The sequence below is a fragment of the Tribolium castaneum genome, chromosome 7 (genome assembly GCF_031307605.1).
Source record: "Tribolium castaneum strain GA2 chromosome 7, icTriCast1.1, whole genome shotgun sequence".
NCBI classification, from domain to species: Eukaryota; Metazoa; Arthropoda; class Insecta; order Coleoptera; family Tenebrionidae; genus Tribolium; species Tribolium castaneum.
In genome coordinates this window covers 10,566,052-10,638,140 of record NC_087400.1, presented here as the reverse complement: position 1 = coordinate 10,638,140, position 72,089 = coordinate 10,566,052, and the positions used below count along the sequence as shown (strand labels likewise).

At 34.4% G+C, this 72,089-nt stretch overlaps 2 protein-coding genes, 1 long non-coding RNA gene and 1 pseudogene across 5 annotated transcripts; 2 read left to right on the top strand and 2 right to left on the bottom strand.

Moving 5' to 3' along the window:
- Positions 1–24,428: 24,428 nt before the first annotated feature.
- LOC103314945 (uncharacterized) lies at positions 24,429–27,299 on the bottom strand (annotated as a pseudogene).
- A 20,782-nt stretch (positions 27,300–48,081) lies between these two features.
- On the top strand, positions 48,082–50,936 carry LOC135266831 (uncharacterized). The gene is made up of 2 exons (XM_064358149.1): positions 48,082–50,535; positions 50,744–50,936. Exon 1 carries the CDS (start codon positions 48,239–48,241, stop codon positions 49,274–49,276), a length of 1,038 nt encoding a protein of 345 aa, XP_064214219.1. The 5' UTR covers positions 48,082–48,238; the 3' UTR covers positions 49,277–50,535; positions 50,744–50,936.
- An 8,072-nt stretch (positions 50,937–59,008) lies between these two features.
- LOC135266832 (uncharacterized) lies at positions 59,009–68,858 on the bottom strand. Of its 2 annotated transcripts, none has more exons than XM_064358150.1 (2): positions 68,431–68,858; positions 59,009–60,046 (listed from the first exon to the last, which is right to left on the bottom strand). In XM_064358150.1, the coding sequence occupies exon 2, from the start codon at positions 60,019–60,021 to the stop codon at positions 59,041–59,043; it is 981 nt and encodes a 326-aa protein (XP_064214220.1). In that variant the 5' UTR covers positions 60,022–60,046; positions 68,431–68,858; the 3' UTR covers positions 59,009–59,040. The 2 variants fall into 2 exon arrangements, 1 of the variants encoding a protein (XP_064214220.1); XR_010335040.1 differs by lacking the exon at positions 59,009–60,046 and adding an exon at positions 66,219–66,332.
- Positions 60,068–64,764, top strand: LOC107398856 (uncharacterized). 2 transcript variants are annotated; one of them, XR_010335042.1, is made up of 8 exons: positions 60,068–60,409; positions 61,216–61,304; positions 61,564–61,698; positions 61,758–61,808; positions 61,859–63,574; positions 63,625–64,019; positions 64,071–64,160; positions 64,352–64,764. It is a non-coding gene; the product is annotated as an uncharacterized LOC107398856 (long non-coding RNA). The 2 variants fall into 2 exon arrangements; XR_010335041.1 differs by having other exon boundaries at positions 60,068–61,304.
- Positions 68,859–72,089: the final 3,231 nt, after the last annotated feature.

Genomic DNA, 72,089 nt, shown 5'->3' with positions numbered 1-72,089 from the left:
GATAGGTGTTTAACAATGTATGGAGTGTAGGGAATAAGAAATACTTCACTAACGAAGGACACTTTATTCACCACACTATATATTTCAGGAACAATAAGTTCTATAACTGCACTGTCTATGAGTTAATAACACAACTGTCTCACAAATTTACAATACGACTATTTATTTCCGATTAGAAATTCTAAGTCGTAAGTAGAAAGCTGCAGTGCCATCTCACAGAGGACTGAAGAACCACCACAACAATAAAAAACAAAATAAAAGAAAAACAAAAAATAATTTTCTGGAATATTTGTCTAAATACAGTCAATGCTATTTTCACCAGGAAGTGTTTTTTATTATCAGTAAAAGTTATGTTTGTACTTGGAGAGTTGGCCGTGGTTTTTTCTTTCTTATTGTTAGTTGTTTTGATTAAAACAATTTCTTTGATCTGTTGCGTGCGAATGTATCGCACAGGTAAGATGCCAATCTTCTTTTTGAGGGTGGCTTCTTTCAGAGAATAGGATTGACTTAGAAAAATCTTCTCCTTTTGGTAGAATTTTTTTAATAACTTGTCTCTACAGTTCAGTCATACTAAGATAGGTGTTTAACAATAAAAAAACATAATTCGAGGAAAACAAAAAACGATTTTCTTGAATAATTGTTATGTTGGGAGAATTTTAAGAAATAAAAGAAAATTTTTCCGTAAAAATTTGTTGATGAAGAAATAACTTCAAAACTACGTCACAGCATGTGTTTGTCGTCAAAAGTTTAAAAATTCGCGCTTTAAAAACTTTGTAATAATTCGTGATCATTAGCTTGTCAAAATTTTTATCAATTGTGCCTTATAGAATGATTGAAATTTATTGTTTTTTTTTTATTTTTTTTTTGAAACTGTCAAATTTTATCCAGGTAACTAAAGAAAAAGATTAGACTTAAAAATGAAACAGGGAAACTGGTACAAAATGGTATTTTATTCATAATGAATAATTTAAACTATAAATATAACTGATAATACTAAATACTAAAAATTTCAATCTAAAACAAAAAAAATGGTCCGTCAGGCCATGGACATGGGGGAGTACCACGCCTCCACCCATGCCTCGTCCAGGTCTGTGTCCTAGGCTACAATGAAATTCCAACGTCGCACGTGGTGGCGCCGACCCAAAGGCTGGGGCGTGGTGGAGTAGGTAATAAAAAGAACCTCCATGTCCTCCACCACGTAGGAAGGAACCATCTGTAGAATTCGATTAACCAAAAACAAAGAAAGCTCGGGGGGCTTGACGATCAACAACCCCGAAAAATCTCGGCAAAATCCACCAGGCCAATAGACAGCTGAAAGTAGATAAAAGCCAATAAATATCAAGATATTTCATTTATATGAGATTGACGTGATTAATAAATTGTTAAATATTTTATTTGCTTTAAAATATCATCATGTGCATGATGTGCATGTAAATTAAACCCAAACAACTTTTTCTGTGTTTGTGTTGAAATTATTCCAAAAAAACCTGGGAAGCTTACGCCATGAACATGATGAGTATTTCCATCAAAATTTAAAGTCTTATGAAGAGAGGTATTAAGGTTTTTGGAATAAAAATATATTTTTTGGTTACTACTAGTCTAGATTAAGTTAAACTGACCCTGATAGCACAACAGAATCTGTAACAATCTGTAACATTTTTGTTATTGCAAACATTTTTAAATATTGATACTTTATAATGAATATTTAAAAAACTTGCTGTCCTAATTTTTTTTCGACTTTCATATCTTGGTAAAAAAAATTGTAAACTAGTGTAATTTTCACAAAGTTGTTAATCATAGAGAAAATGTTCCACAAATCAACTAAGAATAGGCACAATTTATTACATGCACTTTTAGTCAAAATAAGAAAATATGTTGTAATTTCGGCACAAAATTATTATATTAAATAGAGTTGGCAGATTTAAAAATTAGAATCACTTAGAAGTTGTTTCGATTAGAATTCAACATTAAAAAGGAAGCAAATTAAAACTGTGTTTAATCGAATAAGAAATTAATTTTTGGATATTTAAAATTTTTACAAGTATGGTTCACTTTAAACTTCACGTAATTAATACTTTGGCTAATAATAATAATTAAAATAGAATAATTCAGACTCACCTTACAACTTAAAGCTTATTCACGTTGGTTCTTAATTCCATACACTTCTTTTTTGGGAAAATAATTGTAAGGGTAATTTGATAAATTAACAATTGGTTAAGTATTGCTTCGGTTTCAAAAACGTCCCAGTTTAGCGTCTCCGGGGCGACGTCCCACACCACGAGGGTGATTCCCTTGACTATCTCTAAGACCCGTTGATTACCCTGTCTGTTTTGTTAATAGGTCAAATAACCGATAATGGTGACCTGGGAGGCGAGGAAATCGCTACAAAAAAAAAAGTAGAACAAATTTATTTGGCAATGCGAATTAAATATAATCTTTATTGAAATTGGTTTCATCGGCTAAGGGTTTCGACGGTTAATTAATTGGAATCAGATCTTTTAAGCAGTTGTCAACTGCTTAAAACATGTCAAGAGTCAACTCTTGGAATCAACAAATAACAGTAAAATTTTAATTTTTGATTAATTTTATTCTCCATACGAATTAAATGACAATTGTAACTGGAATTAGCTTGATTATTAGTTGCATCATTGAGATTTGAAATTTAACTTTGAAATTTACTAAAAATTCAAGTTGAAAACTAAAATTATTTCGTGTTCTCAAGTTTACCACTAAATAGTTTATTGCTACAGATGGTTGCGGTTGGAGTACCTACCTACCGATCTCATGTGCAAAGTGCTGGGTTTTATTGGCATGACATTTTCAAATCACCCGGTCGCACCAGATGTTGTACCCTGTCCACCAGGGACAGGGAGAGATTAGCTGGCTCTTTTCCTATAAGCCCCATAAAATCATGACAATAACCATCTGGCCATTAGCGAGCTGAAAGTAGGTAATTGCAATAAGAATCAAAATATGTACTTTATGATTGTGAGGGATAATAATTTTCAACTTAGAGAAAATGTTTAACAAATCAACTAACAATAGACACAGTTTATTACATACAACAAAAAGTTGTCAAAATAAGGTAATAATAAAAAAAGTGTTAGTACCTTAGTGAGACTGTGATTGATGATTGTTTGATATTTAAATAATTTACAACTTATTTATTTAATTAATCTTGAATTTTACTTTTTATTCACGAAATTATTTGGCTCGTCTAGTTAATTGATTTGCAAAATGTTTCTTTTATTTACCTACGTTGTGTTTAGGCATCCGATATCATTCTTATAGTGATAATGGGTCTTTTTATTAACACCCTTATCAAAAGGGTTCAGCACTTTTCCGTAACTCAAGTCCGAATTCAAAGTAATGTCAAAACACATGAGAAAAGAAGTTTAAACCACAAGTTTCCTCCAAAGTTACAAGAAAAATTAATATTCCGTTGGATGGATTACAATAATCAATGTTTATGAAAGTTTGGTCAAATTTGGCCAATTGTATATTTGTGATTGCATGATAATGTTGTAATGGAACTCTTCTATTGTTTGGTCGGATATGTTCTACTTTCGAGTATAATTAAACGAATTTAGAGATTCTACAACTTTTATTATATAAAACATACAATGTTGCATGTAATTAATCTAAATCTCTAATTATTATAAAATGGAATGGATTCGATGATTATATGAGCTCGGTTTACAAATTATCAATATAAAACAAATATGGACTTGAACCGAGAAATATGAAAGGCGATGATGAGTGAATGATGATTCAATCATATGGGGGTGGTGTGAGGGTATATAACAATGTCGTCATCATCAAATGTATCTGGGTCGTAACCACAATTGGTTTGGAATCAAAATAAAATAATTTTGAAGTCGTTGTGAGTTAATTTAATTCAATAATGACCGACAAATTAACCTACGTTTCAGACGATATTGTTCGATCTCGTATGATCCAGGCAGTTGAAAGCGCGTTTCTAAATTACTTGTACCAGAGTCAGGGTTGTCAGATGGTTCCGGCAACATTTCCCCCTGCCAATTCTAAGAATTTCCCAAAACGCGTTTTTTTTTTAAATCTTCATTAGTTTTAAGAGTTTTTATTAACCTTGCAATATAAAATAATAATTGCAAATACAAAAATACTTAACCACATTCAATGACATGAAAATATATGTTATCAAAAATAACATTAAACTTCCAAAATTGTATTTATAACATAAAAGATCTAAGAAAGACATAAAAATCGAAAATTCTAAACAAAAAAAAAACAAAATTCTAAAACTCATCTGAAAATGCTTCCAAAATTTTATTATCTTCTGAATCTTCATTAACGTATATTTCTGAATTAAACTTTAGTAACATATGTTTTGTAGGAACAAAATTGACACAACCATCACTTTTCAAACTAAATCTAACTCTCATGATAGATCTGCTGTTCTTACATGTATTCTATTTCGCAATTTATTTTTAATAATACTGACAACAGAAAAAGAAAAGAATGAATTAAACACGTTGACACCTGCTAGGACTGTTCATAAATTGTTTTCATTGTGCAAATAAAATTGTTATTGAATATTGAGACAGTAAATTTTTTCGCCAAAAATTCTCCAAGCAAAAATGATTTCCCCATAAATTTCCCCTAAGATATTCGTTCCCCAAATTTTTTCTTCCCAGGAAAGATTTTCCCCATTTTGGGGAAAAAAATCCCCATCTGGCAACCCTGACCAGAGTCGGATTATTATAACATGCTCGCGAAATCTTTGATAAGTGCGCTTAACTTGACGTTTGTTAATGCAAAATAAATAGAAACTTTATTTATTGCAATTATAAATATAAATAAAATATAGGTAAAGGGCAACCAACACAGGACGATAATCCTTTTTACCATCATTTGCTGTGCAAGTGCAAATGAGGATTCTTAATTAAAAATTTAAATAAATAGTTTTGTCCATCACATTTCGTCAACTCTTTGGTGATAACTGATAATACTGACAATAAATAAAGAGAGACAAAGAAAAGATTTATTACTGACGGGGTTTACAATTAATTGGCGTTATTGAAATTGTGTTTACAAAAAAATCACCTTAGAAAAGTTTTAATGAAGTTAATTTTTTTTATTTATTTATTTTGTTATAGTCACCAATTGAGCAATGCAATTTAATAAATCATTATCTTCTTAGTTTAAAATTACCGCAGAATAATTGCTGTAAGTTAAGTATTAAATTATTAAAATTATATTCTTGTTAGAACATCAAATTATTCTTTACCTACTTTACTCGATAAAGCCATTTTTAATTAACTAAGGCGCTTTACAGAACTTCTAATTGCAATCAAATTTTAATTGGAGACTAATGTGACTTTTGTCAAAGTAGGTAACTGGTAACTTACTTTGAATCAATTAACGCTGAATTAAATTTTAACTCGTTTTCCGTACACCGACTCTAATTATATTAATTGTATGATTTTAATATCATTGACGTCCAAAATTAAATAATGAATCCATGTCGAGAAAACATTCGAAGGAATGCTTAATATGAAATTTACATCATTTATGACCTAAAACACTTATTGCTGTGGATTGCACTCAGCCCCTTTTTACCCGGACCAGTTTATAGGGGTGAGTGACATTCTTTATGATTATGCTGTACGCGGAAGTAGTCTTCCAACTGAATTAGTGAAGATTGACTAAAATAATAAATCATTGAATAATTAGCCTGCAGTAAAATGCAAAATAGGGCTTCCTCGCATAAAGATGTTTATTGCTCAGTTCGTCTCATTTTTTAAAACAGATGTTGTTGGAATGCGCCGGTACTGAATAAAACCCTCGTTTGCATTTTAGTGCAGATTGATTATCTTCTATCCTAAGCTGCATTGTTGTACATGATAAATTACTCTAGCCAATCTTCACTATTTTGGCCCGAAGACTTGCCATTGGGACGGGAATTACAACGTCCATTCTAAGTACGGGCGGAATCTACCTGCCACCGTGTCTTAGACCTTGTTAAAGTTGGAGAAGAACGTCCCCAAGGACTACGACCCTTCCCATGACGATGGCCGACTCACGTGCCTAACACGTTGCGGAAGAGATGTCGTTTCATTCTAAACCTCTCCTTGCTGACAACAAATATTTCTACTTCCTACGAGTTTTGACTACGAAAATTATAATTATGTATAACAGTTTGAATAAGCATCGTGGGTTTTGGGTTTAAGTTTTGATTGTTGTTTAATATTGGTTGGATGCCGTTTCACTCAAATTTTTGTTCTAAACAATAAATAATTTTGAAGCGAAGAAGAGAAACAAATTTTAATATTGCAATTCAAAGCTGTGATTTATTTATTTAAAACAATTTATTTAAAAATTTAAATAACTGATTCAGTGCAAAGCACGAAAATTTAAATAATTGTTTGTTTTCGGAATTTTCGTTGATCCATAAGTTTGTGGTTACGAGATAAGTTATGAGGTAAATGATAACGATAAACGGCGTAAAGGAAATTCAAAAATAATCTTACAACATTAAATGAGTAAAATTAATTAACTCTTTTGAGGGCCTACCTTTAAAGAATTTAAATTAATTTATTTTAAAATTATGTTTAAATTCACTTATTTAAAATCTATGAATACTAAAATGTAAAAGAAGACTTTGTTTTAAATTTATAAATATTTAAAAAACAGAACGAAATCGACTAACTCAGAAGAAAGTCAAAAATCGAATCCTCCTCCAAACCAAGGGCTAATCTACGTTAACTCGCTACCTCCCTTCCCTTGTTAAAATTAGTTTCCACATTTGCGGAATTATGCAAATTTGACTCTTATGATGTCTAAGCATTTGATCAAAACTTTATTAATATTATTATTAATTAACATTGGGGGTGTTTTCCGATTGGCAATTTCATTATTATTTAACACTAAATTCGGTAATCGTTGATTTAAAATCAATACAATACAATGACCTCGACAATAACGCTATGGAATTACCCCAAATATCCTGAAAGATAAATTAAACTCCAAAATTGGTTGTTGTTAGATCTGAAGTGGTTTTCTGAACTCAATGGAGTGCAATTTGGGTAACAACAAATTTTGTTTGTTTAAATAATACAGAAATTAAATGAAAGAACCCCGTGAGAAAACTGTAATTTTGGTCGTACTACCCCTTGTTAGATGTCGCCTCCAGTACTGCACCGGTACTATTTTGACATTTTCGCGTTTTCTCCAATTTTCTTAAGAGATTTTCTTCTATACTTTCCTCCTAACGTTATGTTAGTAACGGGACAGCAATCGTGTCATGCAATATTTGCTAACAATAAAACAATTAAATAAAATGATTTACACAACCGAATTACCACGGCTGCAATATAGGTTAAATTTTACATCAAAAGTTCAGAAAAATTCCGCCTGTCTTTCTAAACTACCGGTTTTGTGATCTGACTTTGATTAGACTCAGAAATTGTTAATTACACTACAATTTCTTGTAAAGGAATGCACATGTGTGTATGTAATCTGATATTCTTCTAAAAGCTCCGTCCTGTAACGAATTCGTCAACACCCCTGGTAAAAGTGACACTTGACCAGCGTCATTTTGGCTTTTCTAATCTGTTTACAACAGACATGCATTCAATCGACTAATTCATTTTTTGAATCTTCGTTTTTTAACAATTTGTTAATAAATACAAAAAATGTCATGAATTACTAAGTTTTATTCGCTAACTGAAGTAGAGCCGAGTGATTTGAAAATGTCATGCCAATAAAACCCAGAACTTGGGATCGGTAGGTACTCCAACAGCAACCATCGGTGGCAATAAACTTTATTTAGTCGTAAACTTGAGGACACGAAATAATTTTAGTTTTCAACTTGTATACAATTACTTAAAATAAGATTTCATTTAATGTTTTTAGTAAATTTCAATGTCATTATGTTGACGAAATCCGTAATCAGTGCAACTAATAATAAAGCTGATTCCAATTACAATTGTCATTTAATTCGTATTGAGAATAAAATTAGTGAAAAATGGAAATTTTATTATTTATTAATTCCAAGAGTTGACTCGAATAAAATTGCCTTAAAAGATCTGATGTTTCTAGTAAATTTAACCGTCGAAACCTTTGGCCGATGAAACTAATTTCAATAAAGATGTTGTTTAATTCGCGTTGCTAAATAAATTTGTTCTCCCTATGATATTCAGCAAAAACTAACTGCATCCCTTTTTGTAACAAAAATCCAAACACGATTACCAAAGTGACAAACTGTAAACAAATTTCTGATAAAAATTTGCAAATAAAAAAACATAGTTTTGTTTTTAACTGGAGCCATCTTTTCTTTTAATTTATTCTATATATTCTATAATCATTGAACAAGTATCAAAATAGGTAGGATTCTTAAAGCGCATAATTCACAAATACGCCTTTAGAAACAATCAATTTTTTTAAATTCATTAATTAATTTTTTTTATTTCGAAATCAATTTTATTTCATATTGAAAATTAAACGACACCTTCATTAGAATCGGAAAAGGGAATAGAATTATTGGATTAACGAATTTATTATCATAGTGATTTTTAAAATTACTAAGAACATTATAAAACTAAATCTTATTTTAAGCAGTTGGATTCAAATTAAAATATAAAATTATTTCGTGCACCCAAGTTTAGATTATTGCCACAGATGTTTGCGGTCCGAGTACCTACCGATCCCAAACCGGGGTTTATTGGCATGACATTTTCAAATCACCCTACTGTACACTGCATAAAGATTCATATTTCTGATAGGAAATGTTAGGAGAATTTTGAATAAAATGAAATTTCGATTTTTTCTCCTGATTTAAATTGACTAATGAATTTCTTTATAAACGTGACTAGTTAATTTCTAAACAAAAGCATTGCATTTTTTATAGTTCTATAGTTAAGTTTTGGCTACTTAAACAAACCTAAATTAATTAATATTATGTGAGAAAATCATTGAATTAGCTGGGCGACTGGGGTGCAAATTAATGATACTGAGAGATTAAAATAATTTTTAAAAACTTTATTTTCGAACTAACAGCGTAACGACTTAAAACAATCTGTCTTACAACTACAATGGTAATGAATATATAAGAAAATTATGTATGATTTGGAATGATAATGGGGATGAAAGTCGAAAGTTTGATGATTCGGTTTTATTTATATTTAATATAGATGGTCTTGGTTTTTTATCATAACTCCTCCTTCCCTAAGTTCGAAAATAACACGGTCGTGGTATTTTCGACGTTTTTTGGTAAAATTAATTGTTTTCTATATTTGATGATGATCCAACTGCAACAGACGAAGAGAAGGGTAATAATGACGCTGATGTAAACCAAATCCTTCAGTTCATAATAATGTAGCGAAGTTGTTCGCAGTTGGGAACACTGTTTATGGATTTTAGATATTTCATCCAGGTGAACTTGATATAGAGGAAGATGTTGATCGCTATAACTTGTTCCTTTTTGTGTTTGGATTACCGGTAGAATGAATGGTCGCCCTTCAGCTAAGGTTTCCTGATTGCTTATGACGAGATCTTTGCTTATTACATAACAGTGTAAAGGGATTTTAATTTAGATTGACCTTGAAATAGTTGCGAATCCAGAAGTTTTACAGTTCCTCTTGATTTTTACTGGAGTGGTCGTTGGAATAATGAGACCATAGTTTCTATTAATTTGTTCGGAAATGGGAGATGAAACCTCGCTTTTATCGTTAGTTGAAATTATAGTTATGTAAGGTATTTAACTTGGCAAACATTATAGCATCTTCTAAATTATCTAAAAATCGAATTAAATTTTGACAATTAAGAGTAATTTGATCGAGGGTGTTTTGAGCACGAATATAGGCTGATATGTCATTGAATGCATGGTTTACTTTATCTTGAAAGTGATTTAATCTAGTTTATAATTAAATTTTTATTTTTCTATTGAGGGTTATTATTGTTTCGTTATAGTTTTCACTTAATGATTTAATGAGTGATGTTTGTAATTTGGCTTGTTTGTTTAGCGAATTTTGGTTTTCTAATAAGACTGAGTGCTTTATTGATACGTTCTTTGTCATCCGGATCTAATGTGCCAAATAATCATTTTGATGTTTTTTATTTAACTTGTTTTGAGCTTCGGCAATTAAATTTGGCCATAATAGGGCAATGGTGAGTTACTTAGTGAGTTGTTAATAGAGAGGAAATTTTCGATAGTATCGTTTTAGAGCTTCGAATGAAGGCGTGGCATGTATCTGTGATTTTACCTGTTCCTAGATGAAATGGGAGGATTTGAGAATCAATAAATATGATTTCGATGTCGTTGGATGTTGACGTCGTCAGAAAGGTGATTAGAAGTAGAAGGATCATTTTTAGATGGAGTTTCTGTAACAACAGTTTTGGTGTAAATTTTCCTAGGCTTCTTTACAGCGGATTTGTGATTTGTTCCTCTTTGAGTTATTAGTTTTTTATCATTGTCTGAAATGATCTGTGTTTTCGGACCACTGACATATAGAGTTCTTGGGGACCAATTTGGTTTTACCTAGTGGTCTGAACGCGTTCTGCTATCTCATTCACAAAGGGAACAAGAGTTTTTGGTATAACCAGTTTGTAGTCCTAATATTAAAGCTACTACTTTTAAATCTTTACATATTTTCCACTTGTATTTGTTGATCTTCTTCAAAATTAATTTCATAATGTCGCAAGTTTCTTTTAAATGAACGCTGTATGCAACAGGCAAAAATGGAAATAGGTTGCCGTTGTAGAGTAAAACTGCCTTTAAGCTTCGTTTTGACCAATCCAATCAATAAACTCGATTCTTCTGGTGAATGATGTTAACCTAGTTCTAACAGCAAACCATCAATACGGTTGCAGAAAACCAAACTATCTTCGTTTGAAAAAAAAAAGAATGTTGTTAGGATAGAATTTCGTTTTCGGAACATTGTAATTTTAAGATTAGTTTGCTACAGATTCCATTGTTTCAATCTGGACCCTAGTATTTCAGATTTCTCTTTGGACATATTTAAATCTCTAACAAGAACGTTTAGCTCTGATTGACTAATTAAATGTGGCTCTGTAATGTTTGGGTCTTGAAATACCTCTTCAGAGTCAGACCAGACTTCATTTTCTGCTTCAATCGATCTTGACGAACTTGATGAATTTGTTAGTCGTCTCGGCACAGGAACTTCTTTCGAATGGGGCTGCGACATTGACACTGACGATACATTAGCATAATTCAAGGCATGTTTCGATTTCTTAGAAAAACCTGTCACGCGAGTTAAGCAGAGATAACAATCGTCTATGTGATTTTTCGGTTCGCGCCATCAGTACACCAAAATCATTTTTACAGTACCATTGTACCAGCCTGTCAAATATTTGTAACATTATAAGCAACACACATGAGGCACCCACGAATTATCTTATTTTTTAATTATCATGTTAAGACTTGTCAAGTAGAGAAGAGATCGGCTTTTTATCACTTTTGGGAGTGAATTGACCGCAAACATAACAAAATAGGTCTGGTGAATTAACACAAATGCGCGGCATTTTGACAGTTTGTGATTAATCTAACTGTTTTGATGACATTTGTGCATAGCCAACCGAGATTATTACAACTGTCCTCAAAAAAGCTCTTTAGAAGCTAGAAAAACTAAAGGTTTTGTTATCTTGTTATCTTAAATTTGAGACGTGATAGTGAAGTAAAGTCTGGATTTCATTTGTCCACTGGGTATATCTAATTAAAATTACACTAAGTGGTATTAGTGAATTTTTTAGTGTTGCATAGTGTTATTGTTTAACTCTAAAGCCCACCCTCGTAGATTCTTATCTTTTTCATCCGAAAGGACACACTTTTGTTTTCGGGACAATTAATTGTAGGGTGAATTGCTAAATTATACACAATTGAATAGTACTAAAAATAAATAAATATACACAAGTGAGTTACACATTCCACACATAAATGGTTACTACCCCTCCGATTTCGTAGTCAACGGTGTTGGCCCGGATTGTTGGAGATGGCCCTGACCACCTATAGATGTCTATCCTTGAGACGATTTCAAAGATTCCCGCCGGGACCATATCTAGAAGACGATCTACGTCGTCTTCGGGTAACCCGGCGTGGTTATGGACTGTAATCCGCGTAGTAACTAACCAACGGGTTGTGCTAGAAAAAAAAATAAACATTAAAACAAAATAGTCAAATCATTGCGATTAAATTCAAACTTTTTGATTATTGAAATTCATTAATTTGTGGTCAAAACTAATAAAATAAATTAATTAAATTACTAAAAAAGATAATATTAACATATCATATAATAAAAAGCACAAACTGTCAGAGAAAATAATAAAATCTTAGAAAAAAATTTTTGGTACTTACCCATTATTTGTGCTTCTCAAAATCAACTACGGAAACTGAACTAGGATTAAAAATGTGGACACTTTTTAAGAACGCAAAGACGTGCAAGGAGCTGTGATAGCAAATAAAGGACAAATTGCTTTGGACATATACCTGGATTATGATGTTGTGATTAGAAACAAATTCAACGTGGTCGAAAATGCAATACAATTCAAGGGTTCAGTTTTAATAGGGTTGGACTTTTTACATAAATTCAAAGTAAACATTTGCTGCTCAGAAAATGTGGTCGAAATTCAGGGATACAGGATACCCTTAGAAACTGAAGATCAAATACGCATGATTAATTTGGATAATCTCGCAGATAAACGAAAGGAAAAATTTGCCTGCTTGGAGCACGCGGTTATGATGACTAACGTTGGCGCCAATATGAATAAGTTTCGAGATGTACATAAGATTTGTTGAACCGTAAAAAAGTCACCAATTTTGATGTCCCAAGAGACCCTCGGAACACTGTGCACTTTAAGGAACAGCTTAGCGATCCTGAGGGTAATCTCGTTGACATAATTGAAGACGTACGACGCGACTCCGATGTTCCAAAAGACCCTCGTAACACTGTGAACGTTAGGGAACAGAATAACGGACCGGAGGATAATTTTGTTGGTACTAGCAAAGTGACAAAATTTAATATCATTGTGTCAAAGGTCCCTCGGACCACTGTAAACAGCAAGGAGGAGCATAACGGACCGGAGGATAATCTTTTTGGTACGAATGACGTGAGAAGCAATGGAAAAGCTATCCAGATAGAATTTGATGGAAAGTTGCAACAATGTGAAATTAGTATAAAGACAGTTATTGGTGAGAGTATTGACCATACATCCGTAGAAAAAGTCTATCTTTTTCCACCCTGTCCCCAAACGTGACAAAGGATGAACTAAATTCCGAAAAAAGTAAAAAAAAATAGATTCACTCTATGTATTTGACAATACCATCAGAACACTATCAATGACCGAATTGTTATTACCAACTCGATGTCACGCAATTTGTTTAGGCTTATTTGACGAATCCTTAGAATCAGATGCAATCATTATTGTTTCCCACGAGAAACAACGACATGAAATATTAACAGCTCGCGCTCTTAACAAAAATCAGGAGGAAATAATTGTCCAAATCTTGAATCCCAACTATGTTCCTATCAAAATACTATAAGGTGAAGTAATTGGATTTTCATACGTCGTAGAAGAATTTCTTCAAGAGGATAAGGAAGAGGTTACCACCACCACTTTGCGTTGAAACTGCAAAGGTGGAGAAACTTCTTAAAATACTATGACACATCCTACACCTTTATTTGCAAAAAGACCTTACAGAGTACCTTATCAAAATGATAGAACCTAGGACAATGGTTTTATTTAAGAAAGCACGTCTTCTTGTTCAGCTCTGGTGACCTTTATTGACAAAAAACGGCACTTAGGAGAAGATTCAGGCTTTTTACATTGATTCTTTTATTTTTTCCATATTTAAATTGCCGGTTTGGTGTGAAAATTTTCAAATAATATGGAATTTACGTTATCTTCCTGGAGTTTAATTTTTGAATTTTCTAGCGCATAGAAAAAATCGCGATATAATAAATTTTCCCAAAAATTTCGTTTAGTTATCATATGGTAAACATTCAGTTTGGTTTTCTTAGATTTTGATTCTGCAACGTCGTATAATTCCCTTGGTTTTGATTTTAAAATTTCAATGTTATCTATAATATCTTTAATTTCCAGTCCGAGACCTTCTGACAGCTCGAGATCAGATGAAGTACAATGTGCTATGTGATCTTTTTGTTCTAAAATGTAATTATCATTCTTGGTAAAATCGTAAACGAGAGGTGAGAGACTGTTGTAATGAAATTTGATAAAATCGTCACAAGATTCTTTGTGACAATTGATTGAGAGAATTTGATTTTGCGTGGCATCTGATTTTATACGTGAGAGACTGTCCGCCTTTCTGTTAGAACCTCCTTAGAACCTAGACGAGTACCAGGTTCTTTTACAATTAAAAGCTATGTGAGTGGTTTATGGTCAGTGATTGTTATAAATTCCCTTCTGTAAAGGTATGGACAAAAATGTTTCACCGTCCAGACTATGGCTATTAATTCCGTTTCTGTAGTTAAATAATTAGATGCTCCTACGTTTAATGTCCTCAAAGCATATAATTAAGTTCAAGGAATACAAACTTTTGTTTTTAAAAATTTTATTTAATTAATACACGAGCTCTCTAGAGCGATGCCTAATTAGAACTGATTACATTTTTGGGAGAAATTATCTTATATATTAAAACCACTTGTTTCCCATACAATGACTAACATTGTGGATACAAATGTGTGAGGTCTCTTGATGTAAACTTCCCGCGGTGGTTGAAATCAATGAATGAAGAATAGGGAATAAACATCCTGGATCGGACGGACATAACTCCTCCCCCCTGAAGTCAAACGGTCTTTGCTTTGACGGGACGTTCAAATTTCTTGCAATATGACGCTACCATATTTTGCGGGTGAGTTTGCAAATGTCCTGTAGATTTGAATTACGTATTCTCTATAAAAATATACTCTGTGATTGTAAGAACGATAATTATTATCCCAAGAATTGAAGTAGCAGACGCATGGATTAAATGTATTGTTGGATCGATCTTTATATCGGATTTCATGTCCTCGGTTTCTTCATGAACTTTCGAGAAATCTTTCAAACGTTTTTGCTCTAGTTTTACGGATTTATTCATTTTGAAATTAGCTGGTGGGAGTTCCAGGGTTATTTTATAGGTGTACTTGCTGTAGGTTTTGTCAAATTTCGTTTGGTCAACTATGATTCCACAGTTGTTTCCGTCTGAAGAGAATAGTACGCTTCCGTTTATTATTTCTTGCTTGATTTCTTCCATGCAAATTTCCATTATCTTCGAGAGTTTACGCGTGATTTATTGTTGCACAGTTGTTTATTGACTTTGTAATCGTTTGTAATTTGAAGAAAATTATTCATTTCTGGAGTAGCAGTACAGATGTAATGTTACATTATTTACCGATACAATTTTAAATTTTGAAAATTCAATTACCTTAAGAACGTGCGTTCCGTTCAATTCAATTTCATCCGTTTTATAGATTAATTTAAGCTGATGTAAAATTTGCATTAGCTCTTGAGCCGATATAGTTTCTAGATTTGAAAGTTCCTTAAAAGCGAATGTTATCGTTCTTTAAATGCTTTGAATTGTATTTAATGGTTTTTTTAGCTAAATACATATTATGTTGAATTAACATTTCATTTTCATGTTTACTATTAAAGTCATTTTAAAGTTTCTAGTAAGGTATTGATATTTTTTTGTAAGTCGTGCATGTCGTTCATGTATCTTTTCGTAATATGGTTAGCAAAAAAAGTGTACTTATTTACTTGTTTAATTTTTGAACAAATGGTCAAAATCTAAATTATAATTTTTTTAAATCATCGTTAATAATTTTGTTAATTTTTGTTTTCACATCTGGCTAATACACAATTTGATTTAAGTGATTATAAATTTATAAATAAATTTATAAATACCGTTATGATTATTGCTGTAGTATTCTTTAATAATTTCATTTTGTTGATCAGTTTTCTCTAAATCTTTACATAGAATATTACATTTTGTTATTTGTAAAGTGTGAGAACATAGCAAGCGGCATCATTGCTATCATTTTTTCCTTGTGGTTTCTTTGGTTCATATATTTCGTTTTCATAAGAAAATTGTACTGTGTCAGTTGAGTCATCATAAATTATATCTATATCTTCGAGGAGTTCACTTTCTTCATCAGAACTTCCTGCATTTTTCTTAATTTTTTTAAATATATTTTTCTTCACTTCTGTTTCCTTGACTCTAGCTTTTCTTTTGTCTGTTATCTTCTGTTTCTCTTTTCTGGTAAGTATTTCCTACTGTAATCGATTTTTTTCTGAAGTTTCAGTCAAAACTCTTGACTTTCCTTTCCTTTTCTTTCCTAGGGAATGCTTGTTGTTGTGTCGCCCAATTGAATTTTACATTTTTCCTTAGTAAAGCAGTTAAAGGTTTTGTTATTTTGCTAAAGTATTTTTATAAATTTCCTGTAATCTTCGACGAGTCTAAAGTCTAAAGTCTAAAGAAGGACTTGATTTCCTTGACGTTTTCTGGTACTTGTTGTTCGTGGGTTTCTAGTGAACCAGCGTAAGTAACGATATTGTCCATGTAAACAAAACATTTAAGTCCCTGAAGTCCCGCCAATACATTATTCATTATTCATTCATGGCAGGGCCATTCTTTAGACCGAATGGCATTCGTGTAAACTGGTAGTGCCCTGATGGAGTTGAAAATACAGTTTCACTTCTATCTTTCTCCTTTGCCTTTATTTGTTGAAACCCTGATGTTAAATCACGCACAGTGAAGTAAACTAATTACATTGCATTTCATTCACAAATTTCAAAATAGAATTGGATTTTGGTAAGCTACTCAGCACTTTGACAGTCGTTGCTCCGAACGTCAACGACTGCAAAATCCATTCAATTACTTCATTTCGTCGACAGGTTTCCACATTAGGAAATGATATTTGTATACCCACCAGAAGTCGTCGATCACAACTTATAATATTGACAACAATGCCTCAAGTAGTCAATTTCATGTTGGAAAAAAGATATTAAACAACCACGTTTCCGCGAGGAATTAAATGCACCTCGCAGTACTCAATGTAAGTTGGGGGTTGGGAGCGTCGGCGATTTAGGATGACACCCTCTACAACCTCCAGAAGGGTCTGGGGTAGCACATTAAGAGCGGCGTTGGCCTATAAATCGTTTAGGGGGCCTACTATGATTGAAACCATTTCATAAGGCAAATCCCCCCCAATATCCAGCCGGTCTCACTAATAATAATTAAAAAATAATAATAATAAAATAAATAACTAGATCAAACGTCCGTTAAATTTAAAAAAGCAAATTAAATTAAACTAAATTAAGTAAGTCAAAAATATTTGGAATAAATAATGAAGGTTAAAAAAACATTTAATATAAAAATATTTGTTTAACTCAAAATTGATTTAATTGAGGGAAAAATAAAAATATTTAGTTTAAGTGTTGAAATAAAATAAAAGTATGGAAATTTAGCAATTGTACACCTACCACTAGACATTGCAAATCACAGAAATCACAAAAATTGAAAGAAAATTGAGTGAGTTCTGGGAGACAGCTGGTCGTATGGGAATGAGTACGTCGGATAAGTAAGAAAACTGATCCACTAAACAATTATCTAACTCAAAATACGAATCAAGTGGGTTTATCTATCAATGTTTCGTCTCGCCATTTCATCGTCGCGAGAAACAAAGTACCCAATTTCCCACCAATGTTTTTCTAGTAAATGAGAAAGAAAGAAAAAAAATTAAGGAACTATTCATATAATAGCGTGGATAAACAGATTAGGACATCTAAACTGTAACGGCTATATACACCCCTGCGAGATCCACCGTCCATTCGACGTAGAGTGGTCTGGGCACGTTACTCCGTTGTACAGAACTATTGTTGCTGGGGCTGAAAAAGATAAAAATATGTTATAAAAAATATAACATATTATAACATATGTAACAATATAACGTATTATATAAAAATATAATTTTGTTTAATATGTCGTATGAGTCTACATTAGACTCACATGTTGTTGGTTGCTGTGGTGCTGCATAGATCCACAACGGTCTCACCCTCACGCATGCATTTGATCGACACAGCATTGCAATCTACGCGGTATGTAGGACTAGAAAGCATGATCGGCCTGGACCCTGGTGAGACCAACTTGGCTTCACGCAGGTCGCATAAATACTGACGAAGATTTATAAGTTTTTTTTTATTTGTTTATTAAGTTTAATTTGTGGTTTAACATTACAAAACTGCTCAGGCCTTTTTGAAACTCAAAATAGAAAAATAAATACAAACTGAAAAACTCAAAAACCCGCCACAGACGAATTGGCGCAGTCAGTAGGATTCACAGTTATATTTGGGAGAATTTTTCAAAAATAAAGAAAATTCTTACATGAAAATCTTGTGGAAAAAGAAATAATTAAAAAACATTATTTGTCGTCAAAAGTTTAAAAATGACCAAGGAGATCAGAGGTCGTGTCGATTCTCAGATAAGAGAGTGATGAGTAATTATCTCTTGAGCGCTTTGGAAACATTGTATTAATACGTTATCACTTGCTTGTCGAAATTTTTATCAATTTTGCCAAATAACGTAAATGAAATTTATTAAATTTATTAGTTGCTCTATTTTGAAACACTGTTGAATTAATCCAGGTAACTAAAGTAACAGAGTAGGTATGAAAATGAAGCGAGAAAACTAATGCAAAATTCTATTTAATAACAATTAATAATAACTAACAATATAATATATAATATATAATATAAAAATAAAAATAAAAATAAAAAGTGGCTATTAAGCCATGGACATGGGGGAGTACCATGTCTCCACCCATGCCTCGACTAAGCCCAGGTCCCACGCTACTATAAAATCCCATCGGCGCACGTAGCAGCGCCGACCCAAAGGCTGGGGAGTGGTGGAGTAGGTGACAAAAATCACCTCCATGTCCTCCACCACGTACGCCGGAACCATCATCAAGATTCGGTCGACAAAGAAAAGCGAAAGCGTGGGGGGCTCGAGGACCATTAGCCCCGAGAAATCTCGACAAAATCCTCCAGGTACAAAGACAGCTGAAAGTAGAGAAAAGCCAATAAGAATCAAAATAAATCAGTTATATGAGATAATTGGAAAGTATTCTTAAAAATTCAATCAAACTACTAAAAGAGACAAAATAGTTAATTAATGATAAAATCAGTAAATATTTTTTCAAAAGCAGTTAAAAACAAAAATAAAAAAAAAATATTAACATATTATGCAACAAAAGGCACAAACTATCACCTGCACTATCAGTCAAAATAAGATGGTACTTACCCATTATTAGTTCTTTTTGAAACAACTGGTGGAACTGAACTAAATTAGAACTGAAGACACTTTTTAAGAACACAGAGTCGGAAGGAGGAAGGGTAGTGTCACGTGATTGTCCCTTATCTTTTATTGAAATATTTACATCAGACACTAAAATAGTTTTCTGGAGGATAAAAATTGTGAAAATTCCCAATAATTTTATAGTCCACAGGTTAAAGCGAAAAAAAAAAAGTTTATAAAGTTCGCGTTACGATATTTACATTTAAATCTAATCACAAACGGCTGAAAAATATGGAATTTTACAGCTGAACTCGTAACGAATCCATCGTTGTAATTAAGATAAGACAATCTAATGTATCCGTTCCTTTGTAGGTGCCGTATCCAAACGGACACAATAATTTAAAATTCGTGGATCCCCGCCATAAGTGGAGTCAACTTCGCTACTTCTTTGACTTCTTTCATAATGGGAGCGACGACCACTCTTCTGGATGTAATTCAACCTGGAAATAGCCACTGGCCACATCCATTATAGAAAACGAAAATGCTCCCGATAATTGATCGAGGGTTTTCTGCAGAACTGACAGGAGAAACAAATCCGGTTTTATTATTGTGTTTAATTCTCGGTATTTTTATTTAGTTCCAATTTGGGGCCGCCACCCTGGTGGACTGGGACACGGCCCTTCTATCGTTTAAATGAATGAACCCCTGCCCGTTAGGCTGTTTTCACACGATGCGATATCGATACCATTAACAGATAACGCGCGATAAATGGTCACTATATGGTAACCATTTTTCTTTTACACATCTATTTTTACGTACCATAAAATTTTGCTTAGTTTCGCAAACCTGTTTGTTTCGAAGTATCAGTCATGGCGAATAGATGTAAAAAGGGCTAAGCAAAGGCAGCCTTTGCAAAGAAATCGGCGTTTCTGGTGCTGCAAATAGGTGTCTTAATACGTGAAATACGTGTCTTAATTTTAAAAACAGGTAACAGAGCTCAACAAATAAAACATCTTTTCTATTTGTAATTTTTGAATAAAAAATTCACAAATTTACTTTAAATTTGGAAAAAAATAACATACTAAAACGTGTACCCATCTATTGGTACAAAAATAAGAGCGCCGAACTATTTTCATTGTGATAGAAACGGACAATTTAAACAGGTTAAAACAACAATGAAAATTGTTGCTATGAGTACAAACTAATTATTAAACACTGACCGGCTCGTTTGCACAAAAGAAAGAAGGAAAGCAGTGAAAATTATAAATAAAAATTTTGCAAAATGTTATATAGAAAAGTTGTTGTATTTTATGAGTTTTATTACGTGTTAAAATTAACACACCCACAAAACCCAAATTTGTCTGGCGTTTAAACATCATCTTGCATACGATTTAATTAATTAATTTGGAGTGCTTCGCTGTGACTGGCCGCCTCTTCGTTTGCTCATCAAAATTAGTGGGTTTTTTGCGATCATTTAGTGTGGTTTGTGCTGTATGGTGGCATTTTTCTGTGCTTTACTTTAATATATTTGGCTGTATTAATAACTTGGTTTCAACGTGGATAAGTTGATTTATTCTGGTTGGGTTTGTGCGACCGGGCGATTAGAGGCACAGTTTTTGTGTCCTATCTAATCGCATACTTTGCGATTAGTCGTATTAATGTTTTTTAACCATGGCATTAAAATGTAATAAATGCCATCAGTCCATAACCAAAACTTAAGATTACTTATCTTGCCGTAAGAATTGTGAGGGTTGTTACCATATTGCGTGTGTTGGAGTTTCAATTACCGCTTTTAATAATTTAAAATCATTTAATTCTCTCAAGAAATGGAACTGTGAAAGCTGTTCTCCAACAGCTGACATTCCTCAAAGTGACGATGCTTCATCTAGTCTTGCTCAATCTTTTTTTGATGCTGAATCGGTCAGTGGTCTGCTTTTTACCCAACCGGATGCAAATAGCAGTTTAATAGATTCTATCCCGGATTGTTTTAAAGACATATTTAAAGTATTTACTAATACTGTTTTTGACAACTTTAACACTCTTTTTAATCATATTTCGGACTTACAAAAAGAGAATCAAATACTTCGTGATGAAATTAAGAATTTAACAGCGGTAATATATAATAAATTAAGCTCTTCCTCCCAACCTCTTCAAGCTCCAGCTGCTAATTCCTACGCCAATAGTTTGAACACAGTTATTATTAAACCTAAAAATTCGGCCCAAAATGTCTCAAAAACAAAAACTGATTTTATATCTAATATAAACCCTGACAACTGTGATTTTAAGATCTCGAAAGTTAAATCTATAAGAAATGGCGGTTTGTTATTGAAATGTCAAAATCCTTATGAATTAAAAAAAGTGTTATAGAGTTCAAATTAGATGACCAATATGTAATCTCTGACATTAAAACACTGCTTCCAAAACTGCGTATTTCTTGATTTTCCAGTGATGTTGCAGAATCTCATATTATACTTCATTTAACTAAGCAAAATAAACATATTTTTGGTAATGCTTTGAAATGTAAATTATTGAAATATTACATGCCTATTAAAAAAATAAAGACATATTTCATGCGATTATTGAAGTTGATGTTGAATCATATAAGTCAGCTTTAGAATTTGGTCACTGTTTAATTGGCCTGGATAGTTGTAACATCTTTGATGCTGTTGAGCTTACCTTTAATCATATAAACAAATACTGCTCTTAGTGTAATTTTGCAAACTTATTGGAATGTTTTGAATTGCTTACTTGTATCTATGATAAACATGTTTTGTTTTTAGGCCATTTTAATATTCCTGGGTTTCTTTGTTTTGACAGTACTGATATCAAAAGTTTAGGACATCCAAAAAATTACGTATATGGTATACGTAATTTTTTGAATGTCTTAAACCTTAAACAATCCAATAATGTAACTAACGTAGATGGTAGATGCTTAGATCTTGTTATCTCTAATTTTTGTTGTCACGTATCTTATGACTCTCTTCCTACCAAAAAGCACGTATTACACCGTTCTCTTTACTAGTTGCGACTAGTCGCCATGCTAAACGTGTCAACAACTGTATTGGTAATGCTCGCTTCAATTTCAGAAAAGCTGATCGATTATACAGCTCTATTGCTAATTGTGATTGGAGTAGGCTCTGCGAGTTTAAGGATGTGAATCAAGCTGTTGAGTTTTTTTATGGTAAATTATATGTTATATTTAGCGAGTTTGTCCCCCTCAAAAGAGCAAGATCTGGTCATTATCCGGTTTGGTTTACAGCTTCTATTATTACCAAAATTAAACAAATCTGTTTAATTTTTTAAACAGTTTAAACAAACGTTTAACACGTGAGACATACAAATTGCTTATAATAATTGCCTGCACGAAATCCAACACTCTCTAACGCATGACCCCAAGCTATTTTGGTCCTTTATAAACGTAAAACTGGTGCCGTTCCCTCTGCAATGTTTTTTGAGAATGAAGAATTACCGTCTCTACAATGCATTGCTAATGGTTTTTTTAGCACATTTTGAAAAGTCGTTTTCTACTAACAACACATCTCAGACTATTACCAGTCATCTCTCAAGCAGCAGAGTAAACTCGTCTTATGTTCATATTCGTTTTATCTCATTATCTGACGTCATAGAAGCAATTAATAAGTTAGGAGACTCTTTTTCAGTGGGTGATGACGACGTGTCCTTTTTTTGTTATAGGATTGTGCTCAGGCGTTTTCTAATCCTTTACATGTTTTGTTCAACTTAATATTAACTACTTCGGAGTTCCCATGTTTATGGAAAGTTGGTAAAATCTGTCCTATATTTAAGTCTGGTGATAAAAATCATGTGGATAATTACAGACCAGTTACGATTCTATCGAACATCTCCAAAATATTTGAGTTAATTCTATATAAATTTATATACGCCGAAGTTATTAGTTCTATTACCGAATATCAACACGGATTTGTTAAGGGTAGATCAATGGCTACTAATCTTGCTTGTATTTCACATGTCATTGCTACTTCTTTAGAAAACTAACTAACTAAAACTAACTTGCAGATTGATGTAATTTACACTGACTTTTAGAAGGCTTTTTTCAATCGTCTTGATCACAAAGTTTTACTGAATAAACTTTATGGTTATGGATTTTCTCGCTCTTTGATCAGTTTACTGGTTTCATATTTGACTGACCGTATTTGTTATGTTAATGTTTCAGGTTTTAATTCATCGAGAATAATTGTTAATACTCGTGTTCCTCAGGGTTCAAATCTGGGGCCTTTACTTTTTTGTTGTTTATCAATGATGTCGTTGATATGCTTGCTGTGGGTGTTCTTCTCTTTGATGACGATTTGAAATTATCAAAAGTCAAAATGATTGTCAACAGTTTCAAAATAATTTAAATTTTCTTTTTGCTTGGTGTTCGGTAAATAATATGTCGTTGAAATGTAAATGTTGTGTCGTCACCTTTTCCCGTAAGCAACATACAATTTTGTATGATTACACAGTTAACGGTACTTCTATTTTGCGCTGTAATACCATGAAAGACCTAGGGGTTACCTTTGATACTGAATTTAGGTTTAATACACATATACGTAACATTGTATCATCAGCGAACAAGAAGTAGGGATTTATTGTAAGATCATGTACACAATTTAAATCTTTTGACTGCTTAAAATCTTTATTTTATGCACTCGTTTGATCTGGGCTGGAATACTGCTCCATTATCTGGTCTCCCCATTATTCGAATTATATTAATCTTGTTGAGTCAGTCCTAAGAAAATTTTCCAAATACTTATGGTTATGGAAGAAAGTATACTTATACTTACTTATACTTATACTTATAGTATTGGTACCCGCAACGTGGCATTTCCAATAGTGTTTTATTTGTGAATTTTGGTGTTACGTCTTAATTACACAGACGTGTCACGTTTTTTCTTACGTTTTTGTTTAAAATTCTCCATGGGATGGTGGATTCTACCTACCTATCTGCTTGCACAAATCAACTTTAACCTTCCACAATCCAACATAAGAAATTACAGATTTTTTCATGTCCCTATAACTAGTACGAACATCTTACAGCGTAGTCCTATTATTAAAATGTGCAGTTTGTTTAATAACAATAACATAGTGGACCAAGTTGATATATTTAATGTTAATTTACGGACTTTTAAATCTATTGTCGTTCATTACTCGGGAACATTGAATAGTCCAGATTAAAATTGCATCTCTAGTGAGAAAGGAGTAACATTCAGCTCCTCTATTTGCAATTAATCTTTTGCTGTTTTAGTTGGCTTGTCATTGGGCTCGCCTGTTGGCCAACTTAATTCAATAATAATAATAATAATAATAATAATAATAATAATAATAATAATAATTATTATTATTATTATTATTATTATGTTAATAATAATAATTATAATAATAATAACACACGTATTTCTGATACACCCTGTATAGACGGCGCATTCTAATGTAATATAAAAGTATTTAAACATACTACAACTGCATACAGGCCATGGATGGGAGGGAATTCTCTTTCGTTTATTCTTTTTTTGCTTAATTTGTTTAATTAGTGCTAGTACTCCCAACCGGAACTCAAGCTTTTCGTCATCGGTAAAGTTTGCAGGTGATACAGACTGAAAAAATGCTTTGTCTTCGTCAATTTCTTGCGGTGGTGGAGGTTGAGATGCTGCTTCTATGGCTTTGAGTATCGCCTGGTCTGTTTCGTCAGTTATTTTTTGTGATTTGCTTCGTTTTCGAGCTAATCTTGGTCCTGGTCTGAGTCCTAGTGAAGAGTTAATCGCTTCAGATGACGGTGTAGCTGATTCATCGTCTTCATCGCTTTGCGGTGTATCAGTGCAAATACTTGAATCGGTCTCGCCCTTTTCCAAAATCTTCATTAAAAATTGAATCTGATCGAAAAATACAGTGCTTTCATTTCAAATGGAGCCATTCTCAGTAATTTTTGACATTGAGCAAATCTATTTTCAAGCAAAAACAGGTCGATTAGAATCCCGAGGGGGAAGTTCAAAACTAACATTAGTTACGTTTTAGGTTTCATCCTTTAATCGCTAGCCACCCCTACTATAAAATTTTAAATAGCACCCCCTACTTTTTGAAACATTTTCGGAAAGGGAAAAATTTGTTTATCTAACTGTCAAAGAAAAACATTTTTTTGTTGATTCGTTCTTTAGTTAAGGGTGGTTTTATGTTTGAAATTTTTAATCGTAGTAGGCTATGATCTGAAGCCAAGTTAATTTAAATAAAAAAATTGTCGATTAAGGATGCAATGAGAGAGTTTAAAACCAACATTAGTAACATTTTATCCCCTAGTTGCTAGCCACTCCTACATTAAAATTTTAAATGGCACCTTTTACTTCTTGAAACATTTTCGAAAAGGAAAAAAATGAACGAACCTGTCAAAAAAAATTTCGATTCGTTTTTTAGTTCGGGGTGGTTTTAGTTTTTAAACTAGTCCTAGTAGCCTTTGATTTGAAGACAATTTAATTTAAAATTAAATAAGAAATTTGCCAATTAGAGATGCGATGAGATAATTTGAAACCAAAATAGACTACGTTTTAAATTTCATCCCATAGTCTTTAAACACCCCTTAGTTTAAAGTTTTAAATAGCACCCCCAACTTTTTGAAATATTTTTGTAAAGAGAATAAAAAGCTTATTTATCCGTAAAAGCAGTCATTTTTTTATTTGTTTTTGAGAACCAACATAAAATGTTTTAAAATGTTGGGGGTGCTATTAGAAATTTTAAAGGGCGACTAAGGGATGAAAGTTAAAATGTTACTAATGTTGGTCTTAAACTCTTTTATTGCATTTCTTATCAACAATTTTAATATTAAAATTAAATTGGCTTCAGGTCATGGCCTACTATGTTTAAAAATTTCAAAAATATAAACACCCTAAGAATATCTGTCCACACCATCAGAAGAAGATTGGCTAAATATTTCGAAAAATTTTCAAAGAATGTCACATTTTCCACATTGTATAGGAGCTGTGGATAGTAAACATATACAGATCCAAAAATTTCGACACAGTGGCTCTATGAACTTAAATTATAAACATTATTTTTCCATAGTTCTAATGGCAGTGGCAGATTCTGATTATAAGTTTTTATATGTAGACATAGGAGCCTATGGCAAGGATTGTGATTCCTCAGTTTTTTATGAGATTTTATTTTGGGCAAAACTGAAAACGGTACGCTAAACATTCCTGATTCATCTGTGGTATAAGGAACAGATATCAATTTGCCGTATGTTTTGGTTGGTGATGAGGCATTTACATTAAGTGAAAATTTATTAAGACCATTTGGAGGGCATACATTTAATGTGACAAAAAGGATCTTCAATCATCGTTTAACACGGGATGGAAGATCTGTAGAATGTGCTTTTGGTATATTAAGCAATAAATGGAGAATTTTCCATAGGCCACGAAATGTTTCAAAACCATTTGCAAAAGATATAGTGAAAGCTGCAGTAATTTTAGATAATGTGGTGCGCCAAAAAGATGGCTTTTGTTCTAATGATATGTATGTTGTGGAATATACGAAAGGGTTACAGCAACTACCTCAAGGGTGAGCTGTGAGAGGTGGAAGACATGCTAACGACATAAGAAATCAATTTGCATATTATTTTGAAAGTCCAGCAGACTCCTTACCTTGGCAAATGGCAAAAATATAATTTTTGTATTTATTAATGCACATTTTAATAATTATTATTCCTACTTAATAATAATTACGTAAACAAATAAATAAATATGTAATTCTTTTTGTTTTGCTTCGTTTCGTTAAACTATAATAACTAAAATACTTACCACCTGCTCCTACTTTTTCTTCTTTTTTAAAACTGTCAAAACCTTCTATCAGAAATTGGTAAATTTCTGTTCATGCTTTAATTTTCTTTATTATTCTGTCTTTATAATCATCGATAGTTTTATCCCAAAGACAAGGACGTCCTTTTATTAACTCAATGAGAGTTAATGTATCAAATACGTACTTGGTTTTCTTGGCCATTGTTGTAACAGGCAACACTGCTTTTGTTGTACTCAAGTAAATCGCCAAAATTATGGTAAGACGTGAGAAGACATGCATAAACTTGCATTGGTTACAGGAATTGCGTCGATAACAAGTGGTAAATTTTTTCTCAAAGCGATTTACTGTGGCGGGTTTTTGAGTTTTTCAATTGGTATTTATTTTCTAATTTGAGTTTCTAAAAGGCCTGAGCAGTTTTCCCACTACAGAACGAATAAATTTATTTTAACGTAGGTTTTCCGGCTATGTTGCGGAAACAGTTGTTTTCATGACAAGGACTGCAGTCAATTAAAGACATTGTTAATTTTAAAATAAAAGAATTTAATGAATAAAAGAAAATATCTAAGGTTACAAGAGAACAAAAACACAATTAGATACAAAAAGGTCACACACAGGGATTTGAATCATTATACAGAATAATGGAATCTTAAGCCAAACAAGAATCACAGCTTCATTTGACAAGCAAAATTTACGAGATACGATTACGAGTATAAATCTGAACAAGAACTACAAGTCGATTTTTGTATTAATTCTGCTTGCTTTAACGGCGTTACTGAGTTATGGTAATTATTTAGCAAATAAAACGAAATAATTAATTAAAGTTTTTCTAGAGGAAAGTGGTATCAATAATGAGTATAATGACACATTATCGGTTATCTCTTAAAAATAGTCAAAAGTTAAAAACAGATTAAAAAGAGCACAAACCATGACTTCAATTAATCATATAGGCGGCCTGAGTTCACATAATTTAGATAACATGTTCGAAAGACGTGTCAATCTTTACACGATTTATGTTCTTACAAAGTTTGAGTTCATCCCGGTCATTTGACTAGTAAATCTTAAATTTAATAGTTGATGATTGATCTTCTTTCATAATTGTATGTTGACAATCGAAGTAGTAGGTAATTAATCATTTTGTTGAAACAATCGGATTTAAGAAGAATAACACTTACAGCTTATTTTCCAAGAAGGAACTGGTAATTTCATTTTCCAAAGCCTTAACACCCAGAAGTAAAACTTCACAAACCGTCACGTACAATGATTTTATTCACTTGAGATTAGCGACTATGCATTCAGAAGTAATAAGTCTGAATTATTGACAACTTGTTTTCTCGGTTAGCTTTTATATCCAATTTTTGACCAGCCTTTGTTATTAATTTACTAATTTATGACTCTGTTTTCCGGATCTAACAAAATTCCATGAACTATTGCGATATTTTGGTGAAATTATCCACGACGACGAGCAACTATCTTTGTTTTATGTAATAATTTTGGAAATTTTCTTAATGTTTTTGCTCCCTTTTTAACCTAATTGACGCAAAATAATAATTGCGACATATAGGTATTGCCTAATTGTGAAATAAACAAAGGCCTTTTGGCCCGTCACAACCACTCCCTCCTCAAAACAAAAACATGGGTTCTCAATAACCCATGGCTTTTCTTTAAACTTATTCTAAACATCCTTCTTTTCCTATTGGAACCGTTGCTAATGTGACTGATTAACCCTGATTAAAAAAAAAACAACTATTACATTCCAATAGCAAACTAGGATGACTCGCGTTTACAAGAGTTGATACGTTCGGACAAACTATTCGCGTACGCGGTCTCTTTTGCACACACTCACTTCTTTGCACTCACCAATGTCTACTTAGTGAGTTTCGTCTACAATCTTGGGTAGACCGTGTACACATCGGCAACGGTGGTGAGAGAGTTTTGGTGGAGGTTGTAGTTTGGTCAAGATATCAATGGCTTCTATCGCTTTCTCTGGGGTGAGGTGGGGTAGTAGAGTAAACACGGCTCTTGGGGGAGAATGCGGCACATCGTATGGTACGTCAACTCTGGGTGGAGTTGTTTCGTTTGGCGGGTCCTCTGGATCAGGGGCTATACTGGAGCAACGATGATAAGTGGAACCCTGATTTTGGTTTTGATCATCTTGTGGCTTCCTTTGTCGTGAGCGTTTAACTATATGGCCCAATAAAAGAAAACACAGCAGGAACACTAATGCAGTAAGCATAAGAAGTACTGGAAGAATCCAGGGCACTGTATGAGTGGAGTAGTTCATGAAATTAGTGAATAAGGTGTCTGGACGCTCTGGACATGGTTGGTTATATATAATAGTTTGCGTATAGTCTGCTGTAATAGATTGAGAACTTCTTTTCACTGCCTAGATTTCGTACTTGCTTCCACATTTGAAAACGAGTGTTATAGGAAAATCTTGCGTAACCACAATGCCCTATCTCATAGATTCAGTTTCCCTCCAAGTCACATCCCATGAACCTGGTAAAGGGTTTGGCTCGTGTGTGGCAATTGAATTGGCACTGAATACCAATTCTCATGTTGGTTTTGGTATACTTTTGAGTATGTTGTTCAATGGGTCCTGAGTCCATGACGCTTCCCTTGTTATAAGTAATTATTTAACTTAAACCCGCTTCATGTTTCAACCAACTCTATTATTTTCTAATTAGTTATGACTATGACCCACTACTTTAATCCCAAGATTAGAAAAATATGTTAATTATACTTGTTATCAATAATCCCAAACTTAATATTTAAGAGTAATATTTTCCCAATTATTTGACTATAAATCAGGCTTGATTATTATTATTATTATTTTTTATGTATTTTTTTCTTCAGATGGTATCCCTAGTGCTCTACTACTATAAGATCGTGATTAATTTACTTTTAAACCCACGTCTATTTCGGTAGTTCTGAAGGATTATCTTTAAAACTTACGTTCCGGGATGAACTCGCACTTAATTCTGGATAAATATTTCCCGAAGGTAACGCGTCAAGGCATGGTTCAGATTTACTTAATGTTAGTGGTTCATTCTCAGCAACAATATTTGTTAATGGAATAGCCGAAGTCTCAGTTCTTTCATCTAAATGCCTGGCAACCTCTTTCTATGTTTTAAGCAAAGAAACTATAGTGTTAGGCTGTTCCAGAAACTTGCAAGTAATTTGAATGACCATCCATGGGTGCTTGAAATTTACTGCTTCTGAATAGTCTGCAGCTTGTAGTAGAGCCTTTTTCATTCGTGCCATGAGTTCTTCAGGATAGTGACTGTCAAGATTGTATCTAACGCGATCTGGTTTAATGAGAGTGTGGAATGGAAGTTCCATATCCCTACCGTACATTAAAAAGAAAGGTGATTCATTTGTCGCATCATGTATTCTATTTTGATAGGCCATCATAAGAACCACTTTCTTCTTCTGTGACGTAATGAGAAAGTATTGTTTTCAAGACGTGATGCATCCTTTCGATCACACCGTTAGTTGAAGGACGGTAAGGACTTGTTTGAATCTTCTCTATTTGAAGGTTTAGACAAACCTCAGTGAATAAGTCGGATACAAATTGTGTCCCACAATCTGTTAGAATAATTCTAGGTGTTCCATGTCGGAAAATCACGTTATTGACGAAAGCCCTAGCGACGGTTTCTGCCTTTATGTCTTTATTTGGAATGCATTCAGGATATCTGGTTAGGTAATCCATGCAGGTTAAAAAGTATTTGTTTCCAATACTGGTCACATTGAGTGGTCCCACGATGTCCATTGAGACGAGTCCAAATGTACAAGTTGGGACAGGGACATTGATTGCATTTCCGCCTCTGGTATCGGGTGATTTTTCCTGATAATGCATGAATCACAACCTTCACAATATTTCCTCACAGCTTCTGTCATACTCTTCCAATAGAATTCACGCTTGAGTAATTCTGTTGTTTTGATGCGCCCACCATGGCCCATAAAAAGAGAATCATGGTACAATTAAAGATTCTTCTTTGCATTGTTTTGGTATCGGTGGTATCTGGTATCGGGTGATTTTTCCTGATAATGCATGAATCACAACCTTCACAATATTTCCTCACAGCTTCTGTCATACTCTTCCAATAGAATTCACGCTTGAGTAATTCTGTTGTTTTGGTGCGCCCACCATGTGTGACGGGCCAAAAGGCCCTTGTTTATTTCAAAATTAGGTAATACCCAAATGTCGCAATTGTTCCATATTTGCGTCAATTAGATTAAAAAGGGAGCAATTACCAGAAAAAAACAAAACTATAAATTACTGATAAAAATTTAAACACATTAAGAAAAATTCCAAAATTATTATATAAAACAAAGAAAGTCGCTCGTCATCGTGAATAATTTCACTAAAATATCGCAATAGGTTAGAACTAGTTCATGGAATTTTGTTAGATCCGGAAAACAGAGTCATAAATTAGTAAATTGATAACAAAGGCTGGTCAAAACTGGGATATAAAAGCTGACCGACAAAACAAGTCGCAAATAATTCAGACTTATTACTTCTGAATGCATAGTCGCTAATTTCAAGTGAAAAAAAATCACTATACGTGACGATTTGTGAAGTTTTACTTCTGAGTGTTGAGACTTGTGAAATTGGTACTACCAGTTCCTCTTGGAAAATGAGCTGTAAGTGTTATTTTTCTTAAATCCGATTGTTTCAACAAAATGATTAATCACCTATTATTTCGGTTATTAACGTACAATTATGAAAGAAGATCAATCACCAACTAATAACCTTAAGATTTATTAGACAAATGACCGGGATGAACTCAAATTTTGTAAGAAAATATACCGTGTAAAGATTGACACGCTTTTCGAACATCTTATCTAAGTTACGTGATTTCAAGCCGCCTTTATGATTAATTGAAATTATGGTTTGTGCTCTTCTTTTTAACCTATTTTAACCTTTAACTCTTCTCGCAAGAGATTACCGAAAATTGTGACACTACTGATACCACTCTCCTCCAGAAAAACTCTACTTAATTGTTTCATTTTATTTGTTAAATAAATACCATAACTTTGTAACAAATGTTAATCCATGCAGAATCACCACAATGACTTTTGTTCAGATTTCTTTACCTGTATCTTGTAAAGTTTTTCTAATCATTTAAAGCTGCAATTATTGTTTAACCTTAGATATTTTCTTTTATACATTATACTCTTTTATTTAAAAATTAACAATGTCTTCAATTGACTGCATTCCTATTCCTGAACATAACTGTTTCCGCAACATAGCCGGAAATCCTACGTTCAAATAAATTTATTCGCTCTGTAGTGGGAAAACTGCTCAGGCCTTTTGGAACTCAAAATAGAAACATAAATACAAACTGAAAAACTCAAAAACCCGCCACAGACGAATTGGCGCAGCCGGTAGGATTCACAGTTATGTTTGGGAGAAGAGAATTTTTCAAAAATAAAGAAAATTCTTACATGAAAATCTTGTGGAAAAAGAAATAATTAAAAAACTAGGTCACATCATGTTTGTCGTCAAAAGTTTAAAAATGACCAAGGAGATCAGAGGTCGTGTCGAATCTCAGATAAGAGAGTGATGAGTAATTATCTCTTTTGCGCTTTGGAAACATTGTATTAATACGTTATCACTTGCTTGTCGAAATTTTTATCAATTTTGCCAAATAACATAATTGAAATTTATTAAATTTATTAGTTGCTCGATTTTGAAACACTGTTGAACTAATCCAGGTAACTAAAGTAACAGAGTAGGTATGAAAATGAAGCGAGAAAACTGGTACAAAATTCTATTTAATTACAATTAAAAATAACTAACAATATAAAATAAAAATAAAAATTGAAAAGTGGCTATTAAGCCATGGACATGGGGGAGTACCATGCCTCCACCCATGCCTCGACTAAGCCCAGGTCCCACGCTACTATGAAATCCCATCGGCGCACGTAGCAGCGCCGACCCAAAGGCTGGGGAGTGGTGGAGTAGGTGACAAAAATCACCTCCATGTCCTCCACCACGTACGCCGGAACCATCATCAAGATTCGGTCGACAAAGAAAAGCGAAAGCGTGGGGGGCTCGAGGACCATTAGCCCCGAGAAATCTCGACAAAATCCTCCAGGTACAAAGACAGCTGAAAGTAGAGAAAAGCCAATAAGAATCAAAATAAATCAGTCATATGAGATAATTGGAAAGTATTCTTAACAATTAAATCAAACTACTAAAAGAGATAAAATAGTTAATTAATGATAAAATCAGTAAACATTTTTTCAAAAGCAGTTAAAAACAAAAATAAAAATAAATATTAACATATTATGCAACAAAAGGCACAAACTATCACCTGCTTTATCAGTCAAAATAAGATGGTATTTACCCATTATTAGTTCTTTTTGAAACAACTGGTGGAACTGAACTAAATTAGAACTGAAGACACTTTTTAAGAACACAGAGTCGGAAGGAGGAAGGGTAGTGTCACGTGATTGTCCCTTATCTTTTATTGAAATATTTACATCAGACACTAAAATAGTTTTCTGGAGGATAAAAATTGTGAAAAGTCCCAATAATTCTATAGTCCACAGGTTAAAGAAAAAAAAAATATTTTATAAAGTTCGTGTTACGATATTTACCTTTAAATCAAATCAAAAACGGCTGAAAAATATGGAATTTTACAGCTGAACTCGTAACGAATCCATCGCTGTAATTAAAATAAGACAAATTAATGCATCCGTTCCTTTGTAGGTGCCGTATCCAAACGGACACAATAATTTAAAATTCGTGGATCGCGAAAACAAATAAAATTACTGTGAAATTTAGAAAAATTTTGAGTTGCAAAATTTAAATTAACTTCGAAATCAAAAAAAAAAAAAATTTAATTAATCCGGTAGAGTTGCGTTCATTCACAAAGACGAAATGTCCAATTCACAACCTTCGATTCACAATGATGACGACCATCATCGTGAAGGTGAAAATCCTCGGCCAGAACTCAATCGTCAGGGAGGTGACGGTAGGGCTGGAGGACCACTAGGGTCAGCAGCGGCCGCATCTCATTTGATACCCACATATTCAGGTGAAGGGTCGGTAAAAACCTTTATCAGTTTTGTGGAGGATACTGCAGAGTTAGAGGGGTGGACAGAATTGCAAACGGTCAAGGTGGCTCGTCTGAAATTGCAAGGACCAGCTCGACGCATGGTCGAGTGGAATGAAGAATTACGAGGCATCGATTGCACTTGGAATCGATTAAAAGCTGCGTTGATTCACCGCTTCGAGAAAAAAATCTCAGCCGTGGACGCACTGCATCAATTTCGCAAATGCAAACAGCGAGTTGGCGAAACTGTTACCGAATTCGCTGAACGTCTGCAGATGTTGGGAGCAGCGACAATTAAACGCACCGGAGATCAAGCGAGAGATCGATGGGCCAGGACCAATCTGCAAACCGAATATTTACAGCAATTCTTGGAGGGATTGGCAATGCCAGTACAACAACGAGTAATGTCATCTAACCCCGACGCTTTCGAAGAGGCGGTCGAAAAAGCCCTACTCGAGGAGCAAATTGAAGACCGGCTGAAAAAGAAAACAATGCAACGAGGGATAGATGCTGAAGAAAAAACGGAATCCGGTCACGGTCAACAGCAGGTTCAGAGGCGCTCTTATCAATCCCAACAATATCGTCAAATCGCATGCTTCGGTTGCGGTACCAGGGGACACTTTAAATCGCAATGTCGCGTATGTTTTACCTGCGGGAAACCAGGTCATTATAGTCGGGATTGTTTTTCGCGTAATCGCCAACAAAATACGGCAAGAGGGCAAGGTCGCAACGAAAATAGGAACGCGCCTTTAAACGGGAACAGGGCCGTGCCCCAATCGCACGGTGCGGCCCGCACCAGGAATTAAAATCCGACAGTAATACCTCTCAACCCCGTATTTGCAACATCAAGATTTCCAAACACAACTCCATCTCTTTTATCATTGATGAACATAGCCGGAAATCCTACGTTCAAATAAATTTATTCGCTCTGTAGTGGGAAAACTGCTCACGCCTTTTGGAACTCAAAATAGAAACATAAATACAAACTGAAAAACTCAAAAACCCGCCACACATGGCCCATAAAAAGAGAATCATGGTACAATTAAAGATTCTTCTTTGCATTGTTTTGGGCACCAGTAATTTATTTCTTCATCCACTCGTTGTTTGTAGCATAATTCATTAGGAAATTGGTAGTACCCTTCCTGTTGTAACAAGGATTGAATGTCCTTATCTTCGCTTCGGGCTTTCTTGATCTGCTCCAGATTATAAATAATAGTACAATCCTGTTGTATGGCTTGAATCGACATTTCCTCTTGCGGGTATTCTATGCGGGTAAAAGCATCCACATGATATTGTTTTCCTGGACGGTATTGAACATCAAAGTCAAACTCGGTTAAGGACATAGCCCATTTTGTTAAGCGTGAGCTAGGTTCTTTTATGGTCAAAAGGTATTTTAAAGGTCGATAGTGATTCATTTGTTGCATCATGTCTTCTATTTCGATAGGCCATAAGAACGTAAGGTAACATCTCGTCCCAATCACTTTCTTCTTCTGTGACGTAATGAGAAAGCATTGTTTTTAAAACGTGATGCATCCTTTCGATCACACCGTTAGTTGAAGGACGGTAAGGACTTGTTTGAATTTTCTCTATTTGAAGTTTTAGACAAACCTCAGTGAATAAGTCGGACACAAATTGTGTCCCACAATCTGTTAGAAGAATTCTAGGTGTTCCATGCCGTAAAATCACGTTAGTGATGAAAGCTCTAGCGACGGTTTCTGCTTTCATGTCCTTTATTGGCATGCATTCGGGATACCTGGTTAGGTAATCCATGCAGGTTAAAATGTATTTGTTTCCACTACTGGTCACATTAAGTGGTCCCACGATATCCATTGAGACAAGTCCAAATGTACAAGTGGGTACAGGCATTGTTTGCATTTCCGCTGCTGGTATCGGGTGATTTTTCCTGATGTTACATGAATCACAACCTTCACAATATTTTCTTACGGCTTCTGTCATACCCTTCCAATAGAACTCTCGCTTGAGTAATTCAGTTGTTTTGGTGCGTCCACCATGGCCAAAGGTACAATTGAAGGATTCTTCTTTGCATTGTTTTGGGCACCAATAATTTATCATGTCGCTCTCCATCCAGTCGTTCCTTGTAGCATAATCCATTAGGAGATTGGTAGTATCCCTCTTGTAGTAACAAGGACTGAATGTCCTTATCCTCGCTTTGGGCTTTCTTGATCACCTCCAGGTTATAGATAATTGGAGTACAATCCTGTTGTATGGCTTGAATCGACATTTCCTCTTGCGGGTATTCTAAGCGGGTAAAAGCATCAACATGATGTTGTTTTCCTGGACGGTATTGAACTTCAAAGTCGAACTCGGTTAAGGACATAGCCCATTTAGCTAAGCGTGAACTAGGTTCTTTTATTGTTAAAAGGTATTTTAAAGGTCGATGATCCGTAATTATAGTAAATCGAGTACCTGTCAAATAACAACGGAAGTATTTGACAGCCCAGACAAGAGCCAATGCCTTCCGTTCAATCGTGGTGTATCTGGTTTCCGCGTCCTTCAAGCTTCTGCTTGCATAACAGATTGGATGTTCGATTTCGTATTTTTGCGATAAAATTGCACTGATAGTAATTCCCGACGCATCTGTTGCTAAAATAAAAAAATTTGCCTAAGTTCTAAAAATTTTTTATGGTACGCCGGATTGTTAATACTTTTACTTAATTTTGACATATCACAAAGTTGGTCATGTAATGTTTTCAGAGAATGGGTGTACCATGTTGGTTTGCCTTTTATTTTGCTTTTAATCTTTATCGACTTAATTGGGAAACATTTATCAAAATAACGCAAAAATGTATTGTAAAAGTTATTAAACCCTAAGTTAAAGTCTGAAGCGGCAAATGTATCCTTCCAATCTTCGGTCTGAAGACATTCTTTAAAATGAGAAATACTTACATCGCTAAAAACACATATATGAACAATTGTCATCACAATTGCCTAAGCCTAGTTTAATACTGTCAAAAACAACTAATTGATATGTATGATCTGAATAGAAAATGTCTCCCACATAAGAAGTTATTGCTGAAAGATTTGAAATTATATTGTCAATACAAGTTTCACAAGTATTTGTAGCTCGCGTGTTTTGCCAAATATGAATTTTTAAACCAAATTCAAGGAACGCATTTAACAAAGTGGAATAAAACCTCATTAAATTGGATGATATTTACAAATAGTCGTTTTCAACGCAAAGTAGCTGTAAGGGCATTTGAGATTTGGCAAAAACATACTAGTTTAAAATTTTTTGAAACTCGTCAACCTGAAAATGCTAATATATTTATCGTATTTACATCGACTGAGCATACATTTTATATAATGAATAATATTCAAAAATGTTTTGCAAATTTTCCCGATGGTGTAACTAATTTTACGGAAATACATTTAGACTCAAGTGAAAATGGGTCCTACAAAATACATGATGAAAATAACTTTTCATAACAAAATGATTCAGTTAATTTATTAGTAGTTTTATTACATGAAATAGGTCATACATTAGGACTTTCTCACAGTACAAATAAAGATGCTATAATGTTTCCTTATTATAAATTAAGTAAATCTCTTAATACTTTAGATCTTCATGTTGATGATATATATGGTATAACAAGTTTATATGGTTACCCAATTTTAACTGACCCAAAAGTGATTCACAATTCGAGTACCACATATTCAACAAAAAATCTAACAACATCATTATCATCATCAACAACAACAACAACAACAACAACAACAACAACAACAACAACAACAAAAATACAAATAAATAAAATACCTTTAATTCCTGATTTATGTTCGCTAAAAAAATTTAATCATTTTTTAATTATTCAAAGTCATTTATATATTATTTATAATGAATGGTTTTGGATAATAGATTTTAATAATATGAAAGATTACGGTCAACCAATGAAAATTATAACTTGGCTAACATTTTTACCTAAAAATTTTACTAAAATTACTGCTATTGCTAGACGACCTTCCTCCGATGAAATTTTATTAATTATAAATAATATGATTTATATTGTTTCTTTGCCAAACTGGAGTCTTAAATATGGATATCCTAAAAAAATTTCACAAGAATTTAAATTAAATGTACCTATCAGAGCAATGGTTAACAATTATGATGGACAATTATATCTTTTTTCTGATGATAAATATGTAACAATAAACACTCATCATAATTATAGATCAAATTTAGGACTTATATCAAAAGATTTTAATGGTATACCAAATAAAATTACAGGAGCAATTCGTTTTACAAACGGAAAAATATATTTTTTTACTAAAAAAAAATACTATGAGTATGATGAATTTACTAATACTTTAATTAGAGCTGGCAAAAAGGATTTATCAATTTTTGGAATTAATTGTCCTAACGAACCAATCTTATTACAATTAAAGAATTTAATCTCTTCACTTATTCATTTAAATACAAAATATGAGGAAGCAAACGATGAGGATGAGAATGAGTAATTTTGATAAGATTAGTTAACCGCAAACGTAGATAAACAGATGTAAAAAATTGAATTATTAATTTTCTTAAGGTTAGTTAACCATAAATATAAATAGATACATTTTTTGATAAATTTCAACTATAAAAACAGTCTGAATTTAGGTGTTAATCTTAAAGTGACTGCGTTAATATGAAACCAAATCGACTAGAACTTCTATGTCAGAAATGTGTTATAGAAAATTGTTGGAATAATCGAGAGAAGTTATATCAAGTTTTGAAATATTTACATGCGATGATACCAACGAAAATTTTTCATGAATTCTTAATCGCATTACCAACGATAAGGTGGCAGAAATTTTTCGAGAACAAGAAACCATATTATGCAAAAAATCCTAGTTCAGATGAAGATTTCATCGAAGGTCTTGAAATCTACGAGAACAATAACAGAAAATTGATGGATTATAAATACGATAAATATATTAATGATGATAATTTGTACTTGCATATCATGTTTGAAGTTGCAGTTTACGATTTGTATTTACCTTTTTTTGGTGCATCAACAATGTGTTTAAAAGGTAATTATTATAAATTTAAAAGTGTAAACAAAAAGTTTCGTTATTGTATAGACTGTTATAAGTTTTATAAGAATTTATATAAAAATGTACAAGATTCATGTATTTTTTCGTTTAAACAATGTTATGAACATACTATAATAAGAACAATTGATTTTGGAAATTACGTTAAGGATGATTTATTTTGGTGTGCATCATGTATTAAAAAACCTTTGTTTGCTAACACTTCATCAACTTGTAGAAAAACTTGTAAGTTGAAATAAAACTATAATTTTATTACAAGTGTTTTATTTGATTTTTAGATACATACAATAATACAATACAATACAGATAACAGATATTTTAAAAATTAATATGATACTTTCCATATATCAATATGAAGTATCGTTCTATTACATATTATATCTAATCTTACTTTAAACGTATAATTTAAAAAATGTACTATTTTTATATAGTGTTCTTGATCGTCTAGTGGCGGATCTCCTACATTGATGAAGGCAAAATGATAAATGATGTTGTAGATCTAACGGTATAATTACATCTTCAATTATATTTTTTATGATGAGTGTTTCATCTGAAAATTAAAAAAATATATATATAATTAATTGTATGTAATAAAATAATCATACATTTTAACTTACCGACAGAAAGATCATTGTTACCCATGAATATCAAATTCATTGTGATGATGGAATATTGAACATGTAAAACTAATCACTGTTTAAAGTGGATCGCATATATATAGGAATGAATCCCCTCTATAACACATTTATCAAAGAAAAACAAGAATTTCCGTTGGCGTGATGCAAAATAACAAACAAAATTTTATTTTTTACCTTCAAATATACATTATTAGATACGATATGATATCAATAAACTAAATGTGGTTTAATCTTCTTCCTAACTTGAAAACAAACAAACAAAAACAAAAACAGGAAATTCTCAGATATAATATGATTTTATGAAAAAAAGTGGAAGTATATAGTTTTTTCGTTTATTAATATTATTATTATTATTATTATTATTATTATTATTATTGTTATTATTATTATTATTATTATTACTTGTATATTAACTTGTTCTAACTCGTTCTAACTTGTCTTATTAAGATAAGTTAGGAATTTGTTGTTTACCATAAAAACAGGATGTTCTTAGATAAGATAAGGTAAGATTTTGTGGTTAACCACAAATGGAATTACGTAGGTTTAACTTGTTCTAACTTGTTTTATTACGATAAGATATGTTTATTAACGTATTCAGACTTGTCTTCTTATTAAGAAAAGATATTTAAGAAGTGGATGTTATCATACATTTGCGGAAGAGTAAGAGGATTCCACACAAAAATCCTAACGTTGCCGCCAAGGGTATAAACCACCCCAACGGCCAGGTTCTCCACAACACAATAATCCAGGAAGGCCGGGTTAGGGAGGTGGCCCCGGCCACCAATGGATATCAATACGATTTAGGGAGTCGAAAGTTCCCGCAGGGATTCTATCCAGGATACGATCTACCACTTCGTCGGCCAGCCCAGCATGATTGTGGACTAAATTCATGTTGTAATCTCCGAAATAACCGGCGGGTTGTGCTAAAACAATAGGAAGAAACATTAACACAAAATAGGCCACCAGTGGATATGAATTCGGGTTACGACGTCAAAGGTCCCCGCAGGGATTCTACTCAGGATGTGATCAACCGTGTCATCGGCTAGCCCAGCATAGTTATGAACTAAATTCATGTCGTAATCACCATAGTAACCGGCAGGTTGTGCTAAAACAATAGGGAGAAACATTAATACAAAATAGGCCGTATTGCGATTAAATCCAAACATTTGGTTATTGGAAATTAAATAAGTTTTGGTCAAAAATTCATAAAATATTTAAATCAAATTACTAAAAGAGACAAAATAGTTAATTAATGATAAATCATTGATAATTTTCACAAAAGCAGTTAAAAAAAATAAAAATAAATATTAACATATCATGCAACAAAAGGCATAAACTATCACATGCGTTATCAGTCAAAATAAGAAAATGATAGTACAAATGTTGGTACTGTTGTGAGACCGCGATTGGTGGTTGCGTGATATTTATGATTATTTACAACTTATTTATTTAATTAATCTTTAATTTTACTTTTGGTTCTCGAAATTATTTAGCTCGTCTAGTTGATTAATTTCCAAAAGGTTTCTTTCACTTACTACGTTGTGTCTATTTGGCATCCGATATCACCCCTATAATGTTAATAGAGATTTTGATTTTAATTCCTATCCGAAAGGGTTCAGAATTTTTTCGTAATACAAGTCCGGATTCAAAGTAGTGCCAAAACGCATGGGAGAAGAAATTTAAACCACAAATTAACTCCAAAGTTATTTATTACAAGAAGAATGAATATTCCGTTAGATGGATTACAATAATCAATGGTCATGAAAGTTTGATCAAATTTGGCCAGTTGTCATTGGTGTTTGTACAATAACGTCGTCAAACATTCCTCAGAGTCGAAACCACAATTCGTTCGGAATTTACCAAAAAAATAGTTTCGAAGTTGCTGAGTGATACGAAAGACTTTTCTTGATAGGACTTTGATATTTACACACGAATTAATTTAATTCAATAATGTTCAAATATATCAACCTATATCAACAGACGATATTGTTCGAACTCATATGATCCAGGCAATTGACAACACGTTTCTAAATTACTTGTATCAGAGGCGGATTATAACATGCTCGCGGAATCTTTGATACGTGCATCGCATTGAATTTTGCGCCCTAGTGCCGAAATACCGTCTCCGGTAAAAGTCAGGTGATCAACACCTAGAATGAATTCCGAACACAACCCGGACACACAAGCTTTTACAAATCAATCTAAATAAATGTAGAAGTAATTTCTCTCTACGGGTTTCACGTACACGAGCTTTGACAAAGACTTGTTCAGAACTTTGCCATTTCGCGATATCAGTTTATTACAGATAACCACGGATGATTATGTCTGTTCGATCGTCCGTAGTAGCCTGCAAGTACGTGGAAGTACTTGCCGTTGGGACGTGAATTACAACGTCCATTCTAAGTACAACGGGCGGAAACTACGACTTGCCACCGTGTCTTAGACCTTGTAAAGTTGGGGGACTAGTACTCCCCGGGGACTACGACCCTTCCCACGAAGCTGGCCAACTCACGAGCCTGAATTTCTGATTTTTGCACAAAAGAGAAACACTCTTTTGCTTAATCGCGTTGCGGAAGAGAAATCGTTCTACTTTAAACCTATCCTTAACTAGCAACAAATCCTTCTATTTCGTAAGATTTGGGTGTATGAACATTAAATTATCTGAGTACAATAGTTTGAATAAGCACAGTGAGTTTTGGATTTAGATTTTGGTTGCTGTTGAATATTTGTTTGATGCCGTTTCACTCAAATTTGTCGTACAGATACATAAGTTCGAAGCAAAGAAGATAAAGAACTTTTAATATTGTAATTTAAAGGTGTGATTGTTGAATTGAAAAATGGAATTGTTTGTTGCGAGTTATTCTAAGTTGAAAACGATTTATTTAAAATTTATATAGCTGATTTAGTACGAAGCTCAGGAATTTAAATAATTACTGATCTTTTCGGAATTTTCGATGGTCAATAACTTTGTGGTTACGAGAAAATTATTAAATGAATGATAATGGTCACTATAACGAAATAACTTAAATGATTTAATATCATAATGTTAAATGAATAAAATTAATTAACCCTTTTGAGGGCCTACCTAGAAATTTTAGTCCTCCAAACTCAGGCGTCGTTAGTTGTTCCTCACGAGTTACGGCTCGCAGCACAAATTAATTGAACTAACACTAATAAGATTTGTTTTTAAACTTATTCCACTAATCACTTTACTCTAGCACTTAATTTTAAAAAACTTAAATTAATTTAAAATTTGGATTAAATTCACTTATTTAAATTTGTGAACACTAAAAGGTAACAGAAGACTAGGTTTAAATTTACAAAAATCTAAAACAGCGCGAAATCGACTAACTCAGAAGGAAGTCAAAAATCCAATCCCTCTCAAAACCAAGGGCGAATCTTGCGTAAGCTACGCTAACTCGCTTACCCCTCTGCCCTTGTTAGGTAGTTTCCACATGAGCGGAATTATACAAATTTAACTCTTATGATGTCTAGGCATTTGATCAAACCTCGTTTAACTTTCTTAATATTATTATTAATTTAACATTTAGGGTGTTTTCAGATTGTCAATTTCATTATTATTAAACATTAATTCGGTAATCGTTGATCTAAAATGAATGCAATACAATAACGGTATGGAATTACCCCAGATATCCTGAAAGAGAAATTGAACTCCAAAATTTGTTGTTGCTAGGCCTGAAGTTGTTAGTTCAGAACTCAATGGAGTGAATTTGTGTGACAACAAATTTTGTTTGTTTAAATAATACAGAAAATATATGGAAGAACCCCGTGAGGAAACTGCAACTTTGGTCGTACTACCCCTCGTTAGATGTCGCTCCCAGTACTTCTGGGTACTATTTTAACGATTTTCCTGAATTTCCTTAGGGATTTTCCTGTCTACTTCCCTGTTAGAATTATATTAGTAATGGAGCAGCAATCGTGTCATGCAATATTTGCTTACAATAATTTAGTTAACTAAAATGATTCATACATCCGAACTACGACCGCTGCGACGTAAATATAGGGTTAAATTTTACATCAAAATGTTTAGAAAAATTTCCTGTGTCTTTCTAAACTCCCGCTTTTGTAATCTGATTTTGATATGACAAAGATATCGTTAATTACTCTGTGTAATTTCTTTTAAAGGAATGCACATGTGTGCATATGTAATTTGATATTCTTCTAAACGCTCTGTTCTGTAACGAATTCGTCAACACCCCCGATAAAAGCAACACTTGACCAGCATCGTTTTTGGCTTTTCTAATCTATTTAACAGACATGCATTCGAACCGACGAATTCGTTTTTGAAGTTTTTAAGACCATTTGTTAATAATTACTAAAATGTCATGAATTTCTAAGTTTTATTTGCTGACTGAAGAACACTGCATAAAATCTCAATATTTGGCAGAGAATGTTACTAAAATTCTATTTTAAATAAAATGAAATTACTTTTTCTCTCTCTCTCTCTTTATCGAGTTATTTACTGATCATTTTGGTGATTTAAAATGACTAATGAATTTACTTCTTTCTAACCATAACTTGTTATTTGCTAAGCAAAGGCCTTGGATTTCATTACCGTTTTATCACTAAATTTTGACTATTTGAACAAACCTAAATTAATTATTATTTTGTGAGAAAACTATTGAATTAGTTGAACGCCTGGACTGCACCGTCAGGCTGTCGCCAACTCCCTTATCTTTGCATATCCACTTGTTAAACACATGGCTTTTTGACCACCCAATCTGGTGATTTGTAACGATTTTACGGTTCTTGGAAAGTTTCCGTGGGAACGATAATTTCTAAATATTTTAATGCTAACATGTTTTTTTATGCTAAATAAGTTGAATTAAATTTGAAATTAAACGGTGTTGTAAGTAAGCTCAAATTTTTAACATGACTTCTAATAATTTACGCTGATGAATAGATTAAATTATAAATACCGCGATCATCACAGTACTTTGTTGTGACGGGCCAAAAGGCTCTTGTTTATTTCAAAATTAGGCAATACCCAAATGTCGCAACTATTCCATATTTGGGTCAATTAGATTAAAAAGGGAGCAATTACCAGAAAAAAAAAACAAAATCATAAATTACTGATAAAAATTTAACACATTAAGGAAATTTCCAGAATTATTACATGAAACAAAGAAAGTCGCTCGTCTTCGTGGATAATTTCACCAAAATATCGCAGTAGGTTATGGCTAGTTCGTGGAATTTTGTTAGATCCGGAAAACAGAGTCATAAATTAGTAAATTGATAACAAACGCTGGTCAAAAATTGGATATAAAAGCTGACCGAGAAAACAAGTTGTCAACAATTCAGACTTATTCCTTCTGAATGCATAATCGCAAATCTCAAGTGAATAAATTCATTGTACGTGACGGTCTGTGAAGTTTTACTTCTGGGTGTTAAGGCTTTGGAAATTGAAGTTACCAGTTCCTTCTTGGAAAATGGAGTGTTATTTTTCTTAAATCCGATTGTTTCAACAAAATGATTAATTACCTACTACTTCGATTGTTAACATACAATTATGAAAGAAGATCAATCATCAACTATTAACTTTAATAACTTTAAGATTTATTAGTCAAATGACCGGTATGAACTCAAACTTTGTAAGAAAATAAACCGTGTAAAGATTGACACGTCTTTCGAACATCTTATCTAAATTACGTGAACTCAAGCCGCCTATATGATTAATTGAAGTCATGGTTTGTGCTCTTTCTAACCTGTTTTCAACCTTTGGATATTTTTAAGAGATTACCGATAATGTGTCATTATTGATACCACTCTCCTCCAGACAAACTTTAATGAATTATTTTCATTTCTCAAATAATTACCTTATCATTGTAATGCCGTTAAAGCAAGCAGAATCAATGGAAAAGTCAACTTGTAGTTTTTGTTCAGATTTATATTTGTGTCTCGTAATTTTCGCTTGTTAAATGAAGCTGTGATCCTTGTATGGCTTAAGATCCCATTATTCTGTATAATGATTCAAGTCCCTGCGTGTGACCCTTTTTGAATCTAATTATTGTGTTTTTGTTCATTTGTTACCTTAGATATTTTCTTTTATTTATTAAATTCTTTTATTATAAAATTAACAATGTCTTTAATTGGTTAATTAATTGACTGCATTCCTTCTCCTGAAAATAACTGTTTCCGCAACATAGCCGGAAAACCTACGTTCAAATAAATTTATTAGTTCTGTAGTGGGAAAACTGCTCAGGGCCTTTTGGAACTCAAATTAGAAAAATAAATAAAAACAGAAAAGTCAAAAACCCGCCACAGACGAATTGGCCCAGTCGGTAGGATTCACAGTCATGTTTGGGAAAATGTTTCCAAAATAAAGAAAATTCTTTCATGAAAATCTTGTAGAAAAAGAAATAATTTAAAAACTAGGTTACAGCATGTTTGTCGTCAAAAGTTTAAAAATGACTAAGGAGATCAGAGGTCGTGTCGAATCTCAGATAAGAGAGTGATGGGTAATTAGTAATTACCTCTTTTGCGCTTTGTAAACTTTGTATCAATACGTTATCACTTGCTTGTCGAAATTTTTATCAATTTTGCCTAATAAAATAATTGAAATTTATTAAATTTATTAGTTGCTTTATTTTGAAACACTTTCGAATTTAACCAGGTAACTAAAGTAACAGATTAAGCAGGAAAATGAAACGAGAAATCTGGTACAAAATGTTAATTAATTATAAATCTAACTAATAATATAAAATATAAATATAAATATAAATTTATAAATAAATAAATAAAGATAAATATAAATTTAAAATATAAATAAAAATATAAATCTAATTAAAATAAAAATAAAAAAATTAAAAAATTTGGGCCATGGACATGGGGGAGTACCATTACCATGCCTCCATCCATGCCTCGATTAGGTCTAAGTCCCAAGCGACAATAAAGTCCCATCGACGCACGTATTGGCGCCGACCCAAAGGCTGGGGAGTGGTGGAGAAGGTGACAAAAGTCACCTCCATGTCCTCCACCACGTAGGGAGGAACCATCTTCAGAATCCGATCAACGAAGCATAACGAAAGCGTGGGGGGCTCGAGGACCATTAACCCCGAGAAATCGCTGCAAAAACCACCGGGTAAATAGCCAGCTGGAAGTAGATAAAAATCAATAAAAATTAAAATAAATCATTTATATGAGATAATTGAAAATAGTGTGGCGGGTTTTTGAGTTTTTCAGTTTGTATTTATTTTTCTATTTTGAGTTCCAAAAAGGCCTGAGCAGTTTTCCCACTACAGAACGAATAAATTTATTTGAACGTAGGATTTCCGGCTATGTTGCGGAAACAGTTATGTACAGGAATAGGAATGCAGTCAATTGAAGACATTGTTAATTTTTAGATAAAAGACTATAATGTACAAAAGAAAATATCTAAGGTTAAACAATAATTACAGCTTTAAATGATTACAAAACTTTACAAGATACAGGTAAAGAAATCTGAACAAAAGTCTTTCGTTAATCATTGTGTTGATTCTGCATGGATTAACATTTGTTACAAAGTTATGGTATTTATTTAACAAATAAAATGAAACATTTAATTAAAGTTTTTTTGGAGGAGAGTGGTATCAGTAGTGTCACAATTTTCGGTAATCTCTTGAGAATAGTCAGAGGTTAAAATAGGTTAAAAAGAGCACAAACCATAATTTCAATTAATCATAAAGGCGGCTTGAAATCACGTAATTTAGATAAAAAGTTAGAAAAGCGTGTCAATCTTTACACGGTATATTTTCTTACAAAATTTGAGTTCATCCCGGTCATTTGTCTAATAAATCTTAAGGTTATTAGTTGGTGATTGATCTTCTTTCATAATTGTACGTTAATAACCGAAATAATAGGTGATTAATCATTTTGTTAAAACAATCGGATTTAAGAAAAATAACACTTACAGCTCATTTTCCAAGAGGAACTGGTAGTACCAATTTCACAAGTCTCAACACCCAGAAGTAAAACTTCACAAATCGTCACGTATAGTGATTTTATTCACTTGAGATTAGCGACTAAGCATTCAGAAGTAATAAGTCTGAATTATTGGCGACTTGTTTTGTCGGTCAGCTTTTATATCCAAATTTTGACCAGCTTTTGTTATCAATTTACTAATTTATGTTAGCGGAATATAGGCAGTTCCAATGGCAATACCCAGGCGTATCCGACGCAGGCGCCTGCGAAGGCGTCGAATAGTACGAATACGCAGTAGTCGCATAGTACGCAGTTCAAAGCTGTCTAAAATAAAGTGGTGTTTTCCGAATAGTGTCTTTCTGGCGGTAAAACCCCATTCACTCTTGTTTACCCCTTTGGGAAGCTAACATCAGAAGTGGGATTCGAGAATCCTACCGCGAAGTTCCCACTAGTGTCTGTTGTGAAATAGTTTAAGACAAATGACAATGGCGGAGGAAAACAATCTTCCTAAAGACATCTCGAATCTTGAAGACGAGAATGTGACAGAAGAAGAACAACAAGACAATCATCCCCCCGCCCCAAAACGAGCCAAGGTTGTGTGGCAGGAAACGCTAATTGCGCTTGTAGCTGCTCAACAAAAACAGTTATCTGAGATGACCGAAATAACACGTCATTCCAAGATGGCAACTGGGCCAACGCCTAGCACGTCAGCAACCGGAGAAGGTTCTGCGCAAGCTTTAGCAAACACATCTTTCCGCTTGTCGGAATTTAATCCCGAAAGTAGCGATTACGCAATCGAGGAATGGTTGGATATCGCAACTAAACTTAAGGCAGAATTACATATTGGGGATGTCCTCATGATTGCCAAAGCGGGCGAAGCTCTTAAGGGGAGTGCCCATCGATACTACTGTGACTGGAGACCAGTACATCGCACCTGGGATGAATTTTGCAAAGACCTTATAGTTGCGTTCCCAGATCGCGAAACACCAGGTGCCCGAGCATTTACTGCTGCTACTCTCCGCAGTCGCGATTGTGAGTCACTTAGCGACTACGGAATCCGAAAGCTTCGATCCATCAATCGATTCCATCGCGACTTGCCTTGGAACACCATCCTTAGTATGGTAGAGTATGGGTTGGACCACGGAGAAGCTCAGGCTACCATCCGCATGCATCAACCCACTGGTGATCGGGAGCTCCTGAAGATCCTGAGCGAGTTTGATGCTCGCCGCAGGAAACAGCGAGTCGTGCAAAACCAGAGTTCTCGGTCGACTGATGTGTCTAGTATGCCGCGACGTCGTGAAAATTTTGTGAAAGGATCTTGCTTTAGATGTGGTCAAAGTGGACACCATAAAAACAATTGTAATGTGGACATTGACAAAGATACTAGTGCTAAGGTGGCAGTAGAGACAAAAGATGGCCCACCAACGTGTTCCCACTGTAAGAAGATGGGACATACGGAGTCAAATTGTTGGTTGAAACACGGCAGGCCGAAAAAAGCGTTTGTGGTGAAAAAGTGACGCCACTTGAATACAACGCCAATGGCTTCGTTGTTAAAGAAAAACAATAAGTTTAGGTTCGTTTACTTAATTGATAGTGGTGCTGACGTTTCCATCATAAAACATTCTGTAGTTAAAGCGTTGGACGCTCGAATTCGTAACACTAGCGAATCGTGTGCTTTCGCTGGTGTTGGAACTCAAACCGTATACGCTGTAGGTGTTTCCGAACTAATTATCTTTTTGCCAAAAGCGACTCTCGAAGTAGCCTTTTTGGTTGTGCCCGATTCAGCAATTCCTGGTAATATTGACGTGATTATTGGCTGGGATGTGATAAGTCGACCTTGCTTACGCATCGAGAAAACAAGCGAGGGTCTCGAGTTACACCCTGACCATCGCAATCTTCCGAAAGTATTAACAACGCATTGCCTAAAAATAAACCGAAGTGGTCTCACCGATGACATCAACCAACGATTAGAAACAATGTTGGAAACTTATCGAAATAATACACCGGATCATATTACTACCGGGAAAATGCAGATTCGTAATTGAAGACAATTTGAATTCTACTATTCATTCTGCAACTGGTTACGTACCCGCAGTACTACAATTGGGAATAAATCCGAGATTGGTCGCAACTCAACAATTTTTGGGAGACGCGCCGACAAGCGATCATTTCGTCGACCCTGACAAGGCCGTCGCCGATGCACGTGTCCGTATGCAGGAAAACACGAAAAAGCACGCTCACCGATTCGATGCGACTCGATTTCGTTCAAGTTTATTTTTGGAAGGAGATAAGGTAGCAGTTGAAGATTCTCAACTAGCTGGTGGTGGAAAGTTAAAAGCGAAGTACAAAGGCCCTTATACTGTGTCAAAACGACTTCCGAACGAGAGATATCTGTTAACGAAAAAGGGACAGAGGACCACTGTAGCTGCACACGAACAGTTGAGATCTTGGCCCTCGACGGAGACTTCTGATTAAGTTACTAAGTAAGTAAAGTAAACAAAACGGATCGAATACAAATAAAGTTGATTACAAACAATAAAAAGTGAATGGCTATATCACTTAAAGTGCAATTAATCGGCTAGTGGCAGTCCTACTAGGCCTGGAAGGTGGCAGTACCACCTGATGTGTGTAAATGTGAAGAGTGGCAGTACCACTGGCAAATTAGGGTGGCAGCACCACCTGGTATGTCTGGTATGTACTGGTATGTACAGAGTAGTGGCAGAACCACTAGGTAAAAAGGGAAGGATGGCAGTACCATCTGATGACAACAGTCCAAGTGAGTTGGTTAGTGGCAGTCCCACTTACCGTACAAAAAAAAAACACATTAGTGGCGATCCCACAAATTGTAACAGAAATAAAGTTGTGACATTCATTTCGTGAAATCAGAGACAAAACAAAGTAAGTCTGATAGTCCTGAACCAGGATATCAAAGGCAAGTCAAAGTAGTGAAGACAGGAGTACTGTCTTGTGATTTCTGTTTTCAGAATTTCCCTTGAGTTGCGTTGCGAGGACGCAACAGGAACAGGATGGCCGTGTTAGCGGAATATAGGCAGTTCCAATGGCAATACCCAGGCGTACCCGACGCAGGCGCCTGCGAAGGCGTCGAATAGTACGAATACGCAGTAGTCGCATAGTACGCGGTTCAAAGCTGTCTAAAATAAAGTGGTGTTTTCCGAATAGTGTCTTTCTGGCGGTAAAACCCCATTCACTCTTGTTTACCCCTTTGGGAAGCTAACATTTATGACTCTGTTTTCCGGATCTAACAAAATTCCATGAACTAGCCCTAACCTATTGCGATATTTTGGTGAAATTATCCACGATGACGAGCGACTTTCTTTGTTTTATGTAATAATTTTGGAAATTTTCTTAATGTGTTTTAAATTTTTATCAGTAAATTATAGTTTGGTTTTTTTCCTGGTAATTGCTCCCTTTTTAATCTAATTGACGCAAATATGGAACAATTGCGACATTTGTGTATTGCCTAATTTTGAAATAAACCAGGGCCTTTTGGCCCGTCACAACCACTCCCCCCTCAAAAGAAAAACATGGGTTCTCAAATAACCCATGGCTTTTCCTTAAACTTATTCTAAACATCCTTCTTTTCCTATTGGAACCGTTACTAATGTGATTGATTAACTCTGATAAAAACAATTATTCCATTCCAATAGCAAACTGTAGGATGGCTCGGGTTTACAAGGGTTGATACGTTCGGATAAACTAACTTGCGTACGCGGTTACTTTTACACACACTCACTTCTTTGCACTCACCAATGTTTTGCGTAGTGAACTTCTTCAACAATCTTGGGTAGTCTTTTTACACATCGGCAACGGTGGTGAGAGTGTTTTGGTGGAGGCTGTAGTTTGGCCAATATATCAATGGCTTCTATCGCTTTCTCTGGAGTGAAGTGGGGTAGCAGAGTGAACACGGCTCTTGGTGGAGGTTGGAGTTGTTTCGTTTGGTAAGTCCTCTGGATCAGGTGCTATACTGGAGCAACGATGATGCGTAGAACTCTGATTTTGGTTTTGATCATTGTGTGTCTTCCCTTGTCGTGAGCTTTTAACCATATGGCCCAATAAAAGAAAACACAGCAGGAACACTAATGCAGTAAGCGTGAGAAGAACTGGAAGAATCCAGGGCACTGTATGAATAGGGTATTTCAAGAAATTAGTGAACGAGGTGTCTGAAACCTCTGGACAGGGTTGATTATAGAGAATGGTTTGCGTATAATCTGCTGTAATGGATTGAGAACTTCTTCTCACTGCCTGGATCTCGTATCTGTTTCCACATTTGAAAGCGAGTGGTATGGGGAAATCTTGCGTAACCACAATGCCCCATCTCTTAGATTCAGTTTCCCTCCAAGTAACATCCCATGAGCCTGGCAAAGGGTGTGGCTCTTGTGTGGCAATGGTTAGGTTGATTAACCAAGGGTGGTCCGCGATAGGTTGGATCACTGGATACCAATTCTCATGTTGGTTTTGGTAACCCTTTGAGTATGGTGTCCCATGGGTTCTAATTCCATGACGCTTCCCTTGATATAAGTGATTATTTAACTTAAACCCGACTCATGTTTCAACCAACTCTATTATTTTCTAATTCATTATGACTACGACTCACTACATTAAATTCAAAAAAAAATCCCATGTTAATTATACTTGTTATCAATAATTCCCAACTTAATATTTAAGAGTAATATTTTCCCAATATTTGACTGAAAATCAAATTTGATTATTATTATTAATTTTTACTATCAGTTGATATTGTTATTATCTTTATATTTATGTATTTTTTTTCTGTAAATGGTATCAAATTTACTTTCAAACCCACGTTTTCTTCGGTAGTTCTGAGGGATTATCCCTAAAAATTACGTTCCGGGATGAACTCGCATTTAATTCTGGATAAATATTTCGCGAATGTAACTCGTCAAGGCATGGTTCGGATTTACTTAAAGTTAGTGGTTCATTTTCAGCAACAATATTTGTTAATGGAATAGCTGAAGTTTCAATTCTTTCATCTAAATGCCTGGCAACCTCCTTTCTATGCTTCAAGTGAAAAAAACATAGTGTTAGACTGTCCCAGAAACTTGCGAGTACTTTAAATGACCATCCATGTGTTCGATGTATAGCAATAGCATTGATGACTACTTCAAGTAACCACTTGAATACTCTCCAGATCATATAAAGTCCAATCATTCCACTAGTGATGTTTCCTATCCAACTAAACCATCCCCACATTTTTTGTAAGGTGGTTTCGGCCAGTTTTTCAATTTCATCGGCTGTGAACATTGATAACACTGAGACTCCTTGTGATTCGATGGGTTGACCTAAGGCCTTGCGTGTTAAAATATTTGAAATCGCTGTTCGTTCAAAGCCAAATAGCATAGCTTGTTGAGCTTCACGAATCTCTTGAGGTATATACAGGCCTCCAGTTCCCAAGCTTTGAATGGAGTTGAAAGGAAGATGTCCTTCTGTATCCACGGTTAGAGTTACAGGTGAAATTCCAACGCCAGGGTGGGGACTGAAGCTTGTCCAACGATTATTAATGTTGTACAATGGTGGTACTAGAGTGCTACATTCGATTTGTTCTGCATAACGTTGAAGAATTCTTGTCACTGGTGACATGAAATAGGTCTCGTTATCCACCTTAACAGGCAGTTCCATGTAGCAACCCTTTTCTCTTCGGATTTCTACCACCCTAGATACACATTGCAAAATGTATAAGGTTTCCCCCGCGACCTTCCCAATAAATCCAAGTTGTCCTTTCACCAACGTGCTGACTACATTTGGAGATAAAGGTGCCAACACTAATCGATTTTTTAAGATTTCTCGTCTAAGAAGACATCTTCGATGGATGGTGTAGGCATAGGCACGGTCAATTGAAGTTTTCAGTGATTTTCCATGTAGAGGAATTTCGAATTGATATAAGCTGTTAAATCGATGTTTTCGGTGGTCACTTGTTGTTTCCAATTTCGTGAAATGAGTTCCGGTTCGGTTTCTGTCACTAATAATTTAGGATGTTCAGTTTGCCAAACGCGCATTCCACACACCGCATCGGGTTTCATGAGTGATAATGCAAATACTTTATCGCCCTGTTCCACCACTAAGTAGCTTGTGGCTTGAGGGTCGTTCACCTGACGAATTATGTGTCCCTTTCCGCAAAATATCACTGAATATTTATCACAGTCTGGTAAGGCTACTGGATTCCAGACAGTTTCTCCAATGACAGCGTCGATACAGTATCCCGTCAGGAATGAACAAGTAACTCCTCCTCGCAAACTTATTTCGTCCTGATCCAGCTTCAAGTTGGCCTCATAGTCTTGAACAGTTATTTTTACCGAAGCCGTAACGACCACGTCGTCCCAAGTTATTCCATTGTCGGTGTAACTAGTCCCAGTACATTTTCCATCCATGCTAACACCTCCGGCTATTGTAATTGTTCCTCCACTGGTACTATTAGGTGTTAACCCTGAGAAGACATGTCCATAGAATCCGCGATATTCTTGATGTTCATGGATGCCAAGACAGCCATCTCGTCCTGTCTTATGGAGATAGGTGTATAAGCCGCGTGAAACCATGCTGGAGTGACTAAACATTCCACAGTGCATGATTAGACGAGTTACTTCCATTAGACAAGTTTTCACGTGTATTTTTTCAAATTGATTTTTCTGGATTACTTGTATGGACTTGGGTTCAGAACTGTAACTAAGAGTAGGATCTGGGCATGGAGATACGTCGTTTAGTAGATGCATTTTGACAATCATATGCGATGAGGGAGTTCGTTTTTCCCATAATACAGCCCACCAAGACGAGAATGAGCGGTAAATCTGCAATAGAAATTCTTCCGTTATCTTCTGAGAGGGTTTGAGTTCTATCTTATCTAGATTCTAATCGAGATCTAAGTTACGTAGGCTAATTTTAAATATTTTTATTGCTCAATATATTATATGGCTCTTCGCAAAACCCAAGGGTGTTCTGGAACATTTCCTCTACTTCTGGTGTGGTGAGGGTTTTCTTGATTTACAATGTCCCCTGGATAGTCTATTGCATCTTCATACTCATCCTCAGAGGTTAATTCATCATGGTGTCTGTAGTCGAACTGTCCATCCCATTCAAGATCAGTTATGATAGAAGTTCCTGTAACCTGGCTTCAAGAGGTGGTTGGGTCATCCCCGTCTTCTTCTCTAAAAGGATACCACGTTCCTAGATGGTAGTGGTCAGGTCAGGTCAGGTCAGGTCAAGTCAGGTCAGGTCAGGTACTTCTGGGGGGTCAGGCTGATCATTATCGCTTCATTCGGGTTTTGTATCCTGAATTGGTTTCTTCCTGTTGGTTCCTCTGAAGTTCCTGTTGATTTGTCTTCCATGGTTTTATACGATCAGCGTGTACTAGAAGTTCTTTTACTCCTCCTACTTCCTAGATCTTATAATTAACTGCGCCTGTTTGAGCGATGATTCTAAATGGTCCCGTCCACTTGGGGTAGAATTTCGAAGCTAATTTCTTGCCTTTTACTGCAGGTGTGTATAGGTAGACTCGATCACCAATTTGGAAATCTCGGAGTTTACGGTTTCTGTTTAAACGATCCCGTCGTTTGAAATTTATTGCTTCTGAATAATCTGCAGCTTGGAGTAGAACCTTTTTCATTCGTGCCATGAGTTCTTCGGGATAGTGACTGTCAAGATTGTATCTAACGCGATCGGGTTTAATGAGAGTGTAGAATGGGAGTTCCATATCCCTACCGAACATTAGAAAGAAAGGTGATTCATTTGTTGCATCATGTCTTCTATTTCGATAGGCCATAAGAACGTAAGGTAACATCTCGTCCCAATCACTTTCTTCATCTGTGACGTAATGAGAAAGCATTATTTTTAAAACGTGATGCATCCTTTCGATCACACCGTTAGTTGAAGGACGGTAAGGACTTGTTTGAATTTTCTCTATTTGAAGTTTTAGACAAACCTCAGTGAATAAGTCGGACACAAATTGTGTCCCACAATCTGTTAGAAGAATTCTAGGTGTTCCATGCCGTAAAATCACGTTAGTGATGAAAGCTCTAGCGACGGTTTCTGCTTTCATGTCCTTTATTGGCATGCATTCGGGATACCTGGTTAGGTAATCCATGCAGGTTAAAATGTATTTGTTTCCACTACTGGTCACATTAAGTGGTCCCACGATATCCATTGAGACAAGTCCAAATGTACAAGTGGGTACAGGCATTGTTTGCATTTCCGCTGCTGGTATCGGGTGATTTTTCCTGATGTTACATGAATCACAACCTTCACAATATTTTCTTACGGCTTCTGTCATACCCTTCCAATAGAACTCTCGCTTGAGTAATTCAGTTGTTTTGGTGCGTCAACCATGGGCCATAAAAGGAGAATCATGGTACAATTGAAGGATTCTTCTTTGCATTGTTTTGGGCACCAATAATTTATCATGTCGCTCTCCATCCAGTCGTTCCTTGTAGCATAATCCATTAGGAGATTGGTAGTATCCCTCTTGTAGTAACAAGGATTGAATGTCCTTATCCTCGCTTTGGGCTTTCTTGATCTCCTCCAGGTTATAGATAATTGGAGTAAAATCCTGTTGTATGGCTTGAATCGACATTTCCTCTTGCGGGTATTCTAAGCGGGTAAAAGCATCAACATGATGTTGTTTTCCTGGACGGTATTGAACTTCAAAGTCGAACTCGGTTAAGGACATAGCCCATTTAGCTAAGCGTGAACTAGGTTCTTTTATTGTTAAAAGGTATTTTAAAGATCGATGGTCCGTAATTATAGTAAATCGAGCACCTGTCAAATAACAACGGAAGTATTTGACAGCCCAGACAAGAGCCAATGCCTTCCGTTCAATCGTGGTGTATCTGGTTTCCGCGTCCTTCAAGCTTCTGCTTGCATAACAGATTGGATGTTCGATTTCGTATTTTTGCGATAAAATTGCACTAAAAGGCCGTCGAAAATCAGGACACTTGAGTACTGGTGGCATGAGTAAGGCTTGCTTAAGGCTATTAAACGCTTCATCCTGTTCTTGCTTCCACTGATATTTAGTGTCCTTCTTGGCTAATTCTGTTAAAGGTTTGACTTTAGTTGCAAAATTATGGATGAATTTTCTGTAAAAACCACAGAGTCCTAAGAAGGCACGAACTTCCTTTTGATTCTTAGGAATTGGTTATTGTTCAACAGCTTTTGTTTTCTCTGGGTCTGTTTTTACTCCTTCGGCAGAAATTATGTGGCCCAAGTATTTGGCTTCTTCAAGCATGAAATTGCATTTAGTCGGCTTAAACTTTAAATTGGTTTTTCGCATTCTTTCAAATACATTCCTTAATCGTCTAAGATGTTCCGTACAATCCCATGAGCTGAATACTATAACGTCATCCAGATAAACCAGACATTCCAGACCGACCATTCCCGAGAATGTCGTGTACATGAGCCTCTGCCATGTACTGGGTGCATTTCGTAGCCCCATCGCCATTCTTTTAAATTCGTAATGTCCTGTGGGAGTGCTAAATGCACTGATTTCTCTGTCATCGGGGTAAAGTTCAACTTGAAAATAACCACTTGCCATGTCCATTATGGAAAATAGACATGAGTCGGTTAATTGATCAATAGTATGTTGCAATAGTGGTAGAGGGAAAAAATCAGGTTTTGTAACTTTATTTAGTTCCCTATAGTCGATGCAAAGTCTGAATTCTGATTCCCCTCCTGGGTGACGTTTTTTCTCTACTAAAATTACCGGAGCTGACCAAGGCGACGTGCTTTCTTGAATATCATTGTCCAGCAAGTTTTGGATTTCCTTATCCAAAATGTCCTTTCTACTCTGTACTGTCCTTACTCTATAAGGTCTTTTCGCAATTGGAGGTACATCTTCTGTAATAATTCTATGTTTTACTTCCGTGGTACTGGTTAATCGTTGATCTGGTACACGAAATATATCATAATATTCCGCTATTAATTCTTCAAATTTTTGTCGCCACAAGTTTGTGTCGTGACGAGGGTAGTTTAACGTTTTCAAAAGTTCTTCCACTTCTGCAGAATCAACGGTGAGTTTCCTGGTGATGACTTCTTCCTTTTCTTCACTCAGGGTTTCTTCCACGGTATATGCCAATCCAATTACCTCACCTTTTTGTATTATAATGGGAGCATGGTTAGGATTCAATAATTGAACATTTATTTCTTTTCGATTTCTGATGAGAGCGCGAGCTGTTAATATTTTGTGTGTTTGCTTCTCGTGGGGTTCAATGATGATTACGTCTGATTCCAAGGGTTTGTCAAGTAAGCCTACACATAGTGCGCGACTTCGAGCCGCCACTAATATTTTGGTCAATAATCGAACTTTGGTCGTATTGTCAAATGCATGGTCTAAATTTATTTCTTTTCTACTTTTTACGGAATTTAGTTCATCTTTTATCACGTTTGGGCCCAGGGTGGTAAAAGATAGACTTCTTCCTGCGGATGTATGTTCATTATCTTCATCTATAACCGTCTTTATACTCAATTCATCTTGTTCCAACTTCCTATTAAATTCTATTCGGATAGCTTCGTCATTACTTTTCACGTCACTTGTACCAAAGAGATTATCCTCCGGTCCGTTAAGCTGCTCCTTGCGGTTTACAGTGGTCCGAGGGTCCTTTGGTACATTAAAATCGAATAGCATTTCTTCTTTTGTGTCAGCGAGATTATCCTCCAGATAGTTATGCTGCATGGTCCACCCAATCCTTATTTACTTCAAGGTTCATCAAATTCTTACTTACATCTCGAAAATTATTCATATTGGCGCCAACGTTAGTCATCACATCCGCGTGCTCCAAGCCGGCAAATTTTTCTTTTCGTTTATCTGCGTGATTATCTAAATCAATCATGCGTATTTGATCTTCAGTTTCTAAAGGTATCCTGTACCCTAGAATTTCGACCATCTTTTCTGACCAGCAAATGTTTACTTTAAATTCATGTAAAAAGTCCAACCCTATTAAAATTGAACCCTTGAATCGTATTGCATTTTCTACCACGATGAATTTGTGTCTAATCACAACATCATAATCTATGTGTATGTTCAAGTCAATTTGTCCTTTATTTGTTATAATCGCTCCCTGTACGTCCTTAAGTATGAAATTATTTCCGGTAATTGTTTTAAGTTGATCCGGGGTCAAAGCAGAATATTTGACCAGCGAAATATCTGGCCCAGTGTCGATAAGAGCTTTTGACTCGCGTTCATTAATGATAAGAGAGATGGAGTTGTGTTTGGAAATCTTGATGTTGCAAATACGGGGTTGAGAGGTATTACTATCGGGTTTTAATTCCTGCTGCGGGCCGCACCGTGCGATACGGGCACGGCCCTGTTCCCGTTTAAAGGCGCGTTCCTATTTTCGTTGCGACCTTGCCCTCTTGCCGTATTTTGTTGGCGATTACGCGAAAAACACTCCCGACTGTAATGACCCGGTTTCCCGAAGGTAAAACATACGCGACATTGCGATTTAAAGTGTCCCCTGGCTCCGCAACCGAAGCATGTGATTTGACGATATTGTTGGGATTGATAAGAGCGCCTCTGAACCTGCTGTTGACCGTGACCGGATTCCGTTTTTTCTTCAGCATCTATCCCTCGTTGTATTGTTTTCTTCTTCAGCCGGTCTTCAATTTGTTCCTCGAGTAGGGCTTTTTCGACCGCCTCTTCGAAAGCGTCGGGGTTAGATGACATTACACGTTTTTGTACTGGCATTGCCAATCCCTCCAAGAATTGCTGTAAACATTCGGTTAGCAGATTGGCTCTGGCCCATCGATCTCTCCCTTGATCTCCGGTGCGTTTAATTGTCGCTGCTCCCAACATCTGCAGACGTTCAGCGAATTCGGTAACAGTTTCGCCAACTCGCTGTTTGCATTTGCGAAATTGATGCAGTGCGTCCACGGCTGAGATTTTTTTCTCGAAGCGGTGAATCAACGCAGCTTTTAATCGATTCCAAGTGCAATCGATGCCTCGTAGTTCTTCATTCCACTCGACCATGCGTCGAGCTGGTCCTTGCAATTTCAGACGAGCCACCTTGACCGTTTGCAATTCTGTCCACCCCTCTAACTCTGCAGTATCTTCCACAAAACTGATAAAGGTTTTTACCGACCCTTTACCTGAATATGTGGGTATCAAATGAGATGCGGCCGCCGCTGACCCTAGTGGTCCTCCAGCCCTACCGTCACCTCCCTGACGATTGAGTTCTGGTCGAGGATTTTCACCTTCACGATGATGGTCGTCATCATTGTGAATCGAAGGTTGTGAATCGGACATTTCGTCTTTGTGAATGAACGCAACTCTACCGCATTAATATATATATATATATATATATTTCAATATACAGTTGAAAACATATTTCTCAGCTTTCACAAAGCCCACTATGTATTACTTACTATATGAGTCCCGTTTGTATATTCTGAGGAGGTTTTGCGCATTATACGAAGCCCGACAGTGTTGTCAATATTTACCTAGTACGCAGTTCCTTTCAATAAAATTACAAATATCCAAATCTTCAATAGGGCTGCACTTATCTGGTTTCTAGAAAATATTATGCACTTTTTTTAACATATTTGAGAGTTTACTTAGTGTAGTGTGTTGGTTTGTACTACCAGAATGGACAGAACTAAATTTCTCATAAGTTTAGCTGCTCAAAATGAAACAGGTAATTATGCATCTTTATTACCATTTTTACGCCAAAGTTTAGATAAATAATTATTAATATACAGCGTTGGGCAAGTCTGGAACCAAGCGTTTTGTGCCTAAACTATGTATTTTACGCAAAAGCTACATCATCAACTACTTTAAAAATGTGATCATTTTTCTAGAATAATTTTTTTCGAAATTCCTTTTAGTTTTGGAGTTATTCAAAAAAAATTTTTTTTTAAATGGCACCCTACCACGGCGATTTGTTTGGTAAAAGCTAATGTTCTAAAAATAACTTCTGTTTTAATAAAAATAATTTTAAATCAATGTTTTTTTTAATAAATTATAGAACTTCCGGCCTGAAATCATTCCAAAGATTATTCTAATTTGGTCGAAGTGGTTGTATCCATTGATGCTTTTAATCCACTAATTTGATTCGCCAAAATTTTCGCAAACATAAACATCTAGGGATACAACCACTTCGGCCAAATTCGAAGCTTCGGTACGAATTTGGAAGGCAAATTTAATAATTTATTTAAGAAAAAATACTGGTTTAAAATTAATTTTATTAAATTAGAAGTTATTTTTGGAGCATAACCTTTTACCAAAAAAATCACCGTAGCAGGGTGCGATTTGACAAAAAACATTTTTTTCAATAATTCGAAAACTAAAATAGCTTCAAAAAAATTTATTCTTGAAAAATAATCACATTTTTAAAGTAGTTGGTAATGCAGTAATTGGTTCTTTCGTCGAGTACATAGTTTAGGCACAAAACGCTTGGTTTCATACTTTTGCCCAACGCTGGATAACGCAAAATTGTTGCAGCACATGTGACAGACGTGGGTGAAGTTACTCATTTACCTAAACGTCAAAGGTCTACATACTCCAGACCACCTTCTTCAGAATCAAGAAGTGTAAGTTTTTTTGGAACAATTATAGGCAGTTTTTTCAAACTTATAATCTTGTTTAATTTAAAAATTACTCAAAAATTAGCTTTTTCTATTAAATACGTGATGCTTAAATTATTTTTTATTTTTTCTGTAATATTTTTAAATAATTATTATTAATTAAACATTACCTAAAAATTGAAAAGTTTTTCTAAAAAAAATAGATTTAATCGTTGCCAGTAAATTGAAATTTTGTTGAAGGAAAAATTAAATGTTTTTTTTTAAGAGCACAAGCAGTTTTCAAGATTTTGCGAGCTCTGGTAGTGAATATGTACCTCCTGATAAACATCCAACTACTAATTTTAATTGGTCAGATTCAGATTCTGCCCAGCCTTCTCCTGATATTCCATATCTAAAGCAGGTAAATAATTATTAGATAGTGGTTTATTTCGTCATTATGACTTTGAAACTTACTTTTAGATTACCACATCTCAAGATCGAATTAAAATAGATCCTACTTCGTTACCTGGTGTAGGTTGAATTAATTATTTTAAATAGTGTTTAATTTCCATTATATTCAGTGTTCAAAAGATACGTGCAGTCCACTTGAACAAAATCCTTGTAACGAAACCGAGCCACATGCTCTTAATGATTCTCTTACCCGTATTCAAAAGCCAAACCAAGATTATATTAAGAAGCAATCTGCTAGGGAAAGGCCAACAATATGTCCTATTTGTTTTAATGATGTTAGCACCCATTTTACACGCCATCTACTTCGACACCACAAAAAGAGTAAAGAAGTGCAGCTCCTTGAAAGTCTTAAACCTCGGAGCAAAGAACGTTTAGCTCTAATTGAGTCATTAAGAAAGCAAGGATACTTTCATCTAAAGAATGAAAAAGGGATTTTGAATCCTGTCAGAACCTCAAAAAACCCAGATGTTGAGTATTTTGTTTGCACATATTGCTTAGGTTACTTTAGTAAGAAACTTTTGTTATAAGCATGTCAAAGGTTGTAAAAAACGCCCTCCAGACGAAGCGACGCCTGGAAATAATTGTCTAGCCAGATCTCAAACTTTTGCATCATTACTTGTCGTAAAAAATGATGAATTTTTGAAAAAATCTCGTCTGAAAAAGGAAGTTTTTGGAATAATGCGTCCAGACGAGATTAGTGCAGTAGCGAAAAATGATTCAATAATTTGTTTGTGTGGAGAAACGCTATTAAATAAACACAAAAGACAACAAATTGCTACCGTTGTTTCAAATAAGATAAGAGAAATGGCCAGATTATTGATTGCTTTAAAATTAATGGACAGAACAATTTGTACTCTTTTTGACGCTTTAAAGCCTGAAAATTTTAAGCATTTGGTATCGGCAGCTAAAGAAATAAGTGGCTACAATGCCGAAACAAAAATGTTCAAGGCACCCTCGCTTGCGTTGCATATGGGCACTAATTTGAAAATCTTATGTGACGTAGCCTTAAAAGTTGTCATTGAAAAGAGACATTTGCCGAACTTAAGATGGGAAGATGATAGAGAAAAGAAAACAGAAATCAAGGAACTGAAAAAACTAATAAGTGGTCATTGGTGTAATGAGCTTTCAAGTTTGGCTTTGAAAAACTTAAAAGAAAAACATTGGGAAAAACCAACAGAACTACCTCTAACAAGCGACATTTTAACGTTACAAACGTTTATTAGTGAACAGGCGGACAAAGCATATAATAACTTGATAAATGAGGGAAAAACAAATATGCGACAAAATTATAAAACTTTAGCACAATGTGTTTTGGCTTTAACAATAATGTTCAATCGAAAACGTGTTGGCGATGTTCAGTATTTAAAATTGGCAACATACATTTCGGCTGACAAGAACTCGGTTATTGAAGGTGAACAAGCATTTATGCGTTCTCTCACATCGGTGGAAGAAATTTTAAGTAAACGATTTAAAAGAGTGGTCACTGGTGGCAAAGGCTCTAAACCAGTTCCAATTTTATTTTCCATAAAACTACAAAAATTTATAGATTGTCTAATTAAAATCAGAACCGAAACATCTATTGTGCCAACATCAAATCCTTTCCTATTTGCAAATCCTGGATCTCAAGACAGATGGATGAATGGAAGCAACGTAATGAGAAAACTTGCTTCTAGTTGTGGAGCAAAAAATCCTAATCTTTTAACATCTACCAGATTTAGAAAACATATTGCTACGACTTTACAACTAATGAGTATGGAAGACAATGAGATGGAACAAGTTGCTACATTTATGGGTCATACTAAAAAAACACATGCAGAATTCTATCGGTAATATTTTATTTTTGAATATTTTTATTTCACTTTACATATTTATGTAGATTACCGCAAGATATTTACCAGACGGCCAAAGTGGCTAAGATTCTTTTGTTATTAGAAAAAGGAAAAGGCGAACAGTTTAAAGGAAAAAGTCTAAATGAGATTGAATTAGAGCGAGATATCTACTACAGTTCGGAATCAGAAAGTGAAACAGATGAAGCAATACCACTTGCAGAAAAAGTTCTTAAAAAAGCGGCAAATGCTTCATTACAAAATAAAGAAGAAAAGAAAAACGAAAATGCAGAAAATAATACAAACACAGTCACAGAACAATTAAATCTAGAAGAGGAAGTATGTAGTAGCAACATGGAACAGGAAGCAGATGCAGAAGTAGAAGATGTTAATGGGAATTCAAAGAAAACAGAAAATACGAATAAAAGTATTGGAAAGAAAAAAGGTAATTATAATATATACAATAAGTTTTACGTTTATGGTGTTTGTTTTATAGAAAAAGAAAATAATTCAGAAATGGAAGTAGACACTAATAACAATAGAAAGAATGCAGGAGGAAAGAATAAGCCTCTTGGAAAGAAAAGTGGTATGTCCTAATCATTTAACTTTAATTAAATACCATTTGGACATTTTTAAACTCGCACAAACAAAAAATATGATTATTTTAACACGAAATTTCAGTTCGAAGGTGATGGTAGTTAGACTTACGCTAATCATATTTTATGTGTTTGGGGTTGAAAAAGATTACACTGTATGTTAATGATATTTGTTATGTAGAATCTTCAAACTCTGTGCGACATCGATGGTCAGAAAAAGAAAAAAGGATCGTGCTGCATCATTTTCGTGGTCACATTCTAAAGAAAGTTGCTCCGAAGAAACATGAATGCGAGGAACTTATCTCTCAACACAATGATATTCTTGGGTGTGTAAATTGGGTGCTAGTGAAAACATTAGTGTACAACACATACCGTAATCAATAATTTGTTCTTTGAGTTTTAAACTGTTATTTTGTGATAGTTGTTTGAATTGTCTGTATTTTTTTCATATTGTATGTTTGAATTTGAATTGCTGTTTTATGTTTGTGGTTTGCATTTTCTCTATTATTTGTATTTAACCAATAATTTGTACTTTGAGTTTTGTACTGCAATTTAGTTTTTGTTGTTTGAATTTCTTTTATTTTTCTTAATAAATGTTTTAATTCAATCCGTTTACTGTTTTTATGGTATATTATTCAACCTTTTCGGTAATTATAAAACAAAATAATAAAATGAAATGTAAAAAATGTGATTAATTTATTGATAATTACCACTAAGACTGTTTTATCATCTTGTTTCACCTTTATTTTATAGTGGTAAATGAGTTTTTTTTTTAAGTTAAATGACTAACGGTTATCTCTTTATTTATTTTAAAGTGTGAGCATTGTGAGAATATTTTTTATTTGCTGAAAAAATTAGTGGCTCTGAGAAGAGCCAGTCGTCATTTCTTGTGGAATCTTCTGTCCGGGAATCACTCGTGGATGATGTTGTCATTTACTGCCTACATAATAAATTTACAGTGATTTTACAGCCTTTATATAAAGGCCTGAAGTTTTGTTGCTTTTTAAAAAAGAATTTATTTCAACAAATAATTCTAAATTAATTTATAAGTTACTTACCAATAGTCTCATAATGTTAATAGAATATAATTAAGAATTCATTAAGTTTAACTAGACAGCTAACTATAATTACATCGAGTGAGTTTAAAGTAACGCATGAAATTCGTAATTCTTATCAAAAATATGAATTTTATTATAAAAATTAAAAAAAAATTGTTTCGCAGTCGGCTCACCTACAAGTAAAATAAGTAGCACAATTGTAAAGACCTATTAGTAAATCTTCCAATTATACTAAAAAAATGATATCGTTTCATTAAAAAAAACTATAATGACGTAATAGCGCCGCCATATTGGCCGCCATGACTAATCCAGTTAGGTCAAATTTGGGCTCAATTATAATACTAAGTTACCTGTTTTTGCATTTTTTTTATTTTTGAAAAATAAAAGAATTAAGAATTTTGTGCCTTACTTTAAACTCACTCTGTATATTAAATATAAAAATAATTAAAATAATATTATAATGCTTGTGCAAAAAACTGGAAGAAATAGATTTTTTTTCGAGTCCGGGGGACTTGTGCTCATTAAACCTATTGCTTGAATTTATGTTGGGATGTATTTAGTTAGCGATGCGCGTTTGCCACGTTGACGGGCTTCGGATACAGCGCCAAACGTCTCGGGGTGGTTAAAATCGGGAGAACATCTATAGTGTATATACATCAGCGACCGTACGCCCCCTATACGGCAAACCCTCGAACTAAACGTGTATGTTTTGAGATATAAACCGACTTTAGGAAGCCAAGTCGAAAATGTGCCCCTCGTGTCTGTGGATCGTACCAATGCTGGGAAAACGATTTATACACGTGAAAATTACGAAGCCCGAAGTCGGGCTTCGTAAGTAGGTGTCGGGCTTGGTATCCACCGGAGAATATGTCTTTTTGGGCTTGGTAAAGGCGGTTAATACGTCTATATATATATATATATATATATATATATATATATATATATATATATATATATATATATATATATATATATATATATATATATATATTTTTTGAAGTTAATTTATGTTTTGCAACTCAGAATTTTCTAAATTTCGCAGTAATTTTATTTGTATTTGCGTTCCACGAATTTTATATTATTGTGTCCGTTTGGATACGGCACCTACAAAGGAACGGATGCATTAGATTGTCTTATCTTAATTACAACGATGGATTCGTTACGAGTTCAGCTGTAAAATTCCATATTTTTCAGCCGTTTTTGATTTGATTTAATTGTAAATATCGTAACGCGAACTTTATAAATTTTTTTTTTTGCTTTAACCGGTGGACAATAGAATTATTGGAAATTTTCACAATTTTTATCCTCCAGAAAATTATTTTAGTGTCTGATGTAAATATTTCAATAAAAGATAAGGGACAATCACGTGACACTACCCTTCTTCCTTCCGACTTTTAAAAAGTGTCTTCAGTTTCAATTTAGTTCAGTTCCACCAGTCGTTTTGAAAAGAACTAATAATGGGTAGTACCATCTTATTTTGACTGATAGTGCAGGTGATAGTTTGTAGTGCAGGTGATAGTTTGTGCCTTTTGTTGCATAATATGTTAATATTTATTTTTATTTTTGTTTTTAACTGCTTTTGGAAAAATATTTACTGATTTTATCATTAATTAACTATTTTGTCTCTTTTAGTAGTTTGATTTAATTTTTAAGAACACTTTCCAATTATCTCATATAACTGATTTATTTTGATTTTTATTAGCTTTTCTCTACTTTCAGCTGTCTTTGTACCTGGTGGTTTTTGTCGAGATTTCTCGGGGCTATGGTCCTCGAGCCCCCCACGCTTTCGCTTTTATTTGTGGACCGTATCTTGATGATGGTTCCGGCCTACGTGGTGGAGGATATGGAGGTGATTTTTGTCACCTTCTCCACCACTCCCCAGCCTTTGGGTCGGCGCTGCTACGTGCGCCGATGGGATTTTATAGTAGCGTGGGACCTGGACTTAGTCGAGGCATGGGTGGAGGCATGGTACTCCCCCATGTCCATGGCTTAATAGCCACTTTTCAATTTTTATTTTTATTTTTATATTATATATTATATATTATATTGTTAGTTATTATTAATTGTAATTAAATAGAATTTTGTACCAGTTTTCTCGCTTCATTTTCATACCTACTCTGTTACTTTAGTTACCTGGATAAATTCAACAGTGTTTCAAAATAGAGCACTAATAAATTTAATAAATTTCATTTATGTTATTTGGCAAAATTGATAAAAATTTCGACAAGCAAGTGATAACGTATTAATACAATGTTTCCAAAGCGCAAAAGAAATAATTACTCATCACCCTCTTATCTGAGATTCGACACGACCTCTGATCTCCTTGGTCATTTTTAAACTTTTGACGACAAACATGCTGTGACCTAGTTTTTCAATTATTTCTTTTTCCACAAGATTTTCATGTAAGAATTTTCTTTATTTTTGAAAAATTCTCCCAAACATAACTGTGAATCCTACTGACTGCGCCAATTCGTTTGTGGCGGGTTTTTGAGTTTTTCAGTTTGTATTTATGTTTTTATTTTGAGTTCCAAAAGGGCCTGAGCAGTTTTCCCACTACAGAGCGAATAAATTTATTTGAACGTAGGATTTCCGGCTATGTTGCGGAAACAGTTTTGTTCAGGATTAGGAATACAGTCAATTAAAGACATTTTAGATAAAAGAGTATAAAATGTATAAAAGAAAATATCTAAGGTTAAACAATAATTACAGCTTTAAATGATTAGAAAACTTTACAAGATACAGGTAAAGAAATCTGAACAAAAGTTTCTCGTTAATCATTGTGTTGATTCTGCATGGATTAACATTTGTTACAAAGTTATGGTAATTATTTAACAAATAAAATGAAACAATTAATTAAAGTTTTACTGGAGGAGAGTGGTATCAGTAGTGTCACAATTTTCGGTAATCTCTTGAGAATAGTCAAAGGTTAAAATAGGTTAAAAAGAGCACAAACCATAATTTCAATTAATCTTAAAGGCGGCTTGAAATCACGTAATTTAGATAAGATGTTCGAAAAGCGTGTCAATCTTTACACGGTATATTTTCTTACAAAATTTTGAGTTCATCCCGGTCATTTGTCTAATAAATCTTAAAGTTATTAGTTGGTGATTGATCTTCTTTCATAATTGTATGTTAATAACCGAAATAATAGGTGATTAATCATTTTGTTGAAACAATCGGATTTAAGAAAATTAACACTTACAGCTCATTTTCCAAGAGGAACTGGTAGTACCAATTTCACAAGTCTCAACACCCAGAAGTAAAACTTCACAAATCGTCACGTATAGTGATTTTATTCACTTGACATTAGCGACTAAGCATTCAGAAGTAATAAGTCTGAATTATTGGCGACTTGTTTTGTCGGTCCGCTTTTATATCCAAATTTTGACCAGCTTTTGTCATCAATTTACTAATTTATGGCTCTGTTTTCCGGATCTAACAAAATTCCATGAACTAGCCCTAACCTATTGCGATATTTTGGTGAAATTATCCACGATGACGAGCGACTTTCTTTGTTTTATATAATAATTTTGGAATTTTTCTTAATGTGTTTAAATTTTTATCAGTAATTTATAGTTTTGTTTTTTTTTCTGGTAATTGCTCCCTTTTTAATCTAATTGACACAAATATGGAACAATTGCGACATTTGGGTATTGCCTAATTTTGAAATAAACTAGGGCCTTTTGGCCCGTCACATTAGTTCCTGGTCTTATTAAGAGCCCAAAGTTTGCTTTCCAAAATTTAGATGACTTATCTCTCAGGACGTCTACTCATAACCACGTCCAAACACATTTTGTTCTATCTCAGCAGATGTGTGGCCAGTCTTGTAGTGTGATAACTTTGCAATCTTTGCGCACTACCAAACGGCAGATTGAATAGAAATTTCCGTTCATTATAAAAAAGTCATTCTTAAAACACTTATTTAGTGAAGTTATCCTTGAGCGTTTAGTTATTTATTTTGTCTTTATTTGGGCAAAATTTAATCGAGGTTACTCACCGTATCTCAGTACAAAACAGGAAAATACTTGAATAGGAGCAGAAGAAACAGAAGAAAAAATATAATAAACAAAAATGAAAACAAAACAATTGTGTTGTTATGTCTTGTAGACTCTTACTTTATATCTGCCTTGATTGGTACACTCGTTTGTCGCAACAGCTTTCAACATCTACACTTAATGATCTAAGTGCAAGGTGCAAATATAATCAGAAGATCAAACGAACTTACCAAGTGAAGTTGGATCTTGATTATATGTAGCACCTTGTTCGCAGATCAGTCCCTCCCAACCCCGTGGTTAACCACTTTACCCTAAAGGTGCGACAATTGACTTTAAACAGAATGAGCGCATGCGTGGAAATATACCGGGAGTTATAAAAATTTGGTTTTATGATTTGATACATGTGTGAAGTTGTCCATACAGAAAGGGTACTACACTTAATGATCTAAGTGCAAGGTGCTACATATAATTAAGATCGAACTTCACTTGGTAAGTTCGTTTGATCTTCTGAATAATTGTGACATCCGGGTATTGCCTAATTTTGAAATAAACAAGGGCCTTTTTTGGGCCCGTCACATTAGTAGAGCCGTTTTTAATTTCTACCAGGTGCATTGAGGATCACGCAAATCTTCATTCCACTCAACCATTCGGCGAGCCGCCCCCTGGAGCTTTATACGCGTGACTTTAAGATATCATTTAGCTGTTCCAAAATCGCGACTCAACGTAACACAAAAATGTTTTAATAGAACCTTCCCCACCAAATGTTGGAATCAATTGTGATGCCACCGCGGTCGTTCCCAGTTGCATTTGGGGCTATCGGTCCCGATTTTGACGCTGATCACAGTCTGGTGGAAACTCGTCTCCATTAGGCATTTTTATTTTTAACCCGTACCGCACGGTTGGTCCTTTTTCAGCAACAAACGAAAGTCTGGCAAAAACCGCACAAAAATTTCAAAGCTATTGCGTTTAATTGTAGGCTTTCTATGATACTTTTCCTCGTTCCTTTCCGAAAATCAGCAATCTGAAAAAAGGGGGTGCATTACATACTGCATCTACCCCATTTACAAAACCTGCCTGCCGCCGACCCTTTCATTTATTTAAATTTACAATATTGCACAATTTTTAAGACGAAGAAAATTGTTATCAAGCGAAACATGAGCTTAGACACACTGGTCCATATCAACCGTCTCACAACCATTGTGGCGTGTGAACCTTCCCACGGAATTTTCTCATCAATAATGCGTAAGTACGAAATTTTTATCTCCTTGGTTCCCAATATATTGTTAATAGTATAAAAAAATATATATGTACATTTTTTTTAATAACGTGTAAGCATGGGTCTAGGAAGTAATAGTTTTCATAGTAATGTAATTGAAAATTAGTTTATTAATTGGTCTGGTTTTGTTTCCCAGACATATCAATCGTTATTCTAAGTACGAGTTATCTTAACGTAGAGTTGGAGCGCATTTGGTCGTCTGCAACCCACCCTGTCAACGCTGCGCTTATCAGTGTTAGTTAACATGATTTTTAATTTAGTGGTGTGCATTTTGTGGGAAAGTTTAGGAATTATCAGTTTTTGTATGAGAATGTGGAGTTAGTCTTAGCCTGGCCCTTGCTAAAGAAAGACCAAATAAAAATCTGTGGTGAAATCCGAGTATTATTTCTCCGAATTAACGAACCGATTTTAACAATATTATTTTGATCAATTACATATCACAAATTCTATGATCCTTGCCCAACCCAAAAGAAATTTTTGTACATTTTTCTTTTAACTAGTAATCATATACTTTTATCTTTTACGGCCCCTGCGACGATTGTTTTGTACACCGGAGCCGCTCCTTTTTGGCGAATCTGGCCATACCATCATACCTAAACTTACACTCGCTCCTAATTGATAATTGAATGAAACATTTTCGGTAATCTTAATTTTCGAAGCCTTCGAAGCCATTGTATAAATATTGAAGTAATATTTCTGATTAGCATTATTCCAACAATACCAATTTGTGTTTCTCAAAGCCGCTATTATTTCCTCATACTAGTAAATGAAGCAATAAAGTCATAATAAAACAAATAAATCAAACAACTTACTGCATTCTCGATGGCTTGACCTTCCTTGTAATAAGCATACAAAATAAAACCGAACTGAACGTAACGTAATACAAACGAATGTACACAATTAAAGGCATATCTTGTACCTGATAAAAAAATATTAATTGTAACAATAATTATTAGAGTCCAGATTTTTAAAAGGTTAAAAACTTTATTTAGGTTAACATTTTTTATTAATTCCTACAGAAGAAAAAATAAAAACATAATTTTTGCAACAATAACATTTATTACAAAAACAAATAAAATGACATATGTTTTATAGATGTTTTAATTTTTCTTTCGATTAAATCAATTTTTGGGTTTGACAAATAATTTTATATTCAATTTTTCAATCTTCATTATTTGTTCCAAATAGTTTGACATACTTAAATTTACAACATTATTTAGGGGCTTACCATACTATATGGTGTCGATCATAGGCCTCCTCAATGATTTCGAAGCCAATGCCACCCTAAATGTACTTCTACAGGCCATTCTGGAAGTGACTAAAGGGGTCATCTTAAATCGACGCCGCTCCCAACCTCCGACATACAACGGGTATTGGTAGGTGTATTTTATTCCTCTCCACAAAGTGGGTGTGGGGTGGGAATATAATGAGGTAGACAAGATATGTCTAGGTAGACATTTGGCGGGAATCATCCCATATTTCGATATTTTATCTTGTATTTTATTTTATTAACATTATTTTTCTTTATGTGTATCTCATATCAAATGTAATTACTTTTGTTAGAATAGTTCCCAGGGTTGGAGTCTGGAG

Excerpts from the sequence above, each read along its gene's own strand:
- LOC135266831 (XM_064358149.1), top strand. The coding sequence starts at position 48,239 with ATGACAATGGCGGAGGAAAACAATCTTCCTAAAGACATCTCGAATCTT.
- LOC135266832 (XM_064358150.1), bottom strand. The coding sequence starts at position 60,021 with ATGTCCGATTCACAACCTTCGATTCACAATGATGACGACCATCATCGT.